The sequence below is a fragment of the Nomascus leucogenys genome, chromosome 9 (assembly GCF_006542625.1).
Source record: "Nomascus leucogenys isolate Asia chromosome 9, Asia_NLE_v1, whole genome shotgun sequence".
Lineage (NCBI taxonomy): Eukaryota > Metazoa > Chordata > Mammalia > Primates > Hylobatidae > Nomascus > Nomascus leucogenys.
This window is the reverse complement of record NC_044389.1, coordinates 16,090,176-16,162,264: the sequence shown is the minus strand read 5'-3', so window position 1 is coordinate 16,162,264 and position 72,089 is coordinate 16,090,176. Positions and strand designations below refer to the sequence as shown.

Below are 72,089 nucleotides of genomic sequence, written 5' to 3'. Positions count from 1 at the left end.
ATCTTGGAAAACAAGTATGTTCTAAGAAATAACTCCACAAAGCCAAATCGCAAATATGTTTAGATAAACAATAAGTAAGCAGCAAAGAACATGGTTTCTATCCAAGCTAAGAAATGGCTCTTCTGAGTTTTTGTGAAGAAATCCATAAGCTGTGTGCTTGACCCCTGAGATCTAGACAGTGTGGTGGAGATTAGAAACATACAGTGTGGGATGTATTTTAAGCTCATGAAAAAAAATAAAAGGATATGTAAATATATTGTTGTAGAATTGATTGTATTGATCAAGCAAAATTGAGGCCACTTTCAACAAATTTTAAAGGGAAGCTGAGTATTTCAGGCCAAAGTATGCTTTTCCTGAATTACGTGAATGTTATTTCAACTCTACTTTTACAGCTTTTGAGGGCTCTGTTAGATGATTAACAGTAAAGGTCCCACTTCCTAATTCATTGACTGGAGACTCAAGAAATACATGGTTTTGTTTTGCTTTTTTGAGACTGTCTCTCTCTGTCACCCAGGCTGGAGTACAGTGGCCTGATTTCGGCTCACTGCAACTTCTGCCTCCCAGGTTCAGGAGATTCTCCTGCCTCAGCCTCCCAAATAGCTGGGACTACATGCACGCGCCACCACGCCCGGCTAATTTTTATATTTTTAGTAGAGATGGGGTTTCACCATGTTGGCTAAGCTGGTCTCAAACTCCTGGATTCAAGCAATCCGCCCGCCTCGGCCTCCCAAAGTGCTGGGATTACAGGCATGAACTACCACATCCGGCCAGTGTGAACTTGTTAAAGCAGCTTTTGTGTGGATTTATACAGAAACAGCAGAACTCTGTTGCCCTGGCAATAGCATCATCAGTGGGAAGTCCTGTCCATGTGGCTTTTGAGGAAACACCTTGCAAAGCTGGGAAAGGTAAAATTTAAACCTCAACGACACTACCAATTGTATTACTAAAAATAGCAATACTATGAAAATCTATCTTCTGTATTCAGCACACTAATGGGTCACTAATAATTCAATCCTAAACAAATTTGCTAACATAGACTACAAAAATGACTTGGTAACTTCCACAAATTTACTGACGTGTACATTTCCAGGTGGACTGTCTTCTTAAGGAACTCTAAGCAGCTACAGAATATTTTGCTCTAATGTAGAATTCCAAGAGGTAAGGCTAAATTTAGTAAACTCTAAAAAGTTGTGCTTACCTTTTATTATAAATGCTATATTTGAGGGATCTTGGAAGTACATGTATTATTTGATCATATTTCAGCTGATTTTATTAAGACCGTTATGGTGAAGATAACACAAGAGAATCAGATAACCTCGTACTAGAACTTCCTCGATGACTAACAAGCTATATGACCTTATTAGTTAATCACTCTATAAAATAAGGGAAATAGATTAGTGAAGCCTTCATGTTATACTGGAAAGAGGATAGATTTTGGAAGAAAACAAAACTGAATTTGTTTCTAGCACCACTACCTACTGTGAGACCCTGGGCAATGTACTTGATGTTAATGGGACTTATTTTCTTCATCAGCAAAACGTTTCTAGCTCCCTAATTATTTGTATAGTCTATTAGCCCCTCAGTTGCCTCTCTCTTTGTCCCAAACCTGTGATGTTCAAGGGTGCTAGCAAGGTTCCAATTAACTATTCAGCTAGCACCCTTGAACATGCCGCTCCCTTGATTTTCTTCTGTTTTCTTTCCCTTGATACGTTCATCATTGATACATCTTCAATTCTCACTGCTCGTCTTACTTCTCTCCCAGGCTCCACGTCTATATGTTCATCATTGTATGTTGGTGTCTCCAAGCATATGTCCAGATTCAAATCTCCCAAATCAAACTTACCACCTTCTCTCCTGGGTTCTCTCTTTCATAGAGGCATCAACATTCGCTGCATCTAACAAATGCAGCCTGGCCATTAACTTTCACTCTCTTCTTTTTATCTACTCTCACTCTCTTGTTTTACATTCGTCTAGTTTAATGGCTATAAAATACCACCTTAATACCAAAGACTTAAAAATTTATACCTCCAGTCTAGACCTTTCTCCAATTTTTTGATGTCCCCACCTGGATGTCTAACAGACATCTCAAACTCAACATATCCAGAATTGAACTCTGTATCTTCACCCCTAAAACATACTCCCCCTACAGACTTCCCTACATCTTTCCTTCTAATCCCTCAAGCCAAAACCCTTGGCATTATTTTTGGCCTCTCTCCTTTTTTGTCTCCTCATAGTAAATACTCTGGTAAACCTTGTCAATGTTACTATCACATTATACACAGTGCATGAACAACCCTCACCAGCATAGACTTTTGTCTGTTTCATTGAATAGCTCACTAGGCCATTTGGTGTCTTCGTTCTTGCTTCTTTCTTCACCAGAAAAACAGTTCCCAACCATATTCATGTTTGATTCATCCTTCAAAACCCAGCTCAAATAGTACTCTGTCCACCAAGTGGCCTCTCTAGTCATTGACTGGAGAAAATAGCTCCTTCTTTTCAATGTCTAATGGCTTTGCCTCTCTTTTTGACTTATTGCCTTCTAATTGGCATGACAGCAATCCGTGTGTATGTTTTACTCTGCATGAGTGGCAACTCTTTCAAGGCAGATTTCCATTCAGTTCACTATTTATAGAGTCCATACCATATTGTATGTGAACAAAATGACTCTAAGTGAGATCGAAAGAAAGATACATGATATGGCAAGAAGAAATGGAGAAGAGTGATTGTGTACATGCCTTGGGGAATTAATTTGGAGTCAGAAAAGTAATCTTACAGGAATGATGGTAGCAAGGGGTATGAGATACAGAAACAAAGGGGCCACTATCACATAGAGTGGTGAGGAAGAACCTCACTAGGGATCCACTAAATGTCACAATGTATTTTGCAAGGTTATAGACACCAATTTGTAATTACTATTATAGTATCAATTATTTATTTCTAAGCTTATAAACAGATTTTAATTGTCATATTCATATATCCAAAACAAGTAGACCACAAGCCATGGAATTAATTATTTTTGCTATTTCTATAGTTAAAAACTATCTCTGCTGGGCGCAGTGGCTCACACCTATAATACCAGCACTTCGGGAGGCCGAGGCGGGTGAATCATCTGAGGTCAGGAGCTCAAGACCAGCCTGGCCAACATGGTGAAACCCTGTCTCTAATAAAAATACAAAAATTAACCAGGTGTAGTGGCGTGCGCCTAGTCCCAGCTACTCCAGAGACTGAGGCAGGAGAATTACATGAAGCCAGGAGGTGGAGGTTCCAATGAGCTGAGATCACACAACTGCACTCCAGCCTGGGCAACAGAGTGAGACTCTGTCTCAAAAAAAAAAAAAAAAAAAAAAAAATTGTCTCCTCTTGGACATCACTACTGACTCTATAGAATTTATTTTTATTTATTATTTAGTTATTTTTTTGGTGGGGGACAGAGTCGCAATCTGTTGCCCAGGCTGCAGTGCAGTGGTACAACTTCCACCTCCCAGGTTCAAGCGATTCTCCTGCCTTAGCCCCCCCCGAGTAGCTGGGATTACAGGCATGCACCACCACACCTGCTAATTTTTGTATTTTTAGTAGAGACAGGGTTTCTCCATGTTGGTCAGGCTGGTCTTGAACTCCTGGCCTCAAGTGATCCACCTGCCTCAGCCTCCCAAAGTGCTGGGATTATAGGTGTAAGCCACTGCACCTGGCTCCAGAATGTTTTCTTTTTTAATTGGAAGGTAATATTATGAACAACTTTATGCCAACAAATTAGACAACTTTGACATAGTCTCATTTTAACTGGGGACAGGGAGAGAGGACTTTTCTCAGGGCTTCAGTCTGGGTATCCATTTCTTCTGAATATCTTTCTCTCTGAAGTCCAAGAAAACTTGATCTGGTGTTGAAAGAATGAGAAAAACTGGCTCTGAATTATCTTACCTTTCCAAATTTTTTTTATTCTTATACACTTCAGATTGCGAATCTCAAATGTCAAGAACTAGACTCTTTTATGTTCTACAATAACCTCTGTCCACTGAGGTACTAAGTGCCATTGACTGAAGGAGGAGAGGGTCAGCTAGCAAAGGGAAGTGCCAGGAAAAACCAAAATTACTGAAAAGAAGAAATATATGTTATCCTGTTTCATATGTATATTCTGAGATTGGGTCCTCAGTTCTTTGATCTGCTGTCACTACTTCACAGGTACTTTTTCCAGCTACTTACTGATGTCACAGTGTACCTATCTTTTCTGATGAGAAGAGGCTTAATCTTCCCCCAGTTAAATCAGGTGTGTGTCCTTGGTTCACCTGTACTGATTCCCCAGTTTGGCTAAGAGTTCTGGTGACTGGTGGCAGACACATTCCTGATAAGGAGACAAAAGTGAATAGCTAGAACTTTACATAATCAATTAAAATAACGGTTTTGTGGATTAAATATTGCTCAAATTACTCCAACCTGAACCATTTCCAGCCTTCTTATTACTGGAATAAACCATATCACATCTGACACAAATACACAAGAAAGACAGAGCACAGTATTTCCTTCAATTGAAGATAAAAATCTCCACACTCAATGTTTGATCTTCAGCAGCTACAAAAGTTTCCGTTTGCATTAGGTTGTATGTATCCTTTAGTTTTAAGGAACTGATTAAGGCCTCCATCTCCCACATCATGCTGACAACCTCCATCAGGTCTAACCAATGCAACACATATAAGATCTAGCATATTCCTGAGTAGATACTTGAATTCGATCTGAAAACAGCCAATATGTCATAAGCAAGAGCATTTGGAAAAAAAAGTTACCCCACAAGATCAATTCTGCCACCAAAACAAGACAAAACAAAACCTAAGCAAAATCCATTAAAGAGAATCTTTTATGATTGTCTCCTTTTTCACCCTCCTTTTTCTTTGAGGAAAGAGAGACCCAGTGATTGAGCTATTTGTCCACATTATTCCCAAATTCCGTGCCAGCAACAAGACCTGAATTTCTGCTTGCTCATCTCTATTTCCACAGATTTTTTCCATATTACACAATCGCCTCAAGATGGCTGGGCCTACAGAAGATCATGTGCACAAAAAATAACTAGAACCATAGAAGCTTCATTTGTCTGTTTTTATTTTGTAATAGTTTTTATGTTTGTATGTGTTGGATAAGAAGAACCTCTAAAAGTAATGTGGAAATCTACATGAATTATCCACAGGCCATGTCATATATGTAATTTGCCTAGCCTAAATTAACTCTTTTCTTCCAAGCAGTTACTTTTCAAAACAGCCAATAGTTTTATTGAATTTAATGTGCCTTTTTATGAACATTTCAATAATAAGAACTTAAGAATAAGAACTTAACAAAAGTGACAACTGGGTTTTCTATTCTATTTTTCACACAGCCAAGAAAGCTTAATTCTATACCCGAACCATCCCAATACAGCTTTAGGTCTGCAATGAAGGATATTCTACAAACTGCCTCAGCATATTTTGCCCATGTTTACCATTAAATCATTTTTTCTTGTGCCTACTTTGTGTCTCTCCAGCTTTGATATTTACTTCTTCTGAACATTCAAAACCCCCAAACTTAATATATCTAATTTATGTCCTTTCAACAAGTACCTAAAATTAGGAGCTAATAAATTTCTGAGTCCTTAATTATATATCTGTATATAGGTGCATATGTGTTTGTTCACATACACACCCACACATATACATATGTGTCTGTGCATAACATATACACTTTTTATTAATAAATATTTATGACCTGTGATTTGGGAAAGAGCTCATCGTTTACAGTTCAGTATTCTTTTGATTTCTTACATGCAAAAGCAAAATAAATATATTGTGTTCTCTACAGATTTTGTCTGTCCTTTTTATTCCTAAGAATCCTGCATTCCATTTTCTGGTAACAGTTGTAAAGACATGCACTCTAAGAACATAGCATAGTCTTGACTTGAAAAGAGATTGAAACAAAATAACCAATTTTTAAATCATTAACTAGTCTCATCACTTACATCTAGGGTTCTTAGTTTCTTTGATATTACACCATGTGTCCCAAAAGGTTTCTCCATTAATATTAACAGCTTTATGAATCTCATTACTCTTGATTTATGCCTTTTCAATTTATTTAAGGTTGTGTCAATATTAAATTATCTGTCCCTTGTGAGCAACTTCAATAATGTTTAGATGCGAAATGGTCTTAAGTATTACCTACCAAGCAAAAATCTATGTTATTACTTATAATGTTATCCTCCTTAACAGAATTAACTAATAGTTAATAAGTACTATATTGAAGAGTTCAGAGCCAATATAAATTGCTACAACAAAAATACTGTAAGCTGTACTGCAACTCTTGCCCTTATTTAACTTCAAATGTATTTGTTTTGGAAGAAAAAGCAGAGAGGGAGGTCAAAAAAAATGAATTGCAATGTTTGAAACTACAGCCCAGACATCTAGAAGAGGCCATAAACAAAATTAAGTGAACATTTGGGCAAAAATTTCCATTTTAGGAGATTTCCACCTGTAGGAAGATGGAACAGACATACACAAAACAAACAGAAGAATAAAAGGTGGAGACAAGAGCCAGACAAACTGGCAACGGAATTCAGGACCCAAGGAACAACACAATGGTGAGTTTTCTGGGTTGTCTTTTTGCCTTGGATGTTCCAGATTTGCCAAAGAAACCAGCAACCTGAAAATGCCAATGCAGACTCAAAAGCCCCAAGGAAAGAAAAGCCCCTGATAAAGCCCCAAGATTTTGACTCCTTTAGCCAGAGGAACAGGAGAGGGTCAGCCTAGCAAGATGAAAATCTTTTAGACATTAACTACTCTACTCCAGTCAAACACCACAGAAAAAATTGTGGTCCCATCCCCACCCACACAAGCAAAGGCCAAGAGGGAAGCCATGAGTCTACATCACTAGGCTGTGATGAGACACCCCAACACACCCTCAAGAGTGTTGTAAGAGAAGAACAAGAAGAGAGCTAGGACTTTCAACTTGACCTGACAAACACGGTCCCAGATGGCCCTAACCCCCAACCCAGGGTTCACATGGGATGCCTGGACTTCCATGTGGGAAACCTGGACTTCCATTTCCACCTGGCAGTAACAAAGCATCTCTCCCCTCCCCATTGGGGTGGTGTTAGAGGAGGCCTAGTAGAGAATCAGGACCTTTATTACTCCCCAGCAGAAACAAGTTTGAATCTTCTTCCCTCTCCATCTCACCACCAGTGGTGTCAGTGGAGGCAAGTGGGAAACAGTAATGAGGCACTCCTGCCCCTCCAAGCTAAGGAGGTATCAGTGAAGACCTAGTAAAGAGCCAGGACTCCCATCTCCTACTCAGCAGTAACAAGGACCACCTCCCCGACCAACCTCTATTGCCAACAGAGACCAAGTGGGGAAGCTGGACTTCTACCTCCACCTAGCAGTAATGAGGTAGTGCCCCCCCCTTCCCCTGTCTGAGTGGTATCAGAGAAATTCAATTAAAACAGAAAGTTTAAATAAATCCCAGACTCTCATAACAGAATACCCAAAATGTTCAGGTTTGAATCAGAAGTTCTTACCAGATCAGGAACCAAGAAACCTAAGACTGACTAAAAGAAGATAATCAATAGATGCAAACGCTAAGATGACAAAGGTGTCAGAATTATCTGACACACTTGAAGGAAACGAAAAAGTATGAAGTCTCAGCAAAGAAATATAAGGTGTATAGAAGAACCAAATGAGAATTTTAGAATTGAAAAATATCATAACCAAACATTTTAAACTAAATGGATGGGCTCAATAGCATAATGAAGGGGCTAGGAAAAGAATTAATGAACTAGAAGACAGAAGAATGGAAATTATTCACTCTGAGCAATAGAGGAGTAAAAAAAATGAACAGAGCCTCAAGAAACTGTAACAAAAGCTATAACATGCTTGTCATCAGAGATCCAGAATGACAGGTAAAGGAGGACAGGGATTTTAAAAATACTCAAAAAAATAACGGCTGAAAATTTTCCAAATTTGCCAGAAATAAATAATTTTAAATTCAAGAAGTCGAGCTTAAAAAGACAGACTTAAAGAAACCTACACCAAGACATTATAGTCAGACTTCTGAAAACTAAATACAAAGAAAGAGCCTTGAAAGCAGCAAGAAAAAACAACACCTTAACTAAGAAGGGAAACCTAGTTATTTATTTATTGATTTGTTTGTTTATTTTGAGATGGAGTCTCACTCTGTCTCCCAGGATGGAGAGCACAGTGGCGCGACCTCAGCTCATGGCAACCTCTGCCTCCTAGGTTCAAGCAATTCTCCTGTCTCAGCCTCCTCAGTAGCTGGGACTACAGGCGTGCACCATCATGTAAGACTAATTTTTGTATTTTTAGTAGAGACAGGGTTTCACCATGTTGGCCAGGCTGGTCTTGAACTCCTGACCTCAAGTGATCTGCCCACCTCAGCCTCCCAAAGCGCTGGGATTACAGGCATAAGCCACCATGCCCAACCAGGGAAAACAACTTAAATAACAGCAAGTTTCTCATTAGAAATTATAAAGCACAAAATAAAATGTCTTAACATTTTTCAAATGCTGAAGGAAAAACACTGTCAACCCAGAATCCTATACTCAGCAAAAATATCTTTCAATAATGAAAAAGAAATCAAGACATTCCCAGATGAAGGAAAACTAAAAAAACTGATTGCCAGCAAACTTACCCTTAGGAGAATTGCTAAAGGAAATTGTCTAAACAGAAAGGAAATTATAAAAGAAGGAAAAATATGATGAACAAAAATGAGAAAATATAATTAACTCTCCTCTTGAGTTTTCTTTTTTTTTTTTTGAGACGGAGTCTTGCACTGTCACCCAGGCTGGAGTGCAGTGGCGCGATCTCGGTGGAAGCAAAATTTATAACATGATCTGATGAGGTTCTAAATGTACATAAAGGAAATATTTAAGACTATTATAAAAAGGGTAGGATAAAGGAATATAAAGGGCAGTTTCTACACATCACTCAAACTAATAAATAAAACAAGCAAACTGTGATAAGTTACACACACACATACACACACACACACATGCAATACCTATAGCAACCACTAAAAATCCTACACAAAGAGTTATACTCTAAAATACTACGGATAAATTACAATGGAGTTACAGAAATGTTCAAATATGTCCCAGGAGGGCAGAGAAAAATAAAACAGTAAATTAAGAAACAGAACAAACAGAAAACAAAGAAAGTGACAGACATAAGCTCTAATATATTAACAATTACTTTAAATGTAGAGTCTAAATATACCAATTAAAACACAGACATTGGCAGAGTGGATTAAAAAATGTAACCCAAGAATAGGCTGTCTATAAGAAACTCACTTCAATATAACATTATAGACAGGTTAAAAGTAAAAGGGTGGCTTAAAAAATATATCATGCAAACATCAAAGGAAAGAGAAGTGGTTACGATAACATCAGATGACATAGCCTCCAGAGAAAAGAAAACTACCAAAAACAGGAAGAGACGTAATATAATGATAAAAGGGTCAATCCACCAAGAAGACAGCAATCCTAAATGCTAAATATGCATGTATCAAGCAACAGAGCTGAAAAATATGTGAAGCAGAAACTGAGAGAACTGCAAGGAGCAATAGACATCTTCACAATTATAACTGGAGATCTCAACATCCCTGTCTCAACAAGTAATAGAACAACTAGACAGAAAATCAGTAAGGGGCCAGGCATGGTGATTCGTGCCTGTAATCCTAAGACTTTGGGAGGCCAAGGCAAGAGGATCCCTTGAGCCCAGTAGTTTGAGACCAGCCAGGGCAACACAGGGAGACCCTGTCTCTATAATAAATAAATAAATAAATAAATAAATAAATAATCAGCAAGGATGTGGAGAAACTCAACAACACCATCAGGATTTATCCAACATTTATAGAACACTTCACCCAACAACAAGAGAATATACATTATTTGAAAAGCCTATAGAATATATACCAAGATAGACCACATTCTGAGCCATAAAACAAATCTCTCCAAATTTCAAAGAATTGAAATTATACAGCAAGTATTCTCTGAACACAATAAAATCAAACTAGAAATCAATAATAGAAAGGTAACAGAAAAAAATCAAAGACTTTGAAACTAAACAGTATACTTCTAAATGACACATGAATTAAAAAGGTAGTCTCGAGAGAAATTTTAAAATACATGGAACTGAAAGAAAAATGAAAATACAACATATCAAAATTTATATTATGCTGCTTAAGCAGTGCTGAGAAGCATTAAAGCATACATTAGAAAAGAGGAAAATTCCCAAATCAATAATCTTAAGTTCCATATCAAGAAACTAGAAAAGGAGCAAAATAAACTCAAAGCAAACAGATAAAATAAAATAATAAATGGAAGAGCAGAAATCAATGAAACTAAAAACAGAAAAGCAATAGAGAAAACCAATGAAACAAAGAGCTGGTTTTTTGGAAAGGTTAATAAAATTGACAAATCTCTAGCAAGACGTACAAAGACAAAAGAGAGAATAACATAAGGAATGAAAACAGGGTATAGCCATACAAAAAAAGCTTGACATCACTCATCACTAGAGAAATGCAAATCAAAACCACAATGAGATACCATCTTACACCTTCAGAATGTCTATTACCAAAATGTCAAAAAGTAACAGATGCTGGCAAGGTTGTGGAGCAAAAGCAACAGTTATACACCGTTGGTGGGTGTGTAAATTAGTTCAACCATTGTGGAAGACAGTGTGGTAATTCCTCAAAGAACTAGAGGGAGAAATACCATTCGACCCAGCAATCTCATCACCAGGTATATACCCAAAAATAATATAAATCTTCCTATTATAAAGATACATGCATGTGTATGCTCATTGCAGCACTATTCACAAGAGCATAATCATGAAATCAACCTAAACGCCTATCAATGATAGACTGAATAAAGAAAATGTAGTAAACACCACAGAATACTATGCAGCCATAAAAAAGAACAAGATCATGTTTTTTTGCAGGCACGTGGATGTAGCTGGAGACCATTATCCTCAGCCAACGAATGCAGGAACAGAAACCCAAATACCACATGTTCTCACTTATCAGTGGGAGCTAAATGATGAGAACTCATGGATACAAACAGGGGAACAACATGCACTGGGGCCTGTCAGAGAGTTGAGGGTGGGAGGAAAGAGAAGATCAGGAAAAATAACTAATAGGTACAAAGCTTAATATCTGGATGATGAAATAATCTGTACAACAAATCCCCTGACACAAGTTTACCTATTTTACAAACCTGCACATGTACCCTTGAACTTAAAAGTTAAATTAATTAAAAAAAAAAAAAAGACAAGGGGTGTCACTGCAGACCAGACCCTGCAGACCTCAAGAATGAAGGGGAAATCAAGACAAACAAACAATTCTACATACATAAATTTGATAACTCAAGTGAAAAGAAACAATTTCTCACCGGGCATGGTGGCTCACGCCTGTAATCCCAGCACTTTGGGAGGCCGAGGCGGGTGGATCACGAGGTCAGGAGTTCAAGACCAGCCTGGCCAAAATGGTGAAACCCCTCTCTACTAAATATACAAAAATTAGTCAGGCATGGTGGCAGGCGCCTGTAATCCCAGCTACTCGGGAGGCTGAGGCAGGAGAATCGCTTGAATCTGGGAGGTGGAGGTTGTGGTGAGCCAGTATCGTGCCACTGCACTCCAGCCTGGGTGACAGAGTGAGACTCCATCTCAAACCAAAAAAAAAAAAAAAAAAAAAGAAAAGAAACAATTTCTCAAAAACCACAACTATAGCAATTCATCCAGTAGTAGACAGATGATTTAAATAGTTCTACTGGCCAGGGGAGGTGGCTCACGCCTGTAATCCCAGCACTTTTGGAGGCTGAGGCAGGCAGATCACCAGGTCAGGAGTTCGAGACCAGCCTGGCCAACATGGTGAAACCCCATCTCTACTAAATATACAAAAAATCAGCCAGGCATGGTGGCTCATGCCTGTAATCCCAGCTACTTGGGAGGCTGAGGCAGGAGAATCACTTGAACCTGAGAGGTGGAGGTTCCAGTGAGCCAAGATTGCACCATTGTGCTCCAGCTTGAGTGACAGGGTGAGACTCCATCTCAAACAAATAAATAAAAAAATAAAGTTCTACTATTAAGGAAATTTAGTTTGTAATTTTAAAATTTCCACATTAGAAATCTCTAGGCTCAGAGGATTTCACTGGAAAGTTCTACCCTCCAAAAAAATTAACACCAATTCTACGTAATCCCTTCAGGAAATACAAAAGAACACTTCTCAAATCATTTTATAGGCAGTACTTGTTTCTAGCTTCTTGCCAGGGTCTGTGTCCCAGTCTTTCAGAATGGCCACCCTACAGGCTGCAGTTACAGTTTTTTTTTTTTTAATTTTAAAAATTACTTTAAAAATTACTTTATAAAGCTAGCATTACGCAGATATTGAAACTAGACAATGACAGTACAATATAGAAGTAAAATTCCTTGGCCAGGTGTGGTGGCTCACACCAATAATCCCAGCACTTTGGATGGTCAGGGCAGGTGGATCATGAGCTCAAGAGTTTAAGACCAACCTGGGCAACATGGCAAAACCCCACCTCTACCGAAAATACAAAAAAAAAAAAGAATTGGCCAGGTGTGATGGTGCACTCCTGTGGTTCCGGCTGCTTGGGAGGCTAAGATAGGAGGATCACTTGAGCCTGGGAAGCAGAGGTTGCCACTGCAACCTCTTGGCTCACTAGCCGAGGTTGCATCACTGCACTCCAACCTGGGTGACAGAGTGAGCAATCTCAAAGAAAAAAAAAAAGAAGTAAAATTCCTTAATAAAACATTAGCAAATAGAATCCAGCAATATATAAAAAGAATTATACATCATAACCAAGTAGAATTTATTTCAGGGATGCAAGATTCTGGTCTAATAATAAAAAATTAACATAAGCCTTTATATTATCAGGCTAAAGAAGAAAAATCACATGATTATATCAATTGATGAAAAAGCATTTGACATAATTTCATGGATAAAAATTATCAGAAAAGTAAGATGAAGGTGGAACTTTCCGAACTTGGCAAAAAATCTATTTTTAAAATACAATCAATGTTATATTTAATAATAAAGTATTTAGCATTTAGTGGTAAAGACTAAATACTTTACCCCTAGGGTTAAGAACAAGACAAGGATGTCCACACTCACTACCCTTACTCAACATAACACTGGGAATTCTAGCCAGTGCGATATGGCAAGGGAAATAAAAGGCAAACGAACCGCAAAGGAAGAAATGAAACCACCCCTATTTGCAGATAATGTGATGATCTACAAGAAAATTTCAAGGAACGTACAATGAAATTCATAAAACTAGTAAGTGAGTTCAGTAAAGTTTCAGCATATAAGGTAAATATACAAAAGTCAATAGTATTTCTACACACCAGCAATGAACAAATGGACATCAAAATTAAAAATATGATAACATTTTCATCACTCAAAAATGAAATGCGTGGATATAAATGTGACAAAACGTGTACAGATCTTGTATTGTGAAAGCTATACAACACTGATGAAAGAAATCAAAGAGGATCTAAATAAATGGAGACACACACTGTGTTCATCAATTTGGAAGAGTCAATATAGAAAATATGTCCATTATCTCAAAATCAACATACAGATATAATGCAATTCCTATAAAAATCCTTGAAAAACATTTGTAGGTATAGAAAATTTATTCCAAAATCTATATTAAAAAAGCAAAAGAACTAGACTATCCAAAACAATTTTGAAAAAGAAGAATTATAGCCACACGTGGTTGTGCCTGTAGTCCCAGCTGCTCAGGAGGCTGAGGTGGGAGGATTGTTTGAGCCCAGGAGTTGAAGGGTACAGTGAGCTATGATTGTACCACTGCACTCGAGCCAGTGTGACAGAGCATAATAATAATAATTTTAAATAAAAGAATACAATAATAATAATTTTAAATAAAAGAATACAAAAAAGAATTAAGTGGGAAAAAAATCAGTCTACCTGACTTGAAGACTTATTATATAGCTACAATAGTCAAGGCTATGTGGCATCGGTGAAAAGATGAATACAGAAATTAATAAAACAGTAGAGGATATACAGATGGTATATACGTGCATTATGTAATTAGACTTTGGGGAAATGCAAATTAAAACCACAGTGAGATATCATTACACTCCTATAAGAATGGCTAAAATTAATATAGTGATATCACTAAATACTAGATGCAGAAAATCTTTATCCATCTTCCATCACTGGTGAAAATATAAAATAGTATGGACACTCTGAAAAACATATTGACAGTTTCTTAAAAGGCTGAACATGAAACTACAATATGGCACAGGAATTGTACTCATGGGTATTTACCACAGAGAAATGAATACAAAAAGATTACTGTTTATATTAGTTTTATTTGTAATAGCAAAATAAAAGAAAAAAATACGTTCTACAACAGGTGAATGGTTAAACAACTGCAGTATTCATGCCAAGGAACACTAGTTGGCAATAAAAAGGAATGAACTATTGAAAAACTCAACAACCTGAATGAATCTCCAAAGATACTGAATGAATAAAGCCAGTCGCAAAATAAAGCCACCTGATTCCATTTATATAATATTCTTAAAATTATAAAATTATAAAAATAGAAAACAGATTAGTAGTTGCCAGGGGTTAAGGAGGGATGGAAGTGAAAGAGAAGTCAGTCTGGCCATAAAAGGACAACATGAGAGATCCTTGAGGTAATGGAAACTTTGTGGATCTTGACTATCAATGTCAATATCTTGGTTGTGATAATGTACTAGACTTTTGCAAAATGTTACAATTTAGGGAAGCTGGGTAAAGAATGCCTGGACTCATTCTGTATTATCTCTTACAAGGGCATATGAAGCTACAATTATCTTAAAATACAAACAAAAGTTTAATGTTAAAAATCCATTTTACGAGCCTGGGCAACATAGGGAGACCCCATCTCTACAAAAATACAAAAAAATTAGCTGGACCTGGTGTTGCACACCTGTAGTCCCAGCTACTCAGGAGGCTGAGGCAGGAGGATCACTTGAGCCCAGGAGGTTGAGGCTGCACTGAGCCATGATCATGCCACTGTACTTTAGCCTGGGTGACAGAGTGAAACTCTGTCTCAAAAATAAGAAAAAATTCATTTTAGATACACATAATAAGTCAACACCTAGCTCATATTAAATCACAGCAGTTTTTAAACAGAACTAGACAATAATTCAATATGACACAGAATTTTATTCGTAGAATTTTATTGAATATCTAGAATGCTTACCATATTTTACCATGTCTATTTTTTATTAGTATAAAAAATATGAGACAAAACAAAAATTTAAGTGCCAATAGCATTAATAAAGAAAAGCTCTCCCAGCTACCATATGATCTGGCAATTTCACCGCTGGGTATATACCCAAAAGAAAAGAAATCAGTATATTGAAGAAATATCTGCAACTTCATGTTTGTTGCAGCACTATTCACAAGAGCTAAGATTTGGAAGCAACCTAAGTGTCCATCAACAGACGAATGGATAAAGAAAATGTGGTACATATACACAATGGAGTATTATTCAGCCATGAAAAGAATGAGATCCTGTCATTTGCAACAACATGGATGGAACTGGAGATCATTATGTTAAGTGAAATAAGCCAAGCAAAGAAAAACAAACATCACATGTTCTCATTTATTTGTAAAAATCAAAACAATTAAACTCAGCCAGGCGCAGTAGCTCACGCTTGTAATCTCAGCACTTTCGGAGGCCAAGGCAGGTGGATCATTTGAAGTCAGTTTGAGACCAGCCTGACCAACATGGTGAAACCTCATCTCTACTAAAAAATAAAAATAAAAACAATAAAAATTAGCCAGGCATGGTGGGCACCTGTAATCCCAGCTACTTGGGAGGTTGAGGCATAAGAATAGCTTAAACCCAGGAGGCGGAGGTTGCAGTGAGAGATAGCACCACTGCACTCCAGCCTGAGTGACAGAGTGAGACTCCGGTTGTTTTGTTTGTTTGTTTAAAGAGCTCTCCCTTTTTGTTTTTCTGTCTCCCTCCCTTCCTCCCTCTGTTCCTTCCTTTTTCCCCTCCTTCCTTCCTTCCACCAATACTTCTGTAAAAAGAGCCATTATTCTTCATTTTGACTGAGACAAATTCACAGTTGCAATTTTAAACTGAAAAAGATTATATCATGGATTTAAGACTTAGAAAGAATGACAAAGGGAAACAAGAAAATAAGTGAAAAAAGAAGAGAGGAAAGAAGGAGAAATTCTTTACTTAGGGCTGCTGTGTGCCAAGCACTGTCACTGTTATCTCATTTTGTGTTCATAACATCCTTGTGAGGGAGATACTAGGATATCTGCTATACAGATAAGCAAATTGATGCCCACGGAGGATGAGTCAGCTGCCTCTAAAAAGAAATTTAAGAAAGCAAATAGGAAATAAAAGTAAGGTGGAAAAAATGCACCATACTGATATTTTAGATTATATAAATATTTGTATATTAAATACTAAATATTAAAAAGCAGATTTTTTTAAACCCAAAAGAGAGGAAAGAGTAAGAGAAAATATGTTATTTTTTGGGATCTTTAAAACATACCCAGGGAATAAATGACTGAACAAGGAGACATGTCATATGTAACCAGCTTTGTTGGATCTGTCTTTAAATTCTCAGCATTATTAGCATCATTATTAGTAGTAATTATTTACTGACTACAACTTTTGCTTTTAAGCACTTCTTTTTGCAGACATTTTTCACTTCATACTTTCTTGAGCTCTGAATGTTTGAGGCAAAGAGCACTTTCTAGGAATAATCGCTCCTTTCTACACTATCCAAATAAATACAAGAATCATTGTGCAGTAAGTATGCAGGGGAAATAAATCTTAATCAGCTCTTGACCTCCTGCCTAGCCCCACTGTGAATGCCATGCCAGCAAACATATGTTCTGCTCTTTTATTTTATGTGTTAATAAACACCAGAAGTGCATGTCAGTCAACAATGCATTTGAGGTGAGAAGAAAGTGTGTCTCAAATCTTTTTATCCATGTGGAAATTGTAAAATAATCTACATTAATCATTTACTGTACTTCAAATGAAGTATGTGTCCAAAGAGACCATTTGAAGCATTTATTGTCATTGAACATATGGCTTGTTTTCAATATCTCCCTGATTATTTTCAACACAAACATTAGTAGGAGAGTAAAGGAAGTGTATTCTACCAGATTTTAAACAGATGTCAATTATATTGAAGTGTTCCATAAGGGCACTAACTTTGTTATTGACATCATAATGGAGATGTCCAACTACTGTAATTAGCAATCTATTTAGTGGTATGTAGATCTGTAATCAAATGAAAAGAATTTGGATTTCATTCATAAGATACATAACACCAGTAATAATTTGTAGCTGCCCAAAGTGCCATATGCTATAAAAAAATTAAATGTGAAATATAATCATAAATAATAATCTTGCTAATAATTTACTAGAGCTATCATTTTTAAAGTGGTAGAAAGCTAAGTTGGACCAAGGGAAAGATTATTTAAAACATATGTTTACTATCACTCTAGAATCTTAGAATGATAGTTTTAAAACTTTGTGTCCCTTTTTTTAGCATCAGGGCCTTGCTTTGCTGCTCAGGCTGGAATGCAGTGATTTGATCATGAATCACAGCTCACCGCAGTGTCAAAATCCTGGGCTCAAGTGATCCTCCCATATCAGCTTCTGAGTACTGCCACCACACTACCCTAATTTTTTTTTTTTTTTAGAGACAGAATCTCACTATGTTGCCTACAATAGAACTTTGTTTCCAAGAGACATACCATTATCTTTGAATATTATCTTCAAAAATAAGTAAATTCAATAAGAATAATATTTTTAAGGAAGGATACGAGTGCTGAGAAAATGGTTGTTGTAGTATAATATATTTATTTTTACAACTAGGGTAAGATAAGTGTATTTTTAATTATTTTTTTTAAAAATAATAATATAAAACATTTAAAAATTACATTTTTTTATTGTGTGTGTTGGTGGGGGTGGAAATGTTTGTTACTCTCCTCATCCTGGAATCCCAAAGGCAGATAAATGTATATTTGGTATACTTTCTTTTTTTCTTTTTTCTTTTGAGACAGAGTCTCGCTTTGTTGCCCAGGCTGGAGTGCAATGGAGTGATCTCAGATCACTGCAACCTCCACCTCCCAGATTCAAGCAATTCTCCTGCCTCAGCCTCCCGAGTAGCTGGGATTACAGGCATACGCCACCACACCTGGCTAATTTTGTATTTTTAGTGGAGACGGGGTTTTGCCATGTTGGTCAAGCTGGTCTTAAACTCCTGACCTCAGGTGATACTCCTACCTCGGCCTCCGAAAATGCTGGATTACACGTGTGAGCCACCACACCCGGCCTTGGTACATTTACTATGTTGACCAACACCATCACCATTTTTCCAGTGAACCAAGCTCAAAACTTGTGTCCTCACCACTTCACTGCCACACACACTCAATCACTTACAAAGCTCTCTAAATTCTGCCTCTTCCACGTTCCATCTCTCTGCCTGCTTGTCGTTTCTGACTGCCCTTCCCCACTATATAAGGCCCTATGATCTCTCACCTAAGCCACTGTGAGATCACTTCAGTGTCTGCTTCCATCCACTCACAAACCTCTCTCCAATCACAAATCTCATTTTGTTCACCTGCACAGTGTGACTCCAGTTGTGCTCTTCAGAGTAACAGATGGCAAAGAAAGTTTTATATAAAAGAGCCCTCCATATCATTACAAATGGTGTCCGTTTAGTCTCTCTATCTGAGGCAAAACAGCCCTATTCTTTATTCATTCCTTCCAGTAGCTACCAACTAACAAGGAACCACGCATCTAGAATAATATTTCCATTTTCTTTATGAACTTGAGCATGTCATTTAACTTTTGGACTCAGTCATCTCAACATTATTATCTCAATAATAATAATCCCTTTGTTATTATTATTAATCCCTTTTCTGAAAAAAATCCATTTTTTCTCAGTTTTGTTAAAAGTTTAATAGGGGCCGGGCATAGTGGCTCACGCCTGTAATCCCAGCACTTTGGGAGGCCGAGGCAGGTGGATCACCTGAGGTCAAGAGTTTGAGACCAGCCTGGCCAACATGGTGAGGCCCCGTCTCTACTAAAAATAGAAAAAAATAGCTCGGCGCGGTGGCGGGTACCTGTAGTCCCAGCTACTCAGGAAACTGAGGCAGGAGAATCGCTTGAACCCTGGAGGCAGAGGGTGCAGTGAGCCGAGATCACACCACTGCACTCCATCCAGCCTGGGCAATGAGAGCGAAATTCCGTCTCAAAAAAAAAAAAAAGTTTAATAGGGTAACAGAAGTAAACTATAATTCACGCCTATAATTCCAGCACACTGGGAGGCCGAGGCGGGTGGATTGCTTCAGGTCAGGAGTTTGAGAACTGCTTGGTGATGTGACGAAACCCTGTCTCTCTACTAAAAATACAAAAATTAGTGAGGTGTGGTGGCTCATACCTGTAATCACAGCTACTTGGAAGGGTGAAGCAGGAGAATCGCTTGAACCCAGGAGGCAGAGGTTGCAGTGAGCCCAGATCACACCACTTGGCAAGAGAATAAGACTCTCTCAAAAAAAAAAAAGACTTTTAGCTTCAGGAGAAACCCCACAGAAGCAAGAACTTAACTATATCTAATAACCAGAGAAGGTAAATTCATTTCCCATGGGAATAAAGACAGGCCCTATTGGTCCAGCCATAATCCCACCTTGGCACCACTGCCCCCATTTCCATTCCCTGGTTGTATTTCTTCCTGTAGTTCTTCAAAATGCCATGCCTCTGTTCATCATGACTTCATCTTTACCCAGCCTTCTATTTCCAGTAAAAGGCAACATCACCCTCTAGTTGCTCCAGCCAAAGACCCAGGAAGCATCTTCAAATCTACTTCTTCTCTTACTCCCTACATCCACTTAATCCAACAACAAAACCTGCCAGCTCCATCTCCAAAATAGACCCTGAATCCATCCACTTGTCTCCATCTCCACTATTACACTTTCTGGTCCACACCACCATCATGGGTCCCTCCTGGTCGCCTATCTCTTTTTTCAATCTTGCCATCTGACTCTTCATTCACGGAAGACAAGTTATCTTTTGAAAGTATTATGTCTACAGTGAAGTAGCCTAAGTATTCTCAATAGAACTGGGGTGTGCAGAAGTGGAAATCTAATCTACCCAATGTTGCAGCCAAACCTCCCATCCACTTGCTCTCTATCACACCACGCTGTTTTATTCTCTTCATAGCACTGGCCACAGTTGCTGACTATTTTACGTATCTTCTAAACCCTCTACATGCACACACTCCATGAGAGCAGGAACCTTACTTATCTGGTTTACTTTTATATCCCCAGTACCCAAACAATGCCTTTACATTGTAACTATCCAAAAAAATTTTACATGAACATCCTTCCCTCTGCCTGGAATACTGCCCACTCACCTCTTCACCTTGTTAACTTCTACATGTCTTTCTGCACCAACTTCTTGGGAGTGCTTTTCTGTTCACTAGGTCTTGCCCACAGATGAGCCCATTTCCTTGGAGCGCTCACTCTGGCTGGTGATTATATGCTTATCTGTGAATCCCCCCACAAGAATGCAAGCTTTTCAAGAACAGAGATGTGTCCCATTTTTGTTCATTATCATTTCCCAGCAAAATGTCTGACACATACTCTATCAACAGTTTTTAAGTGAATGAAATAAGAAATGAATGCGAATAACTAACATTAGTAGAATTCATTCACTTAAAATTCATCACAAGTTTGGCGAGTCCCCATCCTCAGGCCCACCAGCCTCTCAGGGACTTGTACTCATTCACTCAACGCAAGCCCATGAGTACCAGTATTTAAAGGTATTATGATAGGTGCTATGAGCACTACAAAGAATCCTACACTGGCTGCTGTCAGGGAGGTTTTCGCCTCAAGGAGGTACTGTGCCCAAAAAAATATAAATAAATAAATAAATAAAAATTTTAAAAAACTGATAATTTTATTTGTGTTTTTGAATTGTACAGCTTGAAAGAAAGGATAGAATGAAAGAGATAATACGTTGGTTTGTTCACCTTATGCTATAAATAACCTACCAGAAATATTTGGCAGAGAAGAGAGATGAGAAATGCTTTCCAGGGTACAATAGAAAGTTAAGAGGGCAAGGCAGGAGCCTGTGGCTTCTTCAGGCACAATTCTACCTGAAGACAACTTTGATCAATTATTGGTGAAGTGAATGTTCAGTATAGAAGGAAGCTCTGTTTAGAAAAGCCCTAGTTGGAAAAAAGTGTTATTAATTTGTATTGTTATTATGCAGTTGTATGAAAATACATCCTTTTCAGGTAAATACAATGCTTTACCCTACTAGGACTCAAAGCCAGTCCCAGGTATGGAAATGGTCAGGATTCTGTTCTCTTAGAAGGATTGTGGACTGCAATGGGTATATGACTTCAATACATTTTTTTTCCTCCCCAATAACAGTAAAGGGATTCAACAAATCTCTATGAATAATGGTGGTGCTAAATGACAATGAGTGATTCTCAGAGTAGTCACATTGGAGGAGGAGGAGCTAGGTCAGAATCTCCTTGGTGAGCAAGGTATGCCCAGCCTGCTGAGCTTTTTTATATGGAATTCCTTTCTTTACATCCTCCTCTTCTCTCCAAACTAATAGAGAAGCAGTGCTTATATTCAAGAGCAAGTATATTTATTATTCATATTTTTTATTTTCTTACTTACAGAAAAATAGATCCTACCTGGCACCCACTGAATGGTGTTTTAAAATGAGATGCTTAAGCCAGGTCTGGTGGCTCACATCTGTAATCCCAGCACTTGGGGAGGCCAAGGCAGGTGGATCACTTGAGCTGAGTTCAAGACCAGTCTGAGCAACATAGTAAAACCCCATTTCTACAAAAAGTACAAAAATTAGCTAGGTGGTAGCACACACCTGTAGTCCCAGCTATTCAGGAGGCTGAGACAGGAGGATAGCTTAAGCCCAGGAGGCTGAGGCTGCAGTGAGCTGAGATAGTGCCACTACACACTCCAGCCTGTGTGATGAAGTGAGACTCTGTCTCAAAAAAGAAAGAAAAGAAATAGTGCCACTACACACTCCAGCCTGCGTGATGAAGTGAGACCCTGTCTCAACAAAGAAAGAAAAGAAATAGAAATAAAGAGATTCCATACAGAAAATACTTCATTTATTTTGGGCAGAATTTTAATATTGGAAATTGTTAGGCACTATTCATGTTTCCATAAAGTTATACATATGGCCAACTAAGGTTTGTAGAAAAACAGAGGCTGCTACAGTTCTGTCATGTCTCACCACATCATCTAGCTGTGCTCCCAAGGGAAACTCCCTGTGATCACTTGATAACACTTGCAGAATGATTGGATGGAATGGAATAGAAAGAAAAGCCAACGTCAAGCCCTAGAGTGGGGATGAGACTGTTGGTGGGAATAAAACCAAGGGCCTCACTTCATCAACACCATGTATTCGCCACCTAAACCAACTTTCAGAACCTATTTCTTTGGGTTAAGAATGTCAGCTTTTAGTGGCATCTCTAGTTTCCCTAGAGATTAGGTTACCTTCGTAACCTCACAAAGCTGTTAATTCCTTTTTTTTTTTCTTTGATGAGAGTAATGCATTCATTGCACAGGCCACTAAGTACCAACAGGAAAGCCAACAGGGACCCAGCCTCTTGCGTTCCTGGGTTCCTGAAAGATAATAAGAAAGAAATTGTTCTAAAAACAAACAAACAAAAACCATCTTGGCCTGGCACGTTGGCTCATACCTGTAATCTCAGCACTTTGGGAGGCCAAGGTGGGCTGATCACTTGAGGTCAGAGAGGTTCGAGATCAGACTGGCCAACATGGCAAAACCCTGTTTCTACTAAAAATATAAAAATTAGCCAGGCGTGGTGGCATGCACCTGTAATGCCTGCTACTTGGGAGGCTGAGAGGCATAAGAATTGCTTGAACCCAGGAGGAACAGTTTGCAATGAGCCAAGATTGTGCCACTGCACTCCAGCCTAGGCAACAGAGCAAGACTGTCTCCAAAAAAAAAGAAAGAAAGGAAGAAAGAAAAGAAAGAGAGAAAGAAAGAAAAGAAAGAAAAGAAAGGAAAGAAAGAAAGAAAGAAAGAAAGAAAGAAAGAAAGAAAGAAAGAAACCTATTGCCCTGATCCATTCCCCCACCGCCTTTTTTTTTTTTTTTTTTTTTTTTTTTTTTTTTTTTGGTTGGCAGGAGAGGTGATCCTGTGCTCAGAGATCTCGAATTACATTATTCCTTACCACCACTCTTTCTAATAAGCCTAAAACTGAGCACACCTGCTATTTCTTAAGGTGACACTTCTTATTCAACAAGGACAGAGGATCCTATATCTTTTAGCATAATGCTGCAGCATTATAAATTTTCCCCAAGCGTGTCATGAGTGCCCTGTAAGGCATTTTGTACAGATTTTTTTTTTGAATGACCCTCTCAAAACAAAGTTCTGTGCAGGAGGATTAAAAATCCCTCAGGGAACTTCCTTCCTTTAGCATATTTTCCAGAAGGAATGTGCTGTGGGCTCTTGATTTGATTTCCTGCCCCAGTTTGAAGCATCATGGTATAAGACATGTTTTATCCCTATTTTTTACTTTACAAATGATGTTTGCTTAAAATGAATGCCTATATTGGCTCTAAAACAAAAACCAGTGACATTGGTTGGATTGTCACATCCACTTAAAGGTCTACAAAGGAAGAAACTGACGTTTGGTCCAGTCGAAGCTGCTGAATTTGAATCACGGAAGTGCTGAGTCTTTTGACACTGTTACTCACAGGCTATGTGAACTGGGTAAAAGGTATTGTAGCAAAGATAGCTGGAAAGAATCCTGACAATATAGATGTTTTCCTTCCTTCCCAGGGATGGGATGTTGACTGTTATCTTCCTTACTATTCCCCAAAACCAGCAAGTGGCCACCAATACTTTCCATGTGCAGAGATATGCATCTTTTCTAAGATAACTAGGCTCAGCAAATAGATCTTTATTGCCTCAAGGTTGGTACAAGCTCTCATCCTTTCTTATTTTTCTAAAGAAAACAATGACAGCCATTGTGTGTTGAATTGTTCCTCCACAAAGATATATTCAAGTCCTAAGCTCCAGTACCTCAGAACATGGCATTATTTGGAAATAGGGTAACTGCAGATGTCATTAAGTTAAAATGAGGTCATATGGGCCAGGTGTAGTGGCTCATACCTGTAATCCCAGCAATTTGGGAGGCCGAGGCAGGTGGATCACCTGAGGTCAGGAGTTCAAGACCAGCCTGACCAACATAGTGAAACCCCTCTCTACTAAATATAAAAAATTAGCTGAGTGTGGTGGTATGCGCCTGTAATTCCTGCCTCTCCTGAGGCAGGAGAATCGCTTGAACCCAGGAGGCGGAGGTTGCAGTGAGCCGAGATTGTGCCATTGCACTCCAGCCTGGGCAGCAAGAGTGAAACTCCATCTCAAAAAAAAAATGAGGTCATATGGGTTTAGGGTGGGCCCTAATCCAATGACCGGTGTCCTCAAAAGGGACAAGACACAGAGAGAAGAACACCAAGGATTGCTGGCATGCACTAGAAGCTAGCACAGGCACACGGGATGATTTTTTTTCTTCAGAAACTTCCGAGGGAGCAAAGTCCAGCTGACACCTTGATTTCAAACTTCTGGCTTCCAGAACTGTGAGAGAATAAATTTCTGTTGTCTTAAGCCTCCCAGTTGTGGTAATTTGTTGCAGTAGATTTGAAAAAACAACACAATTAGGAAATTTTCTCTTTCTTATAAAGACAGCTGCCATTTTGCAAAAATGTGTTTATCCTCTGGGTGTCTGTAACACCTTTAAAAACTAATTAGAAAACCAGGCATGGTGGCTCATGCCTGTAATCCCAACACTTTGGGACGCTGTGGCAGGAGGATTGCTTGAGGCAAGGAATTGGAGGCCAGCCTGGGCAACATTAGCGAGACCCCATCTCTATTCTTTAAAACAGAAGGTTTTTAACTCATTGATAAGCAAATTCCTCTGTCTTCAGTCCATCATCTCTAAATTAGAAATAATACTTTGACATTTTTATAGTCCTCTTCTCATAGAGAATGGAATGTTATTTGACCCAAGATTAATGCTTAATAGATATGGAGTTTCATTTTATGGGCATTTCATTTCATTTCATTTCATTATGGGCAAATACTTGGAAGGGTTCAAAGAGTGCCTCATACCTATTTCCAAGATAATGTATGTGCATATGAAATAAACTGTGTGTGGATAAGGGGTTTTTTAAATAACATTTTGAAATGATTTTGGATTCACGAGAAGTTGCAAAAAAATGTAGAAGGAGGTTCCATGTACCATTCACCTAGTTTCCCCTAATGATTACATCTCACATATCTAAAATAACAATACCAAAACCAGGAAATTAAAATGGATACAACTCACAGTTTATTCTGATTTTACTACTTTTACATGCACTCACTTGTGTATGTGTGCGTGAATAGTTATATACAATTTTATCATATGTGTAAATTCATGTAACCACTACCATAATCCAGATACAGAACGGGCTGAGTACAGTGACTCACACCTGTAATCCAAAGTGTGAGTCCCACTTTGGGAGAACAAAGTGGGAGAAATGGTTGAGCCCAGGAGTTCAACATCAGCCTGGGCAACATAGTAAGACATTGTCTCTTAAAAAAAAAAAAAAAAAAAAAAAAAATTTTAATTAGCTGGGCATGGTAGCACACGCCTTTAGTCCCAGCTACTTGGAGGCTGGGGTGGGAGGTCAAGGCTGCAGTGAGCTATGATTGTGCCACTGCACTCTAGCCTGAACAACAGAGTGAGACTCTGTCTCGAAAAAGAAAAAAAAGACAGAATTGTTTTGTCATCATAAGGCTCCCTTTGCCTATTCCTTTATAGCCACGACAACTCCTTCCCCTGTATCAATAATCTCTGGTAACCACTAATCTGTGCTCTCCATCTACAATTTTGTTTTGAGGCTGTTAAATAAATGAAATCTTATAGTATGTAATCTTTTTTACTCAGAAAAATTCCCTCACAATCCATCCAAGTTATTGCATGTACCAATAGTTTATTCCTTTTTATTGTTGAGTAGTATTCCATGGTATGGCTGTATTATCACAATTCATTTAACCATTCACGTGTTGAAATACATTTGGGTTATTTCAGTTTGGGGCTATTACAAATAAAGTTGTTATAAACATTTACATGCAGATTTTTGTGTAAACATAATTTTTCATTTCTCTGGGATAAATGCCCAAGAGTGAATGAAATTGCTAGGTTATATAATAAGTATATGATTTTTGGTTTTTTTTTTTTAGAAAACTGCCAAACTATTTATAAATGCCAGAGTGGATGCACCACTTGACATTCCCAGCAGCAATGTATGAATGATCAGTTTCTCCTCATCCTCTCCCTGTCCTCATCAGTAATCAGTATAATCACTATATTTTATCTTTAATAGTTGTGTAATGATATTTCATTGTGATTTTAATTTGCATTTCACTAATGTAGGTGTTTAATGATGTTAAACACCTCCTTTTTACCTGCCATCTGTATATCTTCTTCATTGAGATGTCTGTTCATATCTTTTGTTCATTTTCTAATTGCATTGTTCAAGGTGTTTGTACTACTGAGTTGTGAGAGTTTCTTCCATAGTCTAGGATACAAGGCACTTGTCAGACAAATGAGTCTCAAATATTTTCTCCCAATTTATATCTTATCTCTTCATCCTCTTCGTGGGATCTTCCACAAAGCAAAAGTTTTTAACTTTGATGTGGTCCAATTTCTCAATTTTTCTTTGCATTAATTGTTCTTTTGGTGTCAAGTCCATGAACGCTTTGCTTAGCCCTAAGATCCAAATATTTTTATCTATGTTTTTTCTGAAATTTTCACAGAATTGTATTTTCTATTTTGCATGATCTATTTTGAGTTGATTTTTGAGGCTTATTTTGAGGTTCATTTATTTGCCTTTGGATGTCCAATTGCTTCAGCACTATTTGTTGAAAAGTCCTTTCTTCTTCCATTGAATCACTTTTGCAATATTGCTGGGGATAGAGCAATGAACAAAACAAAGCCCATGCCAACAATATATACATAAATTTTAAAATGTGTATCATAATGTGAAACAGTGTTAAGTGTTATAAATCAGGGTAGAGTAATGGAATTGAGAAGTTTGCCCTTTTAAATAGGGTGGTCTTTGAGGATATCAGACATAACAAGGTGAAGAGTTGAGTCATACAAATAGCTGGAGGAAAATTATTCCAGGTAGAGGAAACCAAAGGAGAAAAGGCCTCTGTGCTTGCAATGTGCTCAGTGTGTTCAGGAACACAGAAAATAGACCCCTACCGTTTAAGAGGTGGAACCTAAGGCAAAGAATGGAAATCAAGAAAACCAGAGCCTTGTAAATGTCATAGGCTGAGGCTAAAAACCCCACTTTGTTTGTGTATTTTGGTCAAGATAGCCAAAGAAAGGCAGCATAATAAAACCTATCATTGTTCTTGGTTTTATTGGCATTGTCAATAACTTGCAACATGACTTGTGAAACATCATTTATTCACTTGATAAAATTTGTTGTGTACTTATTATGAATAATAGATTGTGATTAAATGTCTGAAATGCAAAGCAAAATAGAATATGGCCCATATACTTGCCCAATTCATAGGAGAGTGGGGGCACAGGGATATTCAGTGCCAGTATAATGGCTACAATGTGATCATTAGACATCATAAATATCCAATGATTCACATATTTATGATATCTAATGATCTAGATATTTCACAGTAAGAATGCCGTGAAAGCACTAATAGAGGAAGTCTTGGATTATACAGAGGTAGCCGAGGGGCATCAGTAAGTGTTTAAAGGAATATTTGAATTGGATTTCGTAGAATGACTAAGAATTTGTCAGAAGAGACAGAGTATTTTAGAGGGAAGAACAGTCATGGCAAAGGCATGCAACCTCAGGGCTTAATCCTATCTCGGTTACTTAAAAGAGAGAATTATTCATCTTCCATTTATGGAAATGTAATTCTGACGACCAGGATTATCTGTTTGGCTGGGCATGGTTCAACAGAAAGGAACACCAAGATAATTAGAAATTCTGATAACACTGTCACTCTGAGGTCCACTATCTCACAATTTACTTAATGTACTCAAAATGTTTTAACCCTAAACATAAGCCTAATCATTCTACTTCATGTCACCAAACCTCTGGTTCAATAGGCAAATGTGCCTGATGCTTCTCCTCTGGCCAGCCTCTAGTGATTTCTGCCCTGGGAGTATTGTTAGAAGAATCATTCCTTCATTGCCACAACTAACCATAGTCTGTGATCTCAGATTTGAGGTTCCTACTAACCACTAAAATAAAGTAAGCTTCTTTTAAAAGTATCATCACCATTATTATTTGCAATATGCCAAGAATTGTGCTAAGCTTTGAGCAGTAATAAAAAAAAGTTTTCCCCCCAGGACCTTCACTAAAGGAACTGACAGTGTTACTGAGGAGACAATCCTCAAAATTGTGAAATAATTGGGAAACAATTACGGCCCACAAATATTGACAGAGTAGTACATTCCCTCCAATGGATATAACACATATGCTGAGGACACACTAAATGAAATTTGATGAGAAATTCACTTCTCTACATTTTCAGTATCTTTTTTGAAATGCAAATATCCAGGAAAAAGTAGACATTCTGAGGAAATTCCTGAGATAAAAGGTTCAGATGAGTTCAGGGGAAAGGCTTGATTTTCAAGTTTCACATGGTTCTGGAAGAGGTGAGCATGAAGAGGCTACCCATGAAGGTATTGTTTGTGTTGTATGTCAGGATAAGAGGAGATACTAGAAAGAAGTAAGTAGACACCTGATACAAAGCATGCCTTGCTCAAAATTTTGCATTATTTCATAATAAAATTTGCAACTATTTTTAACAATCAAAAGAGGTTACCCTTTGGACAAATAACCGAAGTTACTTATGTATGGAATAAATATGCAGTTATTAGCCATCAGAATTTAAAGTATTTAATGACATGCGAACCCATTCATGATAAGTATGGAAAACAGCTAGAAAACCAATCATAATCCAAAAGAGGGAAAATGAGAGGGAAAAAAATATACCACAATGTTAATGGTGGTTGTTTCCCATAATATATGGAGTGTATTTCCCAACCTATTGCTTTTTTAAAAAAATCTATGATGAATATGATTTACTCTGGTATTAATAACAAAATGTATTTAAATGGAAAACAAAAGATTCTCCCTGACATTAATTTTATGCCAGCTTCCATGGATTTTAGAAATAAACCATTATACCCAGTCACCACTGCTGTGTTGAAAGGTCGACATTGTTTAGGTTGCTTTACCCCAAGTCAATGCATTCCTGCTCCTGGCTGCTCCCCTCACATGCCCTGGATGCTGCCTTTGACTCAAAGGAGATATGTGACTTGTCCTCTGTGGCCTCACTATCTAGCTTAGAATACACACTATGTTCAAGATGGAAAGGAATTTTGAAGACTCATGGTTTAAAGTGATATGATGAAATATTGTATGGGAAACAAAGGGTGGACAGAATGTTTCTGAGCCCACAAAACAGAAGGAAGTTCAATAAATAAGTTTCTTTTTTGTCAAATCTATTATTTATTTTTCCTGGGTATGATATAAATCAGAGGACAGGAGACTCTCTAAAACACAAGATAAAAAAAGTTCTGGAGATCTGATGAAATTTATAATACTACAACTCTTTAAACATATTTTTAAAAATATAGGTATTTGAGATAGGGTCTCACTCTATCACCCAAGCTGGAATGCAGTAGCACAAATATGGCTGATTGCAGCCTCAACCTCTCAGCCTCAGACGATCCTCCCACCTCAGCCTCCTGAGTAGTGAAGTACAGGCATGCGCCACCACGCCTGGCTAATTTTTGTAATTCTTTTGGAGACAAGATCTCACTATGTTGCCCAGGCTGGTCTCAAGCAATCCACCCACCTTGGCCTCCCAAAATGCTGGGTTTACAGGCATGAACTACTATACCCGGCAAAATATTTTTAATATCTAGTAGAAAAAAGTTATTTTATCTAACTTACTTAAAATCACAGATAAAATAAATATGAAATGTAAAGGGGTATTTAATACACATGTTGAACGAATAACCCAAAATTGTTTTGCGTGGTTTCTATAATTTTTAATATCTATTTTTCCATATATATAACACACACATACATATATGTATACATACACATATACACACAAACACATATATACATATACATATCTATAAATTTAACACATCCACATTACAAATCTTCCATCTCCTTTTATTTTTATATGACCAAATAAAGAACACCAGCACCTGTCTAAAAAATAACTTCAGAATCCCCCCGTAAACACAGACAGACACGACCATCTAAGCCAAAGGCACATACGTAGTTCCATCCCAAAGCCTGGCCGTCATGGGTCCAACCTGACATTGCTGCCTGACTTTGTTCTGGTTTAGACACAGAGTATAGTCAGAGTATTCAAAGGGTACTACGGCGTTGTGGCGTTGTGTACTGATAAGGTCCTGTCAGTATCAAGAGACCACAGTAACCTTAAACAAGTAGTGCCATGAAACTCGGATCCTCAACATTACTTAGCTTCTCTTCTGCTCTTGCAACAATTCCCAGTGCTGAGTTTCCAAAGAAACAGTGTGGTAGGGGAGCTGGCCACAAGGACCACCTATTCTGATCATCATTAGAGTATGCTGTAGGGACCTTTCTCAGGCAAGAGGCCAACACAAGTTTAGCAAAATCAGGCGTGAAAACACTAACCATGGAAGTAAAATCCATCCACCCCAGCCACTGTGAAAGAAAATTTACAACTCCACAGAGAGCACTTGACTGAAACCAAAACGTCCGAGGAAAGAAGACAAATGTGCCCACCTCTAAAGAACACTTCGCACAAATTTAAGGCAATTAAAACTTTTTGTTAAGTTTATAGTAATTGTACAGCATCAGAATTCTACGAAGTGATTTATACTTCATCTCAAATCATGCGATGTTCCGGCACCTTCATTTTTTAAATCAAGAAGTATAACACCAACGTGAATCACATAGATCCTTTGGATTTTCAAATACATGCATGCTTTTCCACTTGACATTAGATTTTCCTTCAGAAATTGGAATTTGATCACTGAAGAGCAAGGAGTGATGAACATATTTTCCATAACCACTCTAACCTCAATGTTACCATCTCCCCCATTCTGCATTCACTGGTTTCTTAGTTGGGGCAACCTTAATCTAATTATTTGAGATTTGTGACCACTAGGGATAAGAAAAATGACATGAATTAAAGGGGCATGAAATGAGTTTTGGAAGAATCCATAAATGAGTCTAATGTCCTAAGGATTAAACAAAAGAGAAAGAAAAAAAAAAACTCCAACATGACATACAGTCTTTTAAAAGACATATTTTTGTTTCCGTTTTTTAAGGACCTTTTTATCTTTAAATTCCAAGCTTCTATCTACAAAATGCAGGACATTTATATGTCCTCTGCTTGCTCTTATTTCGCAAGAATTGTTAAGATTATTACCCTCTTTCTTAAACCCCAAAATGAGAAAAGTTACTTTTATGTTTAATTTTTTGTACATTCTAGTATCTGTTGAGAAACAAAGCCATAATAAAAAGGAAAAACAGGAACCCCACATCTGACAACAATAAAAAAAATTTTAGTTTCAAATATCACTCAATTGGCTGACACATTTCTTTTTCCTATGGGCCAACAGCTGCATGACTCACTGATGTATGTTTTGCCTGCCTTAGCTCTGAGTGGGTTGATGTAAATAGGAAGTGATGAGGAAAATCAAATTGGAGCAAACACATTTTTTCAAGACTGTAACAGGAAGAGATAGGAAGCCCAGGAAGATACTTGATAGGTATTCAACTCTGTAGAAAGGAGGAAGTAGCATGTTGAAGCACTCGGCTAGTTATTTTGAGTTGAACGGAAACGGGATACAACAGAGAAAGGACGCAGATAGGATGCATTTTGTTGCATAGCAACACAGAGGCTAGAAGCTACTGTACATAACTGAGACCATCTGTCTGTATGAAAGACTGAGGAGAAACGGTTTAAAACAAAGAAGAGCGAGGTTAATAAAATATGTTTGCAAAGAATAGATGAGGTTTCATATTCCATCTAAAAAGCAAATTTTGTGGTTATATAAAATACCTTAATATTTAAATGTGATTTCAAGGAGTTGTTTTTGTTTTGTTTTTGGTTTTGTTTTTTATTGAGACAGAGTCTCATTCTGTCATCCAGGCTGGAGTGCAGTGACATGATCTCGGCTTACTGCAACCTCTGCCTCCCGGGTTCAAGCGATTCTCCTGCCTCAGCCTCCTGAGTAGCTGGGATTACAGGCACCTGCCACCACACCTGGCTAATTTTTTTTTTTTTTTTTTTTTTGTATTTTTAGTAGAGATGGGGTTTCATCATGTTAGCCAGGCTGGTCTCGAACTCCTGATGTCAGGTGACCCACCCTCCTCGGCCTCCCAACATGCTGGGATTACAAGTGTGAACCACCGCACCTGGCCAAGGAGTTGGTTTTAATACATGAAACATGATGCCTTGTGCTTCCATCTTGCCTTTGTACTACACTCCCTGCTTTAGATCAGCCACTTGCCTGGAAATTTCCAGAAAGGTTTGCAGGTGGTTAGGTTGGTGCGGTGGGTAGTGTTTGTGAACTTTGAAAGACCCAATTCAGCCCCAAAAGTCAATGCCCAATAAAAATTAGTTATCTCAAAGACAAATCAATGGGGTGGGGGTGAGAGGTGGGGAGGAAAGCCCACCAAAGATAACCCCCCACTTCTGTCCTGTGAGTTCCCCAAAAAAGACCTCCTGGTGAGTCACTTCTATCACAGACCCCTGACCGAATGGAAAGACAGGGAGCCACACGCAAGAGTATTTCCGGCCGGGCACGATGGCTCACGCCTGTGATCCCAGCACTTTGGGAGGCCAAGGCAGGCAGATCACCTGAGGTCAAGAGTTTGGGACCAGCCTGGCCAACATGGTAAAACCCTGACTCTACTAAAAATAACAAAAATTAGCGAGGCATGATGGCACATGCCTGTAGTCCCAGCTACTTGAGAGGCTAAGGCAGGAGAATCACTCGAACCCAGGAGGTAAAGATTCCAGTGAGCCGAGATCACATCATTGCACTCTAGCCTGGGCAACAGTGACTCTCAGTCTCAAAAAAAAGAAAAGAAAAGAAAAAAAAAGAGTATTTATTTCTTAGGAAGCCCTTAGTACAAGTGGGGAAATGTGAGAAGTGGATAAGTTTACCCATAAGGGACAGGAAGTTCTCTCCAGAAATAATGTCCAATTTCCTGCTGCCAAAGGCTGTCAGCCCTGCTGCTCATTTTGCTTATATAGAAATATGATAGCCTGTTTCCTTCCCTCTACTCCTGATACTCCCCAAACCTGCCCTTCTCCACACCACAGGCTATCAGCAACACTTTTCCAGAGACTGTGCCGCTGTCGCCTCCTCTTCCCTGGTTGACAGACCCATCCTTGCTTCTCTCCCACAGTGGGGCACAGCAGAGGGGACAAAGAATCCATGTAATCACCCACCATGGCATCCCTTCAGGAGAAATCGTGGTCTCTCCCAAAAAAGCATGCATCTACTTCATAGAAACCTTCACTTTGGCATTACACAAAGCAGAATGCCACCCCAGCAATATTCTAGTTGGAGGAGGTCTTTATACAATACCCATGGGGCAGAAAACCTCAAGGAGAATGCCAAAGAATTAAAAAGAACATGAGCCAACACTGCCCTGGGAGAAGATGAGATGTAGGAGTGAATATTAGCCTATTTCCCACTATTATCCTTTTTGGGGTAATGTTTTTATGTGCAGTATTTTTTGAGTATTAACTTCTTGCACAGTGATGTTATAGATACACAGCACATATAAGAACATGGACTTCAGAGTCAAAATACTCGGTTCCACGCCACACACCCCTCTTTGCCAGCCTGATGGCCTTTTGGTTTTCTCATCTGTAAAATGGGCATAATTACACCAAATACATCATGGGTTGGGGAGGATTCAGAAAGACAATTCACACAAAGCATATGCATAGTAAGCATACGTATACACAGTAAACCCTCATTAAATATCACCAATGAGCATTCTGGCAAACCAATTTTGTCAGATAAAGTTAAGAATTTATCCATAAGTTAAGATCTTGGCCAGGCATGGTGGTTCACACCTGTAATCCCAGCATTTTGGGAGGCCAAAGTGGGTTGCTGACTTGAGCTCAGGAGTTTAAGACAAGCCTGGGTAACATAGTAAGACCCTCTCTCTACAAAAAATAGCTGGGTGTGGTGACTCACACTTGTAGTCCCAGCTACTCAGAGGCTGAGGTGGGAGGATCATTTGAGCCCAGGAGGCAGAGATTGCAGTGAGCCAAGATCTTGCCACTGCATTCCAGCCTGAGTGCTACAGTGGAACCCGGTCTCAAGAAGAAAACAAAAGATCTTAATCCATATATGATAACTAAGTCTAAAATGATGCATAATATTTGAAAATCTCTGCAAAAAAAAGAAATGTGAAAAATAATTTTCCACATTGAAATATTAAAAAATCAAGATTACATGGCTTGTGCTATTTTTTAAAATGTGCTATTTTTTAATGTGTATATTAATTAGTAACTGCATACACATTGAAAATTGAACTTCAATTTTTGCTATATTAATCAAAAGTTGATTTATTATAATCAGGCATTTCTTTTGATATGCATGCTTACCCAGAAGAATCTGGATCAAGATTCCTTATAGCATATTAAGTTTTAAGCAATGGAATAATTTTTTAGTTTTAGTCCTAAATTTCTTAAACCTTAAATATATCAGCAATTTCTCAAACTCATGTGTATAGCCTCTTATTTTTACTTAACATAACTTACATTTATATGTTATAAAGCTCTCATGAAATGAGACAGGCAACTGAGATACATGTATTCCAGGAATAGCCACAGCAGAATGGCCAGGTCCCTATGCCTACACTGTACTAGGAAACCGAGGCATGGTGTGGCTTAATGTTACAAGCACTTTTATCTGCTGCAGTGTAAGATAATGTAAAAAGCCAGGTACTGGGAGTCCAGAGACCAAGTTCAAACACCAGCTCCATCACCTCTAGCTGAGATACACTGGGCCCTCTGCTTAACCTCTCAGAGCCTTGGTTTCCTAATTTTTTATGGTATAAAGAATACTACTTTGTAGTATACAATTTTTTAAATAAAATTAAATGGGGATATGAAGGTACCTAGCACAAAGGAGACATTCAACATGTGTTAATTTCTTTCCATCCTACAATTCATAAAACAAATTTCCTGTCCACATTGCTTTATCAGATACTTAAATGCAGGCACTCTGTGTTCTCGGTCCTCAAATGACAGAAACGAAGTAACAATGAATGAGTGAACTGTCTCAGTAACTGTCTCTCCCCAGTGCAGTAAGAGAATTATCCTTGGTAAATCTCACATGACTCTATAATGTGTGGGGAACGGGCTCTACAGGGACCACTCCATGTGTCTTAGTCCCTCAGGTGTAAAAAAGAGATGGACCTTAGTTTCCATGCACTGCCTCATTTTGTGCTTATTTTAATATATACTCATAAGATGATTTTAAAAGTTAGATTCTCTTTTATGCATATGTGATATTAGTTCATAAAAAGCTATCTACCACACATGTGGTAGTTCTAGTTACATAATTTGCAGATCAATTTATGTCAATATAAACCTGCCCGCCACAAGGAAATCTCAGAGATTCATACTTGGATCTCCTAAAAATCCTCACCTCTACTGTGTTCCTTATCCCCTACTTCAAGTTATATAGCAGTAATCAAGAAAAGGTGAACTCTGACAATCATACGGGCCAGGAATAAAGCCATGATTAGATTTTCTAATTAAGAAAGGATATCTGTGTTAAAACATGTTCATCCTGCCTGGTCAAAAGAAAGCTATTGACCAGGCTTGGTGGCTCACACCTGTAATCCCAGCATTTTGGGAGGCTGAGGCAGGCAGATCACCTGAGCTCAGGAGTTTGAGACCAGCCTGGCCAACATGGTGAAACCCCATCTCTACTAAAAACCAGGTGTGGTGGCACATGCCTGTAATTCCAGCTACTCAGGAGGCTGAGGCAGGAGAATTGCTTGAACCCAAGAGGCGGAGGCTGCAGTGAGCCGAAATCATCCCATTGCACTCCAGCCTGGGCGACAAGAGCAAAACTCCACCTCAAAAAAAAAAAAAAAAAAAAAAAAAAAAAAAAAAACAAAAAAAAAAAAAAAAAAGACAAGCTATTGCTCTGAATAACACTCTCAGTAACGACCATATCAAACCTAACTGCTGTCACATAAAGAACTTTTAGTTACAACTGAAAGGGGTTTCTTTTTCTATAACAGGATTTTCGTTACATGAATAACCCCATATTTCAGAGATTTAATATAACATTGAAAGAAATAGGCTTAGTCCACTCAGCCAGTCCCATATTTTTAAAGTATAGATTTGATGTCAGATCCAGCAACATGTTCTCTAAGATAATTTTTCTGAAAAGTTTGGGCCACGCGTAGTGGCTCACGCCTGTAATCCTTCAGCTACTTAGGAGGCTGAGGCAGGAGAATCGCTTGAACCCAAGAGGCAGAGGTTGCAGTGAGCTGAGATTGCGCCACTGCACGCCAGCCTGGGTGATAGAACGAGACTCTGTCTCAAAAAAATAGAAGAAAAAAGAAAAGTTTATCATCTGTAGCACCCTAAATACCTCAGTTTTAAAATACGATTCCTACAAATTAGTAGGAAAACCCTAATTCCAGTTGGCCAATAATGAAAATTGTGCTTAATTATAAATATAAGATGGGCATATCTCTAAGAGAGAGAGAAAGAGAGTATATAGAGAAGGAGGAGGAATGAAATGGGGAGGAGGAGTGAAAGGAAGACTAAAAGAAGAGGAGTGGGAGAAAAAGGAGGAAAAAAAAAAAAGAAGAGGTTGGGGACAGCATGGAAATAGATCCGAACTTGGACCTCAGAGCTAGCCAGATGAGATGAACATGAGTTTATGTCCCGTTTCTGACACTTGCAAGCTGCAGGACCTGTTACAAGTTATTGTAAACTCCATGCCCCTGAGTTTCCTCTTTTGCAAGGGAACAATTTTTTCTACTTAGTAAGGATGTCTCAGGGCCTGGCACAAAGAAGCTGCTCAACAAACAAATGGCAGCTACCAGTGTCCATTTATACTGCTTTTACATACATGTATTTTCATATATTTATCTCATGTGCCCCTTAGATTATTCCCCTCTTGAATACACAGCCTATTCATCTCATTCTTCTTCCCCAAAGAACCAAAGACAATCTTCTGTGCACAATGGACCATTGTAAAAGAAGTTTGTGCCTCATTCATAAATATTTTTTTAAATACTTACATAATAAAAGTCGGTGTTTATTTATTTATTCATCTTTATTTTATTTTTGGAGACAGAGTCTCACTGGTTCGCCTGGGCTGGAGTACAATGGTGCCATCTCAGCTCACTGCAACCTCCGCTTCCCAGGTTTAAGCAATTCTCATGCCTCAGCCTCCCAAGTAGCTGGGATTACCGACATGTGCCACCATGCCCAGCTAATTTTTGTATTTTTAGTAGAGACAGGGTTTCATCATGTTGGCCAAGTTGGTCTTGAACTCCCAACCTCAGGTGACCCAGCCACCTCGGCCTCCCAAAGTCCTGGTGCGTGAGCCACCCGCGCCAGGCTGGTGTTTGTCTTGAAGTTTATAATCTTGTACATTACATGATTTTGTCACCGGTAGAGGGTCATGACTGCAAGTTGTCCAGGTTCTTGGCATTTTGAACAAAGAATTGGACAAAACGCCCAGCAAAGCAAAGAAAGGATAAGGCTATGAAAGAACGAAAGCAAGGACTTATTGAAAATGAAAGTACACTCCACGGTGTGGGAGCAGGCTGAGCAGCGGCTCCAGAGCCAGGTAGGGAATCTTCTCGGGTCCAAATACCCACTAGAAGTTTTCCACTGGCCACTTCATGTTCGCCTCATGTAAATGAAGTGGTAGCCCACAATCAGTCTGATAGATTACAGAAAACAGCCAACCAGAGGCTCAAGTGAAGTTACAAAGGTCGCACTCCTGTGCAAACATCTGATTGGTTGCAAAACCAATCAGAGGCTAGGGTGAAGTTACAAACTTACACTTCTATGCAAATGAAGGCTCAGCCTGCACTCAGTCTGATTTGTTGCGGACAGCCAATTTCCCGTCTGCCATTCAGAAAGTGTTGGGGGGATTTGCAAACTGAGTGGCCTCTGGTCCTTTTGTTACTTAGGCAGGATAAGTTAGGGTTTTCCTTTCAATTTCGTTCTAGGAAGTCAGCGTGAAACAGCCTTAGGTTCCCTGCCTCCAGACCCTATTCTCCTGCCTCAATTTGTATCCCTTCCTTTTGGGACTGAGTCACAACCTCCCCACCCACATCCCTCCCGACCCCAAGATGAAGGCAGAACAAGTATAACTATCCGCATTTTACATCTAAACTTAGGGTCCCAAAGGCTAAGGGATTCGCCTCAGCTGTTGCAGGCAGCAAGTGGCTTGGTCTTCTGGCCCTGAATTCTTGCTCCTCCTGGGACAAGCTGGGCTTCTCCTGGGAGTCTGAGTTTACAGAAGCTGATGCTGCCTAGCACCCATTTAATCTCCTTCACTTCCGTGAATAGTGTGCATGTGAGTACCAGTTATTACTATGTATAATGTAATGGAGCATTTAAAAAAGAAGATACCATCTTACCCTAATGATCACCTTTCTGCCTATGGTCAGATTAAAATCTCCAAGAAAAATAGAGTGCTTCAGAAGATGAAGCACAAATAGCTTCCCTTGTTCTCAGCATTTGATTCTATTTTATTTCCTTTTCCTAATACTGTTTGAAATAAGCATACGGCTAAGCAGTCATTTTCTGAGGCATCCAGTATGTAATTGTTGAGGAAATAACTTTGTTGAATCTGTCTTAGCTGATTTATTGTCACGTACTGTGCTGGGCTGAATTGCTACAAATAGTGACATTGCTGGGTTCGGGTAGAATGCTGGGCTCCCCACCCCCACTCCCCCAGAGCATCTCCACTTCCTCCTCTAGTGTGTATGTACTGGGTTTTTACATGAGTTTATTTGAATAAAAGATGTTGTGCGTTTTTTTTAAGGTGGGGTTGAAATCTATTGTTCTATATGATTATAAATTTAACTAAAAGAGAAACTTGAAATGGAAGCAAGAGTCCCAGACATAAAAAAGAACAGGACACTGGATGATAACAAGAATAAAATTTTGCCAGGCAGGGACAGTGGCTCATGCCTGTAATCCCAGCACTTTGGGAGGCCCGGGTGGGCAGATCGCCTGAGGTCAGGAGTTCGAGACCAGCCGGGCCAACATGGAGAAACCCCATCTCTACTAAAAATACAAAAATTAGCCAGGTGTGGTGGCGGATGCCTGTAATCCCAGCTACTCAGGAGGCTGAGGCATGAGAATTGCTTCAACCCAGGAGGCAGAGGTTGCAGTGAGCTGAGATTGCACTACTGTACTCCAGCCTGGGCTACAGAGCTAGACTCTGTCTCAAAATAAATAAATAAATAAAATTTTGAATTTTAAAATTATTTACTTTGTAGATGAGCGTATTAAACCTTGCAGATATTAATTTAGTTCTTACAGTTTCTTTCAGTTAACACAGAAGTTTTCTTTCTATATACCTGCAGGAGTGTTATGGAGCAGCTGTTTGATTCCTGCCCTGCAGTGCTCTCAAGAAGCAGGGAAGAAAAGCAGAGAGTTAACTAGCTAGGGGCAGAGGTGACCCAGAGCAGGCAGGAGGCAAGCTCCTGTGACTCATCTGGGGCTGTAGCCCTTAGACCAAGGTTTGACAAGTGAGGGCAGTGGGAAGTTGCATAAACAGACCCACCACACACTGTGCGGCTTCTCCAAGTGAGAGGAAGAGAGGAGGGAAGGAAAAGCTGATGTCTACCTACCCAGACAGCCATCTCACTAAGTGGGGCAGTCTCTGCATCTGTTTCCTGATGTACTAATGATGTCTTCCTGTGGTTCCCCGCCTTTTTTCTTCATGTCAATTATTTTGCATGTCTTTTTGATGCTGCCTTTTTAAAAGCTTCTTACATTTGTCTTTTTAAAAACTTAATAAAATATAAATTAAAATTGTATACATATTAAATTCATTTATATGTTCACTTAAATGTTTCCTGAGTACTTACTCTATACAAACAGTGTGTGCCAGGGATATGGCAATGAAGGAAGCAGAGACAGTCCATGCCTCCATGGAGGAGCCTATGTCTGTGCTAGGAAGGTAACAGGCTGCAGATAGCCTTACTTTCATTTTCAAGAAGCATCCGTTTTTTAAAATCAAATTAATACAAATCTTACCTGTATTAATGGGAAAACTTCAGTGTCTAAAAGTTATGGCAAAAAAAAGTTTAAATTTTTACTATGTACTCAAAGGAATTCAAAGGAAACAGAAGCTCCTCCTTTTTGGTAAACGAAATCCACCCAAACTGGATGCCGTAATAAGGTCCTAAAAACCTCCATTATCTTACCTTAAGCATTTTTTCTTTTCTTTTTTTTTTTGAGACAGGGTCTCATTCTGTCACCCAGGCTGGAGTGCAGTCATACGATCATAGTTTTCTGTAGCCTCAATCTCCCAGGTTCGATCAATCCTCCCACCTCAGCTTCCCAAGTAGCTGGGACTACAGGTGCACGCCACCACGCCCAGCTGATTTTTTCTATTTTTGTAGAGACAGGATTTTGCCATGTTGCCCAGGCTGGTCTCGAGCTCTTGGACTCAAGTGATCCTCCCACCTCAGCCTTCCAAAGTGCTGGGATTACAGGCATGAACCACCGTGCCTGGCTCTTAAGTATTTTTGACAAGACAGAGGCATTCAAAGTGTGGTCTCCAGACCCATATCATCAGCATTACTTGGAAGCTTGTTTGAGAGGCATGCTGTCTCGCCCCAGCCTAAACCTACTAAATCAGAAACACCGGGGGTAGGGCCCAGCTATTCGTGCTTTAGTAATCCCTCCAGGTGCTTTTGATACATACTAAAGTGTGAAAGCCATTTCTATATACTGTCAATCAAAGCCACTCCTAATGACGAGGCTCTATGCCTCAACAGGTTGCTATTCCCCACACCTGGAACTGCTTAAATATCATTTATAGGCCAATTTTTAGCACCTGGTCCTTAGGCACGACAAATTTGAGAATAAAACGAGCTTTACTAGGGTTCCCTATGAGCTCTGAGTTCTGCTTTGAGCAACCTCATCCTTTTTGTATTCGCTTGACCAAGCCTTGCTTTGTTACTTAGTTGCAGTAACCCTGCCATATTATTCTTTGTAGCCTGTTGCAATAGTCCCAGCTAATATCGCGACCTCCTCATTTCCTAAATACACTAGGTGACAGCCTCCTAGCCTTGAAAACCAAGGTCAAGGTTTACCATTTCACACCTGTCTGCCAAACTTCAGTCTGATTCCGACGTGCTATAGGATCCATTGCCTCCTGCCTGCTATGCAGTCTCTGTGAGTGGTGTTTTGTCACATGTTAAATCTTCCACCTGCTGATGGTAGCCATTGTTTCCCTGCCCACTTGGACATCTGCCTGCAGGGTGACTTTCCTAAGGTCACAGGTATTCATGACAATCAGTTGAAACACCCACCTGGCACTGGACAAGAGACCCGAAGCGTGTTCTATTTGCAGGTCTTAGAGACTAGTGGATAAACACCTTCCTATAATTTTATTTGAGAAATAAAATTATATTGTAGGGGATGAAATAATAGATAATTGTGATGCATAGGAAATCCTGTATCAAATATCTAATATTCTACAATATATGGAAGTCTTATGGGAAAAATACATATTGACAATCCAACAATCTACGTATTATTTACAGAACAAAGATTACCTTCAAAGTACCACCTTGATTCAATTACCTAGACTGAGGTTCCCACAGTCACTAGTAGAGTTCATGTCTGTCATCCTCTGCTGTATCTCAGTATCTAGTACAATATGTGGCAACATACAAACACCCCAAAAGTAGGTGTTGAATAAATGAAGGCATAGTCTATTCCCCTTTTCTTGCTTTCCAGCTATTTTTTTTTAAGAGACAGGGTCTCCCTCTATCACCCAGGCTGGGGTGCAGTAATGCAATCACAGCTTACTGCAGCCTCAAGCTCCTAGGTTCAGGAATTCTCCCCCTTCAGCCTCCCAAGTAGCTTGGATTATAGGTGCAAGCCACTGCACCCCACTAATTTTTTATGATTTTTTGTAGAGATAGGGTCTTGCTATTTCATCCAGGCGGGTCACAAACTCCTGGCCTCAAGCGATCCTCCCACCTCAGCCTCCTAAAGTGCTAATATTAAAGAGCTAAGCAACCGTGCCAGGCCTAGCTAATTTTCAAATTAGCTTTATCATCATGATCACCTATTTCTTAAATATCATTATATGAAACGTTAGAGCTGAAAAGGACTGCTAATTACACAAAGAGAACAAAGAGAAAGGAGTGGGTTAAATCGAAGCACATGTACACTGTCCTGGGAGTCAGACAACCTGGATTCATCCCTCAGTTGAGCCACTGGTCAACCAAATTACCTGAGCGTGTAATGTAACGCCTGGGTGTCTCACTTTCTTCATCTGAAAAAGGATGAAGCTGGATTCCCCTTCTGGCTCTATCATTCTAGTATAAAATGGACCAAGTCCCCCTGACTTTTTGTTACAGCGTATAAATAATGTAATTATTATAAACTAGACTTCCCAGTGTTATGTTCAGCTAAGAAAATCCTCAGTGAAGGTTTAATGTTGAACACCCCAATACACATGAGAAAAGTGGAAGACACTCATTTTTTTCTAGCTGCTATCAAATGTTTATGCATGCTAGTTGTTCTAAAATGAGAAAATGTTCCCCCACTGTGCCTAATGCAAGTAAAGATACAGGGAGTTTTTGTTGTTGTTGTTGTTTTGTTTTTTAATACTGCTTAACTGGCTTTCTGGGTGAGTGTGGTGGAGGAGAGGAAATAAACCCCTTATTTGCAATGTTTGCCGATTACTGTGGTATAAACTCCCACTATGATCAATTTCAAGCTACCAGCATGGAGCCACTGGAGGCGGAATTGGGAAGAGATGTACACAGTTCCATCTCCAAGGCCAGAACAAGCCAGTTTCAACACACCACTGGCTGAATCTCACCAATCATTTTATTTATTTATTTATTTTGATGTATCTAAGTATTTTTAAGTGTTTTAAATTTTATATGTGTATTCTAGGAATATGCACTCAGATTCTTTCATTAGGCATGTGTTATTAATAACGTTCATCTTTTTTTATTTTTAATGTAGAGACAAGGTCTCTAAGTTAAAGAGAAAGCAGAAAGGAGAAAACAGAGACATCAAGGGTAAGAATAAATATTATTTGGTTTAGACCAAGCATACTTTGAAATCAGGTCAGGACAACCTCTCACACTGTCAAATCCCCTTCATATGGCCTGTCAGACTGCATACAGTTCAGGCCCTCCTACTTATCCAGCCTATCTACCAGTCCACAGAGACACCAAGCTTGCTCCCACTCCAGGGCATTTAGACAGGCCTTTCCTCTGCCTAGAATGTCCTTTCCCCTATTCTTGACATGGCTGACTTCTATACGTCATCCAGGCCTCTACTCAAATATCACCTCCTGTCCATGCTATTCAATATTGCCTGCCAGTTCAGTCACTCTCTACACTCCTTCCCTGATTTGTCTCCCAACACTTATCTGAAATTACAGGTGTTTTTTTAATGGAAGGATGGGGTGTGAAGGAAGAAGGATTTGTGGGTTTATTTTTAACTTTTTATTGTCTGTGTTTCACACTCCAATATAAGTCCTTTAATAAGAGGGTTTAGGTTCATCTCTACTCCATAAATACTTGTAAAATAAATCAATGAATGAATGAGTGTACAGTTTTTCATTATTCATTTTAGGGGAGAAAATTGTAAAAGGGCTTTAAACAAAAGGAACCAAAATGATTTAAACTACATAAAATAGGCTCCATAAAGAAAGGTTAAAAGAGGATGGGTGCAGTGGCTCACACCTGTAATCCCAGCACTTTGGAAGGCCAAGGTGGGAGGATCACCTGAAGTTGGGAGTTCGAGACCAGCCTGACCAACATGGAGAAACCCTGTCTCTACTAAAAATACAAATTAGCCGGGTGTGGTGGCTCATGCCTGTAATCCCAGCACTTTGGGAGGCCGAGGCGGGCGGATCACCTGAGGTTGGGAGTTCGAGACCAGCCTGACCAACATGGAGAAACCCCGTCTCTACAAAAAATACAAAATTAGCCAGATGTGGTGGCTCATGTCTATAATCCCAGCTACTCCAGAGGCTGAAGCAGGAGAATGGCTTGAACGCGGGAGGCAGAGGTTGTGGTGAGCCGAGATCGCACTATCGTACTCTAGCCTGGGCAACAAGAGGGAAACTCCATATATATATAAAAAAAAGATGCTTACATCATGAGTAATGAGAGAAATGCAAAATAACTCACAATAATATTCTATAACACACCCACCAAGAGTAACATAAATTTAAATTTCTACCACCACCAAGTATGGCCAGCAAGGGAGGTACAGAACTCCCCTGCGCTGCTGGCGGGGGTGTGATTTAGTGCAACCACTTTGGAAAACATTTGACATTGCCTAGTAATGTTGAAAATGTATATGTCCTTTACCTTTACAATTTCAGTCATAGGTATATGCCCTGTCCCATACCATACTATAAGAATGTTCATATGAGCACTATTAGTAATAGCCTGTGAGTAATAGACCAAAAATGAAAAAATTACATATAGTGTGATTCAATTTACATAAAGACAAAATGAAAATACTATATAATATTTAGGGATCACTAAAGAGGAATGTGTTTGGGGAGGGGCACACAGGAGACTTTTAAGATACTGGCATTGTTCTTTTTCTTCATTTGGATAGCGATTACAGATGTGTTCCTTAATTTTTTTTTTTTTTTAGACAGAGTCTTGCTCTGTCGCCTATGCTGGAGTGCAGTGGTGTGATCTCAGCACACAGCAACCTCCACTTCCCGAGTTCAAGTGATTCTCCTGCCTCAGCCTTCCAAGTAGCTGGGATTACAGGTGGGTGCCACCATGCCCAGGTAATTTTTGTAATTTTAGTAAAGATGGGGGTTTCACCATGTTGGCCAGGCTGGTCTCAAACTCCTGATCTCAGGTGATCCACCCAACTCAGCCTCCCAAAGTGCTGGAATTACAAAAGTGAACCACCACGTCCAGCCAATGTTCCTTAATATTTTTTAAACCGTACATATGTTTTACACCCGTTTGTGCTAATATTGTGTTACAGCCCGCATTTCTCAGTGGCATATAAGGACAAACGTGTTTTTCTTGCTCCAGGGTGTGGAAGGTTGGCTGGTCTTGACTGCAGACTATGGGTTGTGTTCAGGTCAGCTCCACATGCCTCCTCGTGCTCCCTGGACTAGCATCTGCTCAGAGCATGTTCTCAGGGTAGTTGGCAGAACCACAAGGAACCAGGGCAAATCAGAGGAAGATTTAAAACCTTTGCTCACATCACAGCCATTAAGATTCTGCTACAGGACTGGGCACGGTGGCTCACGCCTATATTCCCAGTACTTTGGGAGGCCGAGGCAGGCAGATCACTTGAGGCCAGGAGGTTGAGACTAGACTGGCCGACATGGTAAAATCTCGTCTCTAATAAAAATACAAAAAGTAGCCGGGTGTGGTGGCACACACTTGTAGTCCCAGCTACTTGGGTGGCTAAGGCAGAAGAATCGCTTGAACCTGGGAGGTGGAGGTTGCAGTAAGCCAAGACTCCAGCCTGTAGTGAGCCACTGCACTCCAGCCTGGGCAACAGAGTGAGACTCCATCTCAAAAAAAAAAAAAAAATTCATTACAAGTTCAACATCATTTGCCATTTACCATTAGGGAAAGGAAAATCAAAGCCACAGTAAGATACAACTGAACACCCACGAGGATGGCTACAATCAAAATGACAGACAATAATGTGTGTTGACAAGGATGTGGAGAAATTGGAACCTTCTTACATTGCTAATAGAAACGTAAAGTAGTACTTCATCTACTCTGGAAAACAGATTCATAGATCTTAAAATGTTAAAGAGTTACCATATGACCCAATTCTACTCATAGGTATATACCCAAGAGAGAAATGAAAACATATGCTTATATAAAAATTTGTACACAAACGTTCATGGCAGCATTATCATAATAGCCAAACAGTGGAAATAACCCACACATCTATCAGCTGATGAATCATAAACAAAAGGTGGCATGTCCATAAAACAGGATATTATTTTTCCATAAAAAGAAATGAAGTGGCCAGCGTGGTGGCTCACACCTGTAATCCCAGCACTTTGAGAGGCCAACGTGGGTGGATTACCTGAGATCAGGAGTTCAAGACCAATCTGGCCAACATGGTGAAACCCCATCTCTACTAAAAATACAAAATTAGCCAGGCATGGTGGCACATGCCTGTAGTCCCAGCTACTTGGAAGTCTGAGGCAGAAGAATTGCTTGAACCTGGGAGGCAGAGGTTGCAGTGAGCCAAGATCATGCCATTGCACTCCAGTCTGGGCAACAAGAGCAAAACTCCATCTCAAAAAAAAAAAAAAGAAAAAGAAAACAGAAATGAAGTGCTGATACATGCTACAATATGGACGAACTTTAAAAACATTGTACTGAGTGAAAGAAGCTAGACACAAAAAACCACAGTGTATGATGCTACTTACCTGAAATGTTCAGACTAATCAAATCCGTAAAGACACGTGGTTGGTGTATGAGGAGGGAGGAATGACGAGTGACTGCTAATGGGCATGTGGTTCCTTTTTGGGAAGATGAGAATGCTCGGGAATTAGATAGTGGTGATGGATGCACAACATTGTGAACAGGCTAAAATCCACTGAATTGGACACTTTAAATGGTGAATTTTATAATATCTAAATTTTGTCTGAATAAATATTGGACTCCATTGGTCAAAGTAAATCAATGACAGAAGAAAATACACGTCCTCCGCTTAATGAAGGAGGGACTGAAAAGTCACACAGCAAAGGCTTGGCTATATAATCCGTAAATGGAAGAAGTGAGAAGTAGGAAAAATGATCCAACCTACTAAAAATAATTTTATGTGTTTTTATGAATTTAAACATTTCTTCAAAATTTTTAAAGCAGGGGGATTCATAACAGAGAAATTTGGGAATGTCTAAACTTAAATATGTGTGTTGGGGGGGCAACATATTTCCTGTAGAAATCCTTGTTTTGGGAGCTTTTTGAAATAAGATGGAAATAACCCATATAAAACTTCATTAATTCAGGACGAGAAACAATTGGAATTTGTGAAGTATCTGAATTATAAACATTCTTGAAGTTCACTTTTATTCTGTTCAGGTACAAACAACATAAACTAATCCAGGGGAAAAAAAAATAACCTGGTAGAGATCTTTAGAGAATTAGTTTAGTGAGAAGATTTTGAATTACAATTAGCACGTAAATTATCCATGCATAAATCGTGCTTCTGAAAAGCTTTGTGTAATTTTTAAGTGCCTCAAAATATTTTATTCTGTTGAACAACTTAAAAGTCTCTTCCTGCCTCCTAGTCTTATTTACATATTTAATGTGTGTTTTCTGCAAATTAAGTGTTTGCTTAGCAAAATAAACCTCAGTACTGCTCCTGACTCAACCATCGCCAATTGGAAATTACTCAAGTTTCAATTCTACTTGGTTTTACTCAAAATAAATCACGGTAAAGCACTGAATGGGAGGCCAGGTGTGGTGGCTCACGCTTGTAATCCCAACACTTTGGGAGGCCAAGGCTGGAAGATCACTTGAGCTTAGGAGTTCAATACCAGCCTGGGCAACATGGAGAAACCCCATCTTTACAAAAAATGCAAAAATTATCTCAGCATGGTGGCACGTGCCTGTAGTCCCAACTACAAGGAAGACTGAGGCAGGAGAATCACTTGAGCCTGAGAGGTCAAGGCTACAGTGAGCCATGATCATGCCACTGCACTCCAGCCTGGGTGACAGAGTAAGGCTCTGTAAAAAAAAAAAAAAAAGCGGTTGTATTAGTCCGTTCTCACACTGCTGTAAAGACATATCCGAGACTGGGTAATTTATAAAGAAAGGAAGTTTAATTGACTCACAGTTCCACATGGCTGGAAGACCTCAGGAAACTTACAATCATGTTGGAAGGGGAAAGGGGAAGCAGGCAACTTCTTCACAAGGCAGCAGGAGAGACAGCGTGTGAGAGCCCAAGAAAAACTATCATTTATAGAACTATCAGATCTCATGAGAATTAACTCACTATCATGAGAACAGCATGGGGGAAACCACCCCCATTATCCAATCACTTCCTCCCTCTATACGTGAGGATTACAATTTGAGATGAGGTTTGGGTAGGGACACAGAGCCAAACCATATCAGCAATGAATGGGAATAACAAAAGATTATAAATTCAGCTCTCAGAATTAATGTGCCTGGATGTTCTGATTCCTGATCCAGTGTTCTTTTCCATACACCTGGCTTATGCTGGCCAATGTTAATGTTCACCTGAAAACAAAATGCTCTCCTACACAGAAATTTTTCTGTAAAGCACAACTCATTAAGTCTTCTTGGCTTTATCTAAAACTGATCTGATTGTGTTACAGTTAAACTCATACCTCTCTCATCTCACCGTAACCTAAATTATCCTAGGTAGTTAGAAGCCAGTCCGAAAATAATCAACATGCTCCAAAGGAATCATTCTTTGGTTCAAGATCCAAGAGAAACTGGGTAGAACCTCTCCACACACAGAACCCTACTAAATTGCAATTACCCGCTTCATATTCACTGCTGAAAACTCAGTTCTTAAGAAGGGGGTGCACCATGGGCTCAAGAACCCTTGATTTCATGGGTTACCAGAAAAGACCGAGAAGGAAAATTAGCAAGGTAAGGAAAGAGAGAGCAGCAAATGTGTTAGAGGCAATTCATATACTAACAGACAGCAGAACTACTATAGTAGTGAAACCAAAGAGAGAGAAGAAATGCAAGAAAACAATTATAAGAAAAAGGGCCGAATAGCTAGGCTAGTTCTGTCCTTTCCAAGAGGATACCTCTACTGCAAACATGCTCTGCCAGATCCTCAGTCAGGCCAAGAAGCATCCGAGCTTAATCCCTCTCCTTGAATTTATTGAAGCTGGAGGTACTGGAGCAACACTGGATGTCTCGCATCTGGCATTGTTCAATCCAGGTGTTAACTGAGACAGAAACCACAACCCAGAACACTGGAACAAACTGGGTCCCAATGATTGATACAAGCTCTATTCAGTGAATGTGTGTTATCGCAAACTAAAGAAGGTCCAGATTTCTATTTTTTTTTTTTTTTTTTGCTTTTGTTTTTGTTTTTTGTTTTTGAGACAGGGTCTCGCTCTGTCGCCCAGGCTGGAGTGCAGTGACGCAATCTCGGCTCACTGCAACCTCCACCTCCCAGTTCAAGTGATTCTCATGCCTCAGCCTACTGAGTAGCTGGGATTATAGCCACGCACCACCACACCTGGCTAATTTTTGTATTTTTAGTAGAGATGGGGTTTCGCCATGTTGGCCAGACTGGTCTCAAACTCCTGACCTCAGGTGATCCTCCTGCCTCAGCCTCCCAAAGTGCTGGGATTAAGGGATGAGCCACTGTGCCTGGCCAAAGGTCCAGATTTCTAAATAAAATGTTTCACCATAAAGCTGCTTAGAATGAAGGTCTTCCAGAAGCCACTCACAAAATTTTCCACTTACATAGGAAATATTTCTCCTCTAAATGCTTGAAATCATGTTGATGTGTTGGAGATCACACTGATTAATAAATACCTGAAACTTAAAAAAAAAAAAGGAAAAAAGAAAGCCATTTTTGTGACAATTAAAACAAAAGAGAACTGAAAGTAAGAAAAAAGGAGGAAGAAACTGACAAATGCATAACAGGAAAGGCATACACTATTTTTTCTTTTTGAGATGGAGTCTTGCTCTATCTCCCAGGCTAGAGTGCAATGGCACAATCTTGGCTCACTGCAACCTTCGCCTCTCGGGTTCAAGTGAGTCTCCTGCCTTAGCCTTCCAAGTAGCTGGGATTACCAGTGCATGCCACCATGCTCGGTTAATTTTTTTGTATTTTTAGTAGAGACGGGGTTTCATCATGTTGGCCAGGCTGGTCTTGAACTCGTGACCTCAGGTGATCCTCCTGCCTCCGCCTCCCAAAGTGCTGGGATTACAGGTGTAAGCCACTGCTCCTGACCTGCACACACTATTTTATGTTATAAAGATAATGTGGACAAAGTATTGGATCACACATGGTAAAAACTCAATCATATTTGTTGAATAAATAAATGACTGACTGACTCACTTTGAAGTAACTGCAATAAAATCAAACTCACTATTTTATCTCCAAAACTCATTATTTGCTGACTTCCCTTCTTCTGTAAAAATGTAATCATTTTATGTTACTCAAGTCAAAACCGTGGAACCATCTCTGCTGTTCTTTTTGCCTCTCCCCTCTCAGCTTCAATCGTTTAAGGATAACTAATTCTTCCCTCATCAGGTCTATTTTATTCATCCCTTTCTGTGCACTCTGATCACCTCAATTGATATTGATCATATCTCAGTATGGATTAAACAAGCATTTAGTGTATGCACATTACATGTCCTGAACCCATCTACTAGTTACATATCCTACACCAGTCTATAATTGGAGTTCTTGCCTTCAATGAGTTCAAATCAGACATATAAATAATACAGTATGACAAAAGTAACCATGGAGCTATTTATAAGGAAAATGCTACTTGACCAACTCAACTAATTTATAATCATCTTCTCTGTCTCATTCTCTTTAATCTCTTCCCTTTCAGATAAAATTTTTTGCTAATGTATCTTGAAGGATTACTATGCACCAGGCATTTCTGTAAGTAACAAGTGTTTTACATAATTCACCTCATTCACTCCTCACAATAGCTCTAGAGATAGCTGGTGTTATTATTTAATACCTCCATTTCAAAAATAAAGGAGCAGTGTTTTTTAATCACAATTAAAAATAAAAATTATTTTCTCACCCCAGTTAGGATGGCTATCGTCAAGAAGACAAAAAATGATAAATGATGGTGAGGAAGTGGAGAAAAGGGAACTGTAATACACTGTTGGTGGAAATGTAAATGAGCACACCCACTGTGGAGAACGGTATGGAGCTTCCTCAAAAATCTACAAACAGAATTACTGTATGATCCAGCAATCCCCCAGTTGGGCATTTATCCAAAGGAAAGGAAATCATTATATCAAAGAGACATCTGCGCTCCCATGTTTATTTCAGCCGTATTCACAATAGCCAAATTATTGAATCAACCTAGGTGTCCAACAACAGATGAACAAATAAAGCAAGTGTGGGTTATATGCATGATGGAATACTATTCAGCCATAAAAAAGAATGAAATCCTGTCATTCATGCCAACATAGATGGAACTGGAGGAAATCCTGCCATGTGAAATAAGCCAGGAACAGAAAGTTACACACCACATGTTCTCACTCACATGTAGAAGCTAAAAAAGTTGATCTCATAGAAGTAATAAGTAGGATGGAGGCTACTACAGGCTGGCAAAGGGAGGGAAAAAGGATGAATAGGGAGGGATAAGTAAGGATTTGTTAAAGGATGCAAAATTACAGCTACATAGGAGGAATAAGTTCTAGTGTTCTATTCCCCTGTAGGATGACTACAGTTAACAATAATATATTATATAGTTTCAAATAGCTAGAAAGAGGATATCGAATGTCCCCAATACAAAGAAATGGTAAATGTTTGAGATGATGGATATGCTAATTATCCTGATCTGACCACTATACACTATATTTATTGAAACATCACTATGTAGCCCATGAAAATGTACAATTTGTCCATTTAAAAATTAAAATAAATCATTTTAAAAATCAAAAAATCATTTTTTTTAATGAGAGAACTAAGGCCCAGAATGAATAAATTACTCACCAAGTTTACACAGTAAATAAATAGCCAAGGCAGTGTGCCTGATTCATTCAGCACCCAGGCCCTTCACCGCTGTATTTTACGACACGTTATCACCAGACTCATTTTCTTTCTTTTCTTTTTTTTTTTTTTTTTTGAGACAGAGTACCACTCTGTCACCCAGGTTGGATTCCAGTGGCGTGATCTTGACTCACTGCAACCTCTGGCTCCCAGGTTCAAGCGATTCTCCTGCCTCAGTCTCCTGAGCAGCTGAGATTACAGGCATGCACCACCACGCCCAGCTAATTTTTGTATTTTTAGTAGAAATGGGGTTTCACCATGTTGGCCAGGCTGGTCTCCAGCTCCTGACCTCAGGTGATCCATCTGCCTCAGCCTCCCAAAGCACTGGGATTACAGGTGTGGGACAACGTGCCCAGCCTGTATTCAATTTCTTAAACTATTCTGTCACTTGCTCTTCCAAAACCCATTTTCCACGGAATCAAATCCTTAGGAATTTTCAAGGCCCTTTTTATCTAACCAGGACCCACTATACTAAACTTATTACTTCCCAGTGCAAGCTCCATTCTCTTCACGATGAACTCCATATTATTTCCACACATATCGGCTCATTTCAACCTGCTCCCTTGACAGCCTGACTTGGCCTCCTCCTCTCCAACTGTTTAAATTTTGTTTGTGCTTCAAGTCCCAGTTTAAATCACTTCTCCATAAAAATTTTCTCAACCACAGAAACCCACCTTCATGACCCTCTCCTGTGAAATCTCAAAGCTTACTGTTTGCCACAAACAGAATATTTAATTATAGACTACCTTGCACTGCTATTTAATTTACAAGTGTCAGCTGGACATGGTGGCTCGTGCCTGTAATCTCAGCACTTTGGGAGACTGATGAGGGAGGATAGCTTGAGCCCAGGAGTCTGAGACTAGCCTGGGCAATGTAGTGAGATGCCATGTCTGTAAAAAAAATAATAATAATTAAAAATAAAATTAAAATTAAAATTCACAAGTGTCTAAGACTTAACTATGAACTCCAAGAACCAAGGATTCTAATCTTAGATTTCTTTTTCTTTTTTTTATTTTTTATTTACTTATTTATTTTTTGTGGTTTTTTTTTTATTTTTTTATTATAGTTTAAGTTCTAACATGTGCACAACGTGCAGGTTTGTTATATATGTATACATGTGCCATGTTGGTGTGCTGCACCCATTAACTCGTCAATTACATTAGGTATATCTCCTAATGCTATCCCCCCCCACTTCCCCCACCCCACAACAGGCCCCAGTGTGTGATGTTTCCCTTCCTGTGTCCAAGTGTTCTCATTGTTCAATTCCCACCTATGAGTGAGAACATGCAGTGTTTGGTTTTTTGTCCTTGCAATAGTTTGCTGAGAATGATGGTTTCCAGTTTCATCCCTGTCCCTACAAAGGACATGAACTCATCATTTTTTATGGCTGCATAGTATTCCATGGTGTATATGTGCCACATTTTCTTAATCCAGTCTATCATTGATGGACATGTGGATTGGTTCCAAGTCACTCCTATTGTGAATAGGGCCACCATAAACACACAGGTGCATGTGTCTTTATAGCAGCATGACTTATAATCCTTTGGGTATATACCCAGTAATGGGATGGCTGGGTCAAATGGTATTTCTAGTTCTAGATCCCTGAGGAATCACCACTCTGTCTTCCACAATGGTTGAACAAGTTTATAGTCCCACCAACAGTGTAAAAGCGTTCCTATTTCTCCACGTCCTCTCCAGCACCTGTTGTTTCCTGACTTTTTAATGATGGCCATTCTAACTGGTGTGAGATGGTATCTCACTGTGGTTTTGATTTGCATTTCTCTGATGGCCAGTGATGATGAGCATTTTTTCATGTCTCTGTTGGCTGCATAAATGTCTTCTTTTGAAAAGTGTCTGTTCATATACTTCGCCCACTTGTTGATGGGGTTGTTTGTTTATTTCTTGTAAATTTGTCTGAGTTCTTTGTAGATTCTGGATATTAGCCCTTTGTCAGATGAGTAGATTGCAAGAATTTTGTCCCATTCTGTAGGTTGCCTGTTCACCCTGATGGTAGTTTCTCTTGCTGTGCAGAAGCTCTTTAGTTTAATTAGATCCCATTTGTCAATTTTGGCTTTTGTTGCCATTGCTTTTGGTGTTTTAGACATGAAGTCCTTGCCCATGCCTATGTCCTGAATGGTATTGCCTAGGTTTTCTTCTAGGGTTTTTGTGGTTTTAGGTCTAACATTTAAGTCTTTAATCTATCTTGAATTAATTTTTGTATAAGGTGTAAGGAAGGGATCCAGTTTCAGCTTTCTACATATGGCTAGCCAGTTTTCCCAGCACCATTTGTTAAATAGGGACTCCTTTCCCCATTTCTTGTTTTTGTCAGGTTTGTCAAAGATCAGATGACTGTAGATGTGTGGTATTATTTCTGAGGGTTCTGTTCTCTTCATTGGTCTATATCTCTGTTTTGGTACCAGTACCATGCTGTTTTGGTTACAGTAGCCTTGTAATATAGTTTGAAGTCAGGTAGCGTGATGCCTCCAGCTTTGTTCTTTTGGCTTAGGATTGACTTGGCAATGTGGGCTCTTTTTTGGTTCCATATGAACTCTAAAGTAGTTTTTCCAATTCTGTGCAGAAAGTCATTGGTAGCTTGATGGGGATGGCATTGAATCTATAAATTACTTTGGGCAGTATGGCCATTTTCACGATATTGATTCTTCCTATCCATGAGCATGGAACGTTCTTCCATTTGTTTGTATCCTCTTTTATTTCATTGAGCAGTGGTTTGTAGTTCTCCTTGAAGAGGTCCTTCACATCCCTTGTAAGTTGGATTCCTAGGTATTTTATTCTCTTTGAAGCAATTGTGAATGGGAGTTCACTCATGATTTGGCTCTCTGTTTGTCTGTTATTGGTGTATAAGAATGCTTGTGATTTTTGCACATTGATTTTGTATCCTGAGACTTCGCTGACGTTGCTTATCAGCTTAAGGAGATTTTGGGCTGAGATGATGGCGTTTTCTAAATATACAATCATGTCATCTGCAAACAGGGACAATTTGACTTCCTCTTTTCCTAATTGAATACCCTTTATTTCTTTCTCCCACCTGACTGCCCTGGCCAGAACTTCCAACACTATGTTGAATAGGAGTAGTGAGAGAGGGCATCCCTCTCTTGTGCCAGTTTTCAAAGGGAATGCTTCCAGTCTTTGCCCATTCAGTATGATATTGGCTGGATGATGCTGGCCTCATAAAATGAGTTAGGGAAGATTCCCTCTTTTTCTATTGATTGGAATAGTTTCAGAAGGAATGTTACCAGCTCCTCTTTGTACCTCTGGTAGAATTCGGCTGTGAATCAATGTGGTCCTGGACTTTTTTTGGTTGGTAAGCTATTAATTATTGCCTCAATTTCAGAGCCTGTTATTGGTCTATTCAGAGATTCAACTTCTTCCTGGTTTAGTCTTGGGAGGGTGTATGTGTTCAGGAATTTATCCATTTCTTCTAGATTTTCTAGTTTATTTGCGTAGAGGTGTTTATAGTATTCTCTGATGGTAGTTTGTATTTCTGTGGGATCGGTGGTGATATCCCCTTTATCATTTTTTATTGCGTCTATTTGATTCTTCTCTCTTTTCTTCTTTATTAGTCTTGGTAGCTGTCTATCAATTTTGTTGATCTTTTCAAAAAGGCAGCTCCTGGATTCATTGATTTTTTGAAGGGTTTTTTGTGTCTCTATTTCCTTCAGTTCTGCTCTGAACTTAGTTATTTCTTGCCTTCTGCTAGCTTTTGAATGTGTTTGCTCTTGCTTCTCTAGTTCTTTTAATTGTGATGTTAGGGTTTCAATTTTGGATCGTTCCTGCTTTCTCTTGTGGGCATTTAGTGCTATAAATTTCCCCCTACACACTGCTTTAAATGTGTCCCAGAGATTCTGGTATGTTGTGTCTTTGTTCTCATTGGTTTCAAAGAACATCTTTATTTCTGCCTTCATTTCGTTATGTACCCAGTAGTCATTCAGGAGCAGGTTGTTCAGTTTCCGTGTAGTTGAGTGGTTTTGAGTGAGTTTGTGAATCCTGAGTTCTAGTTTGATTGCACTGTGGTCTGAGAGACAGTTTGTTATAATTTCTGTTCTTTTACATTTGCTGAGGAGAGCTTTACTTCCAACTATGTGGTCAATTTTGGAATAAGTGCAATGTGGTGCTGAGAAGAATGTATATTCTGTTGATTTGGGGTGGAAAGTTCTGTAGATGTCTATTAGGTCCACTTGGTGCAGAGCTGAGTTCAATTCCTGGATATCCTTGTTAACTTTCTGTCTCGTTGATCTGTCTAATGTTGACAGTGGGGTGTTAAAGTCTCCCATTATTATTGTGTGGGAGTCTAAGTCTCTTTGTAGGTCTTTAAGGACTTGCTTTATGAATCTGGGTGCTCCTGTATTGGGTGCATATATATTTAGGATAGTTAGCTCTTCTTGTTGAATTGATCCCTTTACCATTATGTAATGGCCTTCTTTGTCTCTTTTGATCTTTGGTGGTTTAAAGTCTGTTTTATCAGAGACTAGGATTGCAATCCCTGCCTTTTATTGTTTTCCATTTGCTTGGTAGATCTTCCTCCATCCCTTTATTTTGAGCCTATTTGTGTCTCTGCACATGAGATGGGTTTCCTGAATACAGCACACTGATGGGTCTTGACTCTTTATCCAATTTGCCAGTCTGTGTCTTTTAATTGGAGCATTTAGCCCATTTACATTTAACGTTAATATTGTTATGTGTGAATTTGATCCTGTCTTTATGATGTTAGCTGGTTATTTTGCTCGTTAGTTGATGCAGTTTCTTCCTAGCCTTGATGGTCTTTATAATTTGGCATGTTTTTGCAGTGGCTGGTACCGGTTGTTCCTTTCCATGTTTAGTGCTTCCTTCAGGAGCTCTTTTAGGGTAGGCCTGGTGGTGACAAAATCTCTCAGCATTTGCTTGTCTGTAAAGTATTTTATTTCTCCTTCACTTATGAAGCTTAGTTTGGTGGGATATGAAATTCTGGGTTGAAAATTCTTTTCTTTAAGAATGTTGAATATTGGTCCCCACTCTCTTCTGGCTTGTAGAGTTTCTGTCAAGAGATCAGCTGCTAGTCTGATGGGCTTCCCTTTGTGGGTAACCCAACCTTTCTCTCTGGCTGCCTTTAACATTTTTTCCTTCATTTCAACTTTGGTGAATCTGATAATTATGTGTCTTGGAGTTGCTCTTCTCGAGGAGTATCTTTGTGGCATTCTCCATATTTCCTGAATTTCAGTGTTGGCCTGCCTTGCTAGATTGGGGAAGTTCTCCTGGATAATATCCTGAAGAGTGTTTTCCAACTTAGTTCCATTCTCCCCGTCACTTTCAGGTACACCAATCAGATGTAGATTTGGTCTTTTCACATAGTCCCATATTTCTTGGAGGCTTTGTTTGTTTCTTTTTATTCTTTTTTCTCTAAACTTCTCTTCTTGCTTCATTTCATTCATTTCGTCTTCCATCACTGATACCCTTTCTTCCAGTTGATTGCATCGGCTACTGAGGCTTCTGCATTCGTCATGTAGCTCTCGTGCCTTGGTTTTCAGCTCCATCAGGTCCTTAAAGGACTTCTCTGTGTTGGTTATTCTAGTTAGCCATTCATCTAATCTTTTTTCAAGGTTTTTAAGTTCTTTGCGATGGGTTCAAACTTCCTCCTTTAGCTCAGAGAAGTCTGATCATCTATAGCCTTCTTCTCTCAACTCATCAAAGTCATTCTCCATCCAGCTTTGTTCCATTGCTGGTGAGGAGCTGCATTCCTTTAGAGGAGGAGAGGCGCTCTGATTTTTATAATTTTCAGTTTTTGCTCTATTTTTTCCCTATCTTTGTGGTTTTATCTACCTTTGGTCTTTGATGATGGTGACGTACAGATGGGGTTTTGGTGTGGATGTCCTTTCTGTTTGTTAGTTTTCCTTCTAACAGTCAGGACCCTCAGCTGCAGGTCTGTTGGAGTTTGCTGGAGGTCCACTCCAGACCCTGTTTGCCTGGGTATCAGCAGCAGAGGCTGCAGAACAGTGAATATTGCTGAACAGCAAATGTTGCTGCCTGATCGTTCCTCTGGAAGTTTCGTCTCAGTGGGGTAACCAGCTGTGTGAGGTGTCAGTCTGCCCCTACTGGGGGGTGCCTCCCAGTTAGGCTACTCAGGGGTCAGGGACCCACTTGAAGAGGCAGTCTGTCCGTTCTCAGATCTCAAACTCTGTGCTGGGAAAACCACTACTCTCTTCAAAGCTGTCAGACAGGGATATTTAAGTCTGCAGAGGTTTCTGCTGCCTTTTGTTCAGCTATGCCCTGCCCCCAGAGGTGGAGTCTACAGAGGCAGGCAGGCCTCCTTGAGCTGCGGTGGGCTCCACCCAGTTCAAGCTTCCCCGCTGTTTTGTTTACCTACTCAAGCCTCAGCAATGGCAGGCGCCCCTCCCCCAGCCTCTCTGCCACCTTGCAGTTCCATCTCAGACTGCTGTGCTAGCAGTGAGCGAGGCTCCGTGGGCGTGGGACCCTCTGATCCAGGTATGGGATATAATCTCCTGGTGAGCTGTTTGCTAAGACCATTGGAAAAGCACAGTATTAGGGTAGGAGTGACCCGATTTTCCAGGTGCTGTCTGTCACAGCTTTGCTTGGCTAGGAAAGGGAATTCCCTGACCCTTTGCACTTCCCGGGTGAGGCAATGCCTTGCCCTGCTTCGGCTCACACTTGGTGTGCTGCACCCACTGTCCTGCACCCACTGTCCAACAAGCCCTGGTGAGATGAACCCGGTACCTCAGTTGGAAATGCAGAAATCACCCATCTTCTGCGTCGCTCATGCTGGGAGCTGTAGACTGGAGCTGTTCCTATTCAGCCATCTTGGAACCGCCCTAATCTTACATTTCTTTATATTCTCCTCCCTATGTCTTTCACAAAAAGGTGTTTAAATGATCAAAGAAATAAATGAATGAATACTAGGATGTTAATAAACACCTGATAACTTGGCTAACACTATTTGTCTAGGAAATGACCATAGAAGATTAGTGCTTGCTGAAAAGATAAAATGCATATCGACAAGAAAATATTACCAAATAAATATAGCATTGAGTATATACATACAAGCAAAATTAATTCTTCAGTGGACATAAGCATATTATTAAATATGATATTATCATAACTACACTAATGAAAAAGGCCATACAAAATTTCAACCTAAAATAGTATTTAGCCACAGAGTTATACTTTTTGTGTATGTGTGTGACAGTCTCACTCTGTTGCCCAGGCTGGAGTGCAGTGGCACAATCTCGGCTCACTACAACCTCTGCCTCCCCAGTTCAAGCGATTCTCCTGCCTCGGCATCTCGAGTAGCTGGAACTACAGACACCCACCACCACGCCTTACTAATTTTTGTATTTTTATTACAGACGGTGTTTTGCCATGTTGGCCAGGCTGGTCTTGAACTCCTGGCCTCAAGTGATCTGCCTACTTTGGCCTTCCGAAGTGCTCAGATTACAGACCCAAGCCACTGTGCCCAGCCAGAGTTATACATACATTTATTTATTTATTTATTTATTTATTTAGAGACAGAGTCTCACTTTGTCGCCCAGGCTGGAATGCAGTGGCACCATGTCAGCTCACTGCAACCTCTGCCTCCTGAGTTCAAGCTATTCTACTGCCTAAACCTCCCAAGTAGCTGGGATTACAGGCACCCACCAGCACGCCTAGCTAATTTTTATATTTTTAGTACAGATGGGGTTTCACCATGTTGGCCAGACTGGTCTCGAACCTCTGACCTCAGGTGATCCACCTGCCTGGATCTCACAAAGTGCTGGGATTACAGGCGTGAGCCACCACACCTGGCTGAGTTATACATGTTCAATAACATTAAAAGGTGTTCAGCAATGTAATAATTAACCCAACTCAGATTTGTTGTCAGAATTTTCAGTCTAGTGCTCACTTTGCTTTGGCAGCATACATACTAAAACTGGAAAGATACAGAGAAGATTAGCTTGGCTCCTGCACAAGGATGACACACAAATTCATGAAGCATTCCACGTTAAATTTTTTTAATAAAGTAAAAATATATATATTTTAAAAGAGGCCAGGCTCAGTGGCTCGCACCTGTAATCCCAGCAACTTTGGGAGGTCGAAGTGGGTGGATAAGTTGAGGTCAGGAGTTTAAGACAAGCCTGACCAACATGTTGAAACCCTGTCGCTACTAAAAAGACAAAAATTAGCCAAGAGTGGTGGCACACGCCTGTAATCCCAGCTATTCAGGAGGCCGAGGCAGGAGAATCGCTTGAACCCAGGAAGTGGAGGTTGCAGTGAGCCAAGATTGCGCCACTGCACTCCAGCCTGGGTGACAGAGTGAGACCCTGTCTTAAAGAGAAAAAAAAGAATTTTCAGTCTAGGCATCAGGAGAAAAGAAAAACTGAGGAATAACTGTTTGCCACAAGGTATTTATTTTTTTTTTTCTTTTTTTGAGACAGGGTCTAGCTGTGTCACCCAAGCTGGAGTACAGTGGTACAATCAGAGCTCACTGCAGCCTCAACCTGCCAGGCTTAAGCAATCCTCCCACCTCACCTTCCCATGTAGCTGAGACTACAGGTGCATACCACCATACCTGGCTATTTTTTTTTCTATTTTTTTGTAGAGATGGGTGGGTTGGTGGGGGAGGGTCTCACTATGTTGCCCAGGCTGGTCTCAAACTCCTGGGTTCAAGTGATCCTTCCACCTTGGCCTCCCAAAGTGCTGGGATTACAGGTGTGAACCACCATGCCTGGCCTCACAAGATATTCCTTATTCTTACCCCACTGAAGACAGCAGAAAAGGAAAGACACAAGTAAGATATAAGAAAGAACTCCCTTGTTCAACAACATACTTCTGAGAAAAGTTACAGAATCATTTTTTTGAAGTCTCTAAAAAATGGGATATAATTATAATTATTTCAAATGTCCAAGGCATAAATTAGGTGATTTCTGAAGAACATTTCCAAATTCTTCTTTTTTCCTAAGACATGAGAGTTGGGAACTTTTAAGCCGTACCTCAACCATTGGACCGCTCTTTCCTGCTGCTAATTCTCCCTCCTAAGTATTGGAAGAACTTGGTATTCCTCATAATACACCCAATACCCATTACCCAAAAAATAGTGTTCTCTGAGTTGTGGATCTCTTAAAGTTTCCTGCAGTGTGAAGCCAAATCACAGTTCCCACGTCAAGTATTCAGCAATACACCCAACACAGCAACACGTTTAAGCTTTAACCGGAAGGATGCAATTTCTGCCATGCAAATAGAACCTAATTCCTATGGAGTATCGTATCAGTGTATTCTATTTACACTAATAATACCTTATTTTATCTGCATAATACATTGCACTTAACCTTCCTTGGAAATAGTGTGTTTTCTATTTCATAAATTGGTTAAAGATAACTCTTTCATGACAAGGATTTGATTTATTTGAGCCCTGCTACTATACCTTGAGAGCCATAAGTGAAAATTAGGACATTATAGCCAAGGTAAATAGCACATTTATTGTAGTCATTGTCAGCCCTCTCAACCTGAGAAGGAATTCTTCCTTGACACATAGGATGGGGGAGAACATGGTGTGTATTAAAATAAGTGTGTGTGTGTGTACACGACTTGTCACTTATTAGAAGCTATGAATATTGAAGGTAGTATCACTTCCTATATAATTATAAATTGTATTTTTATAATTATAATTGTAATTGTATTAAAAAATATTTAAAAATAATTATCACTATTATTTCTGTCATAAGAATTATTAATAGAAAAGGCAAAAAAAAAAATGAGCACAAATTCACCCAAAATGAAGTAGAGTTAAAAAAAAAAAAGTCAGAAATGCACTTTAAGGAGAGCGTCTGGTTCAGAAGCTTCAATGAACTGATTTGATTGAATTTTTTTTTCAAATCAAATATGTCTTTAGAATTGTTTCCTGGAACAACTGGGTCTTCAGTTTTGTACAGTTCCTCTTTTCTTATGCACCCTCTACCTATCAACTCCTACTCTCAAAAAACAGTATGACACCAATTTTAAAAAAATGTGATACCTCTCCCAGAGGCATTTACTGTTTAAGCCCTCCAGGCATTTTTAAGACATTTTCAGCAACAGTAGGCAATTGAAGACTTCCAGGAAAAAAAAAAAAAAAGTAGATTTAGTCATTTCAAACTAAAGTTTTAAAAAGCACAAAGTTTTGTAAAAGTCATAGCTCACATTAACAGATAGAACTGGAGGCCAGCCGTGGTGGTTCACACCTGTAATCCCAGCACTTTGGGTGGCTGAGGCGGGCCGATCACTTGAGGTCAGGAGTTTGAGACCAGCCTGGCCAACATGTTGAAACCTCGTCTCTACTAAAAATACAAAAATTAGCCTGGTGTGGTGGCGTGTGCATGTAATTGCAGCTGCTCAGGAGGTTGAGGCAGGAGAATCTCTTGGATCTGGGAGGTGGAGGTTGCAATGAGCGGAGGTTGCAGTGACCCGAGATTGAGCCTGGGTAACACAGCAAGACTCTGTCTCAAAAAGAAAAAAATTTTGAAAAATTAGAAGAATGCGGGATAACTAGCAGCAGAATCCCCAAGTTGGCAATAGGAAAACCTGGAAAGCAACCAAATGTAAACCAAAAGTCTCAGGAATTGGTGGCAATAGTTATCCCAGTAAGTAAGGGGTGAAAATGAGCCAAAAACAGAAGAATTGTTTGCACATTTTTTTTAGAAGCAATTAGACCCTGGGTCCCCTGCCCCACTAGGTACAGTCACGTGACTGTCCTCCCCACACTCCTGCAGAGGGGTGAAGTTGATTCTCTGGGCTCTGGACTGGACAATGCCAGGCACAGTTGAGGAATGAGTACTATATTAACAAGAAATTTTAGTGAAATACCGGCCAGGGGTGGTGGATCAAGCCTGTAATCCCAGCACTTTGGGAGGCCAAGGCAGGTGGATCACCTGAGGTCAGGAGTTCAAGACTAGCATTGCCAACATGGTGAAACCTCGCCTCTACTAAAAATACAAAACTTAGCTGGGCACGGTGGCGGGTGCCTGTAATCCCAGCTACTCTGGAGGCTGAGGCAGGAGAATCCCTTGAAACCAGGAGGCAGAGGTTGCAGTGAGCCAAGATTGTGCCACTGCATTCTAGCCTGGGCAATAAAGTGAGGCCCTGTCTCAAAAAAATAAAAAAGTTTCCCCTACTAGACTTTGAACTCAAGGCTAGAGCTATAGGGAAGGGAGACCATTAGGACAAATATCTAATGCATGCAGGGCTTAAAACCTAGATGATGGTGGCTGGGCGCAGTGGCTCACGCCTGTAATCCCAACACTTTGGGAGGCCAAGGCGGGTGGATCATGAGGTCAGGAGATCGAGACCATCCTGGCCAACATGGTGAAACCTCATCTCTACTAAAAATGCAAAAAATTAGCCAGGTGTGGTGGCACGCGCCTGTAGTCCCAGCTACTCAGGAGACTGAGGCAGGAGAATCACTTGAATCTGGGAGACGGAGGTTGCAGTGAGCCAAGATCATGCCACTGCACTCCACTCCAGCCTGGTGACAGAGCAAGACTCTATCTCAAAAAAAAAAAAAACAAAAAAAACCCTAGATGATAGGTTCATAGGTGGTACACCAAACCACCATAGCACATGTGTATCTATGTAACAAACCTGCACATTCTGCACATGTATCCCGGAACTTAAAGTAAAATAAAATAACAAAAATTATAGGCCAGGCGCAGTAGCTCACGGCTGTAATTCCAGCAGTTTGGGAGGCCGAGGCAGGCGGATCACCTGAGGTCAGGAGTTTGAGACCAGCCTGACCAATGTGGTGAAACCCCGTCTCTACTAAAAATACAAAAAAATTAGCTGGGTGTGATAGCAGGTGCCTATAATCCCAGTTACTTGGGAGACTGAGGCACAAGAATCACCTGAACCCGGGAGGTGGAAGTTGCAGTGAGCCGAGACCATGCCATTACACTCCAGCCTGGGCAACAAGAACAAAACACCGTCTCAGGAAATAAATTTAAAAAAAATAAAATAAAATTATAAAAAACTAATAAAGGAAAAAAAAAAAGACTAGAACTATATAATTCATTATTTTTTAAACCCAGAACCTAAGTACACATGAACTAAGGTAACTTAGGTTCTGGGTTAAGTTCACATGTACTAAGTAAAAAAATTACTACACATTGTTAGCAGAAGATGCTCAGTAATTTGAATTATGCCTCTGGTCCTCTACTCCAGGTCTGTAGTCTGATGCCTTGGAATCAACTTACACAGAAACGAAAGAGTGAATTCAGGTATGAGTTATACAACTCATTGACTGTAACCTCTCTCTCTCTCACCCTGGAAAATATAAAACACTGTGCAATAAACGCCATATGCAAATGTTTGGCAGATTTAATTATAATACTAAAGTTTCTAGAGAAGCATCTCTGATATTCCTTCATTAATTTTCTGAGTATTTGGAGACAATAAAAGGTGGAAGGTATTTTTGGCTTTATCTGACAACATTGTCATAATGCATTTTGACATTTTTAAATGTATTTGAAGCTGATGAAATGGAAATTTTGGATTTTGGCAGTAGAGAAAGAACTTGAATTTCAGCCAGTGGATTCCCAAGATAAGTATTAGTGATTTTTATTGAAAATGTAACAGAATACAGGGTTAGCTGCTAGCAGCTCAAAAGCCAAACTTGAGAGACAAGGGTTGGTGGGAGGAAAAGCAGGTTTGTTTGGAAAGCCAGCAAAACCAAGAAGATGGTGAACTAGCATTCTAAAGTATCATCTTAATCAGTACCAATTTCAGGTTCTTTTTATGTTAAGGGCAGGGGAAGGCAAGGGGGTTGGGATCAAGAGGTAACCAATAAACACAGACATCTGGGTGCCAGCCAGGGTCCAGGGAGGTTGGGAACTTCACTGTCTTTGGTCAGGTCACAATGCTCCTATAAATCTTTAAGAAAACATAGTTCATTGTTTACGTATTTCTCTTTTAATCCCAGAGTTAGCCCTTAAAACTACATTATTGCTATTTTTGTATATTATCTCAGTGTTCTAAAATTATCCTTGCCTATGTGCAGGAATGGGTAAATGCCACTTAAACAATACTGGAGTTAGTTATGGTAGTTTTTTGCTGTTTCACTGTTACAATTCTCCACTGTCAAAGACTCATTCCACAATCTTGTGAGATTAGGGACACTGGGACATTTTCTCTCAACTGGCTACTTCCAACTGATATTCAGGTCCTTGTAACAAAATGGGCTGGGCACAGTAGCTCACACTTATAATCCCAGCACTTTGGTAGGCTGAGGCAAGAGAACTGTTGAGTCCAGGAGTTTGAGACCAGCCTGGACATCATAACAAAACCTTTTTTCTACAAAAAAATTTAAAAATTACCCAGGCATGGTGGCACATGCCAGTGGTCCCAGCTACTTGGGAGGCTGAGGTGAGAGAATTGCTTGAGCCCACAAGTTCTACACTGTAGTAAGCTGTGATTGTGCCACTTCACTCTATCCTGGGCAATAGAGTGAGACTCTGCCTCAAAAAAAGAAAAGAAAAGAAAAGAAAAGAAATCAGACATTCAAAAACAATTTCAAGGTCCCCTCATTGACTTCACTGTCAGAGGGTTAAAACGTCTTTACAAGGCTGGGCATGGTGGCTTACACCTGTAATCCCAGCACTTTGGGAGGCTAAGGCAGGTAAATCACCTGAGGTCAGGAATTCCAGACCAGCCTGGCCAACATAGCAAAACCCCATCTCTACTAAAAATACAAAAATTAACCAGACATGGTGGCAGGGACCTGTAATCCTACCTACTCAGAAGGCTGAGGCAGAAGAATTGCTTGAACTCAGGAGGTGGAGGTTGCAGTGAGCTGAGATTGCGCCACTACACTCCAGTCTTTGTGACAACAATAACAACAAAAAGTCTTTACAGTGGCTACACAGGTTATAGTTCATTACAATGTCATGTTAGACCAACCATACTCAACCAATGTCATGTATGATTGCATTTTAATCAACTGAGAGGTGACTTGCAAGTAATCTATTACAAATAATAAAATACCAACATTTATGTATGATATTTTATACATAAATTACTGTATACCCAAGATAGGCCCTATCAATATATTATTATTATTATTATTATTATTATTCCTTGGAATTTGTTATTTTTTCCAAATTAGAGATGAAAAGTTATAGTTACAGATAATTCTGTAGGAAAAGATGTAAACTGCCACCTACCCTGTCTATAACGTGGTCCATAGTTAGGAAGTAGCACTAGCTTCGATGGAGATTATGAATTATTTAAGTGCTTCATTACTCCACAATTTAAGGTGAAGAGGAGATTTTTCAAAATGTAAGTATACTCATAAGGGTAAGTTACATCTATGAATGTTAATATGTATGTTAAGACAGAAAACAGTAAGTACCTCGAAATTCTAGAATGCCTATTAATGAAAATAATGGCATGAAGAAATAAATTTCTTTAGCCAGTAGTCTTAACCTAATTCCATGTTTCTGTTATTTTGGGATTAGAAGGAGAATGATCTTGAGGGAGGGATGTCTACACTTAGTTAAAGATAAGAGCTGTGAACTCAGAAAACTTGTGTTTTTTGTGGTTGGTTTTTTGGGGGGTTTGTTTTGTTTTGTTTTGTTTTGTTTTGTTTTGTTTTGTTTTGTTTAGACAGGGTCTCACTCTGTCGCCCAGGCTGGGAGTACAATGGTGCAATCTCGGGTCACTAAACCTCCACCTCCTGAGCTCAATCAATCCTCCTACCTCAGGCTCCCCAGTAGCTGGGAGTACAGGCACTGCCACCATGCCTAATTTTTTTTTTTTTTTTTTTTTTTTTTTGAGTGGGAGTCTCGCTCTGTCGCCCAGGCTGGAGTGCAGTGGCGTGATCTCGGCTCACTGCAAGCTCTGCCTCCCAGGTTCATGCCATTCTCCTGCCTCAGCCTCCTGAGTAGCTGGGACTACAGGCGCCCACCACCACACCCAGCTAATTTTTTTGTATTTTTTAGTAGAGACGGGGTTTCACCGTGTTAGCCAGGATGGTCTCGATCTCCTGACCTAGTGATCCGCCCGTCTTGGCCTCCCAAAGTGCTGGGATTGCCTGACTAATATTTTTTAAATATTTTTGTGGAGACCAGATCTTATGATATTGCCCAGTCTGGTCTCAAACTCAAGGGCTCAAGTGATCCTCCAGCCTCATTCTCCCAAACCGCTGGGATTATGGGTGTGACCCACCACACCCAGCCAAGAACAGCCAACTCTTAAAATTTTCTCCTTCTTTCCCAAGAGGAGGAGAACTTGTGGCTGTGCTTTAGACATTATAAATAAATGTAAGTGAAAATTTTGTAGTTATTTATAGAGATACTTGATAGTTTTGTACCTCTCTAAATATATTCCATTCTCTGGGGCTGAAAAAAAAAGAAAAAAGATTTGATTTCCAGGGAAATGGTGTTGAAGGGGAATTTTATCTGTATTTTCATTACCAATATTCTGAAATTATTCATGCAATGTAAAAAAATTAAAGGATCACAGTTGTTATTTTAGAAATGTCCCCTCCTCACCTATTGTGTGTCTTGCCCTTCGGCCTCTTTCATTTTTCTTGTCTTTTCTGACTTAATGTTGCTACTCTCGTCATCATTTATCCCTTTCCTTTTGATCCATCCCATAAATTACCCCCTGCCCTTGGTCTGAATTTGACATCACCAAGACCAGGTTATGCCTCTCTACTCTTCATTTTCATTCACTTTGCTTTCCTGTGCTTCTCTTTGCCCTCTAAATCCTGTACTTTCTCCAGAATCCTTGAGGTCAACACTGAGATTCAAGTGGCAAGAGATAATGAGTTTTAAATGTCAAATGTTCTGTGAAAAAGAAAACTTTAAAGATGTATTTTGACTTAAACTTTTTTCCTTGATATATTTCTACTGTCATAAGAAGTTATGATTTCAAAGAGCTAGAGATCTATTTTCATCCATGAAAGATGTCTCATTCTACACAAAGGTCACCAAGCTTTAGGAAACACTGGGAGATGAAAACATATGCTTTTGAGAACATAATAAATACATTCTATTGAAAACAAATTTTTCTATACTTTTCCATAATTTTTAATTGTTTATGATTACTACTTAATACTTACTGAGGTTTCAGCTGAAATTTTACCGTAGAACAGCCAGCTTCCTTTCATACTAAAAAAGCAAGGGTTTATCAACCACTTACTATATACTTGTCATTGCTCAAAGCATTGGGAGATACAGAAAAATAAATATATAATCTCAGAGGTCTCAGTCAAATAAGAAAAGCAAATCTATAAATATGTAAGCAGCACAGTGTAATAATACATGCGTACTCCAATATTTGCCAAAACAATGATGGAACCATGGTGTTAGGAGATGCAGAGGTAGATTAGACATGGATCCTGCCCTTAATGAATTTACAGTCTAGTGAAGAAGAAAAGATAGGTACATGACAAATAAAACAGATTAGAAAATGAAACCTTGTTAAATTTTCTTAAAGGGGCTGTGAAATTTTGGAAAAGGAAACTTTTATTTACAACTATGGGAAATCAGAGAAGATTTCATAGAGATAATGATATGGAAGCTGGACCTTGAAGACATAGCAGTGGGAACTCTATTGTTTCCACTCAGTATTGCTGTGAACCTAAAACTGCACTAAAAAATAAAATTTAGCATGGATCATGGTGGCTCAAGACTGTAATTCCAGCACTTTGGGAAGCCGAGGCAGACAGATCACTTGAGGTCAGGAGTTCGAGACCAACCTGGCCAAAGCAGATTATTTAATCTCTCCCTTTTTCCACTCACAGTAGCAGCTTCTACTGGATTGATACACACTGAAGAAGTTTGCCTGGGCTCCACCCCAAAGAACTGCAATCAGCTTTCACAATTCAGTTGGTCACAGTCGGGTGCCATATTAGACACTCCTCAGCCCACCTACCGCCCTGGGTGAGGGAACTGGGGAAGAAATCTTTTGTAGAACTTTCCTGGAGGTACAGAATTTCTGGTTCTCCTGATAATAGTTAGGCTCAACCAGTTTTTAGGGCATCTTCATAAGGCATATGCATGGCATGGGAAATGGGATACGGAGACCTCCTTTGAGACACTATTCATACTACAGCTTGCTAATCAGGGTGCTGAAATATACTGGTAAACAGCAAATGGATTACAGGCATGCTGAGAGATACTAATCTCCTTGGCACCCACAGCAACTAAGCTGGCTTGACCCCAAGAGCGTCACCCCCAGCCTTAAGCAGACTTCTTTGAGGATCTTCAGAGAGTTGAAGGAGCATGAGCATCTGGGCTGGAAGCAGGGGCTCAAACCTATAATCCCAGTACTTTGGGAGGTCAAGGCAGGAACTTGAGGCCAGAAATTCCAAACCAGCCTGAGCAACATAGCAAGACCTCCATCTCTACAAAAAAAATTTTTTTTAATTAGCCAGGTGTGGTGGCACATGCCTATGCTCCTAGCTACTGGGGAGGCTGAGGCAGGAGGATCACTTGAGCCCAGGAGTTTGAGGTTGAAGTGAGTTGTGATTGCACCAGTGCACCCCATCTATTACTTGGATATTGACTTTAGGAGCTAGCTGTCTACATTATTTCAAAATAATAATAGAGCTACATTTTAAAGAATGTGCCTGCCTTTTTAGAGTGGTCACTTAGAACACACCAATACCAATGAGCATATAGACATATTTAATATATGCAACAACAAAGATTCAACTACTGTCTCCCCAGTGCTTGCCATTAGCCTTTTTGCCATCTTCTACCCTAATCTTGCTGGCAGGAATGCTCTTAGGAACCTGTTACATAACTCGTCCTGCAGCTCCATGAATCCCTTGTTCCAGGAGTTTGAATGGGGACTCCTGACAGGCACTGGACAGCCAGCAATTTAAATATCTGTCATCACGTAAGTCAGATACACCTCCCTATTTGCTATTAATGGTTTCTAAGTGACCATCCCAACAATGCAAGTGCCTTCTGCAAAATTTTGCTTTATTCTTATATTGAAATACCTGGTATGGAAAAGTGTTATAGAAATCACATTATCATAAGAAATTTCAGTATTACAATTATAAGGAGAAGATAAGGAAAGGCTGTTATTTCCAATATAATTCAAGTGTTATAATTAGTTTAAATAATTGTGAAGACTGGTTTAAATTTTGTTATATATTTGTGGGAAGAGAGTCTATTGTTGAACATAAAAATATTGAAGAGACTATTATTTAAAAGTCTTAATCAGAAATTACATAAAGCCATTCAACTATAACACCTAATATTAAAAACTTACAGTCATAAAAGCAACTTTAAGGCCTCATTAAAAATTATGAAAATAGAGCTTCCAGATAGCTGAATACATGGAGGTTCCTGGAGGGTGGTACACCCAGGGAGGGTATGGAAGCTCCATTCCCCTTACCCCATATCTTACCCTATGCATTTCTTTGTCTGCATCCTTTGTAATATCCTTTATAATAAACTGGCAATTTTTTTTTATTTAAAATAGAGAGAGAGAACCAGGTGTGGTGTCTCATACCTGTAGCCACAATGCCCGGCCAGTAAATGTTTTTTACAAGGAAGCCAAAAACCTAGAAAGAGACGTTTACTTTATTGATATTGTCTGCAATGAAATTCCAGAGCACTACGACAAAGAATCTGAGGATCCTAAACATTTCAAGTCAGAGAAGACAGGATGGGGACAGTTAAGGGCAGGCTGAATAGATAGACATCAGCCCATCATGTGCTTCTACAAGCTGGAGACCGCCAGTGAGGTTGGAGGTCTGGAGGCTTCAGACCAAAGTAGGACAATTTGTACACAAGTCAGTCAAAGACGACATAGGCTTTTGCATGGGTTGATGAATGGTATGTGATAATGGATGATGTTCAGGAATACGAAAAAAACATGCCTGAGCAAACTAACACAAAAAGTTTGCAATCAACATTCCTCGCCTGCAAATGACATAGTGAGTCATGCCCAAACAAGTACATGACAATTGATGAAGTCTGATAATTTGAACGAGCCATTCAGGAAGCCACCAAGAGGAAAACTGGCATTGTCCCATCTGCAATTTCTAGCTCAAGCATTCCCCGACTGCCTTCTTCTGGCAGCAGTCCCCTTCTAGTGCTTCATCACTCCGTCACCCCTTGTTCCACAGATGTACCTGAATTGCTGTCAGGTCCCAAATATTGGCCCCGGAAAAAGTCTGCCCCAGTAACGCTCATGCTTCCAGACCCTGAGAAAAAAAGCTGCCCTGAATGTACTTGGTACATACTCTTCAGATAAACCATGTCAGCCCAAATCAGAGTTACTTCATATGGATATCTCATGGGGTTTTATATTTTCATTTTGGCTTGTTTTTTATTTAAAAAAAAAAAAAAAGTCTGATATAGAAAAAGATGCTTTGTCACACAAACATGTTCCTTCAACCTCTGAGTGTGCATATGATTAAGTAATTTTACATATGATTCCCTAAGTATGCCACACAGCATCACATAAGATGTTAGCTGTAAGATTTGCAAGGGACAGAAGGAATCTTCTGTGGTCATAGCAGTAAGCCTGGGAGGAAGCCTTGTTATTGGGCATTTGATGAGGTTTGCAAGGACTCCAAGCATAAATAAGAAGCAGAGCATGGTGGCTCACGCCTGTAATCCCAGCACTTTGGGAGGCTGAGGTGGGCGGATCACCTGAGGTCAGGAGTTCGAGGCCAGCCTGACCAACATAGAGAAACCCATCTCTACTAAAAATACAAAATTAGCCAGGCTTGGTGATGCAGGCCTGTAATCCCAGCTACTTGGAAGGGTGAGGTAGGAGAATCACTTGAACCCGGGAGGTGGAGGTTGTGGTGAGCTGAGATCGTACCATTGCACTCCAGCCTGGGCAACAAGAGTGAAACTCCATCTCAAAAAAAAAAAAAATCAATAAATGAAAACTTTGCACCACTTTGTTACAAGGTGTGGTAAAACATAGTAAAGGTGGCTGGGCACAGTGGCTCATGCCTGTAATCCCA

At 39.6% G+C, this 72,089-nt stretch overlaps 1 non-coding gene and 2 pseudogenes across 1 annotated transcript; all 3 read left to right on the top strand.

Annotated features, from left to right (window-relative positions):
- Nucleotides 1-49,197: 49,197 nt before the first annotated feature.
- Nucleotides 49,198-50,984, top strand: LOC115830439 (annotated as a pseudogene).
- A 9,043-nt stretch (nt 50,985-60,027) lies between these two features.
- LOC115836879 lies at nt 60,028-60,130 on the top strand. Its single transcript, XR_004031871.1, has one exon. It is a non-coding gene; the product is annotated as a U6 spliceosomal RNA (small nuclear RNA).
- A 4,140-nt stretch (nt 60,131-64,270) lies between these two features.
- Nucleotides 64,271-71,531, top strand: LOC100588610 (annotated as a pseudogene).
- The last annotated feature ends 558 nt before the right edge of the window (nt 71,532-72,089 follow it).